The sequence below is a fragment of the Saimiri boliviensis genome, chromosome 4 (genome assembly GCF_048565385.1).
Source record: "Saimiri boliviensis isolate mSaiBol1 chromosome 4, mSaiBol1.pri, whole genome shotgun sequence".
Taxonomy (NCBI): domain Eukaryota; kingdom Metazoa; phylum Chordata; class Mammalia; order Primates; family Cebidae; genus Saimiri; species Saimiri boliviensis.
The window spans coordinates 83,134,882-83,206,970 of record NC_133452.1 but is presented as its reverse complement, the minus strand read 5'-3'; the positions used below and the strand labels follow the sequence as shown (position 1 = coordinate 83,206,970).

The window sequence follows — 72,089 nt, the reverse complement described above, 5'->3', positions numbered from 1 at the left end:
TCGAGACCATGCTGGTCAACATGGTGAAACCCCGTCTCTACTAAAAATACAAAAAATTAGCTGGGCATGGTGGCTCGTGCCTGTAATCCCAGCTACTCAGGAGGCTGAGACAGGAAAATTGCCTGAACCCAGGAGGCAGAGGTTGCGGTGAGCCGAGATCACGCCATTGCACTTCAGCCTGGGTAACAAGAGCGAAACTCCGTCTCAAAAAAAAAGAGTGCATAGTTGAAAGAACATGGCCTGCTTCCCAAGTCATTCAGCTGACTTAATGCCTAAAAGGAACATCCTGGGCTGGGTGCAGTGGCTCCTACCTGTAAGCCCAACACTTTGGGAGGCCAAGGAAGGTGGATCTCTTGAGCTCAGGAGATCACATGGCCAATGTGATGAAACCCCATCTCTACCAAAAATACAAAAAAATTAGGTGGGTGTTCTGGAGCAAGCCTGTGGTCCCAGCTACCTGGGAGGCTAAGGTGGGAGGATCCCTTGAGCTTGGGAGACGGAGGTTTCACCACTGCACTCTAGCCTGGGAAACAGAGGGAGAGCCTGTCTCAAAACAAACAAAAAAAAAAAAAAAAGAAGAAAAAGAAAAGTAAAGGAACATCCTACAGCAAATAGTTTAAATCATATCCTCTGATATCACTGTGACAAAATTGTAAAATAAAATAATAATAGGATGAGAGAATGAAAATGACTGCCAATTGTGAGGTAATTTAAACTCCTTGTCAGCAAGTTTGAAAATCCAAAAAAAAAAAGCTCAAGAGTAGACAGACAATCTACAGAAATTTATAAAACTAGAAAATATTTTTTAAGTTACCTAAGAATAAATATCCTCCAAAGTACAAGGATTCGAGCTTTTTGCAGATGAAGTGTTTCAAATCTTCAAGGAATAAATATTTAAATGTTTGTTAAATTTTCCAGAGGAAGAAAGTGGAAAGCTTTCCAATTATTTGTACAAATTACTCGTAACACTGATTCTAAAACTTAACAGAAAACTGTATCCCACGTTCACTCATAAATATTGATACAAAAATCCTAAATTAAATATTGGAAAATAAGTCAAGCAAACAATATTTTCAATCCAATGACTAAAGACAGTTTAGTCTAGGAGTGCAAAATTTGTTCAATATTACTAAAACATCAAGTTAAAATATAAAAAAAAATCACCTCAATAAATGATTTTCTTTTTTTTTTTTTTTTTTTGAGATGGAGTTTCGCTCTTGTTACCCAGGCTGGAGTGCAATGGCGCAATCTTGGCTCACTGCAACCTCTGCCTCCTGGGTTCAGGCAATTCTCCTGCCTCAGCCTCCTGAGTCGCTGGGATTACAGGCACGAGCCACCATGCCCAGCTAATTTTTTGTATTTTTAGTAGAGACGGGGTTTCACCATGTTGACCAGGATGGTCTCGATCTTTTGACCTTGTGATCCACCCGCCTCGGCCTCCCAAAGTGCTGGGATTACAGGATTGAGCCACCGCGCCTGGCAATAAACGATTTTCTTAAACAATCAAACATCAGTTATTTTGGGGTTGAAGGGCAGAGACAGGGTCTTGCTCTGTTGTCCACACTGGAATGCAGTGGCAGGATCACAGCTCACTGCAGCCTTGAGCTCCCAGGCTCAAGGTCCCATCTAAGCTGGGACCTTATAGTCTCAGCTATTCAGCTTCTCTTGAGTACTTCTCCTGAATATCTGGGACTATATACAGGTACCACCACATGTCGTTATTTATTTATTTTTTTTCGTAGACACAGAGTGTTACTATGTTACCCAGGCTGGTCTCAAACTCCTGGGTTCAAGTACTTCACCTACCTCAGCCTCCCAAAGTACTAGGATTACACACCTGAGCCACAGTGCCCAGCTGATTCTTTTTTTAATTAAACAAGCAGGAATCAGAGGGTACTCACTTATCATAATCAAATAAGTTGGTCAAATAAAAAAAAACTAACAGCATGCATGAGATTGAAATTGTATGATTTACATTGAACTGATGATGCTTCTTATCACCACTATCATTTAATATTCTTCAAGATGAATTAATATTAGATAAAATGATTATTAATATTATAAAATATGATTATTAATATGGGAAAGGAGGAGACAAAGATTTTTTAAATTTTCAGATAATAAGATTCTATGTATATGGATGAGCCTGGAGGATGTTATGTTAAGTGAAATAAGTCAGGTACAGAAAGTTAAATGTCACATGTTCTCACTTGTATATGGAAGGTAAAAAAGCTTGATCTCATAGAATTAGAAGGTAAAATGTTCGTGAAGACCTGCTACGGGTGTTGACATGATGTGATTTCTGCCCAGTGCTCTGAATGTCAAAGTGAAGAAATTCAGTGAAGTGTGGGTAAATGGCGGAAGTAACTATGACTCTCTTAAGGTAGCCAAGTGCCTCATCATCTAATTAGCGATGCTCATGAATCACTGTCCCTACTTACTAACCAGCAAAACAACAGCCAAGGGAACAGGCTTGGCCAAATCAATGGGGAGAGAAGACCCTGTTGAGCTGGATTCTAGTCTGGCACAGTAAAGAGATATGAGAGGTGTAAAATAAGTGGGAGGCCCCTGGTGCCTGGCGGTCCCCAAAAGGGGGTAGGGTGGGGTTTGCCAGCCTTGCATGTTTAGAAGACTCCATCCTCTCAGTCAAAAATCTCCCTTTAACTGATAAGAAACTTCAGCAAAGTCTCAGATACAAAATCAATGTGCAGAAATCACAAGCATTCCTATACACCAATAACAGACTAAAAGAGAACCAAATCAAGAGTGAACTCCCATTCACAATTGTTACAAAGAGAATAAAATATCTAGGAATACAACTGACAAAGGATGGAAAGGACCTCTTCAAGGAGAACTATGAACACTGCTCAAAGAAATAAGAGAGGACACAAACAGATGGAAAAACATTCCATGCTCATGGTTAGGAAGAATCAATATTGTGAAAATGGCCATACTGCCCAAAGTAATTTACAGATTCAATGCTATTCCCATCAAGCTACCATTGACCTTCTTCACATAACTGAAAAAAACCACTTTAAACTTCATATGGAACCAAAAGAGAAACTGCATAGCAAAGACAATCATAAGCAAAAAGAACAAAGCTGGAGGCATCATGCTACCTGACTTCAATTTATGCTACAAGGCTACAGTAATCAAAACAGCATGGTACTGGTACCAAAACAGAGATCTAGACCAATGGAACAGAACAGAGGCCTCAGAAGCAATGCCACACATCTACAACCATCTGATCTTCTATAAACCCGACAAAAAAAAGCAATGGGGAAAGGATTCCCTGTTTAATAAATGGTGTTGGAAAAACTGGCTAGCCATATGCAGGAAGCTGAAACTGGACCCCTTCCTGACACCTTATACAAAAATTAACTCCAGATGCATTAAAAGATCTAAACATAAGAACGAACACCATAAAAACCCTAGAAGAAAATCTAGGCAAAACCATTCAGGACATAGGCATAGGCAAGGGCTTCATGACTAAAACACCAAAAGCAATGGCAACAAAAGCCAAAATAGACAAATGGGATCTAATTAAACCTAAGAGTTTCTGCTCAGCAAAAGAAATGATCATTAGAGTAAACCGGCAACCAACAGAATGAGAAAAAAATTTTGCAATCTACCATCTGACAAAGGGCTAACATCCAGAATCTACAAAGAACTAAAGCAGATTTACAATAAAAAAACAAACAACCCTATTCAAAAGTGGGCAAAGGCTATGAACAGGTACTTTTCAAAAGAAGACAAATATGCAGCCAACAAATATATGAAAAAATACTCATCATCACTGGTCATTAGAGAAATGCAAATCAAAACCACATTGAGATACCATCTCACACCAGTTAGAATGGTGATCATTAAAAAATCTGGAGACAACAAATGCTGGAGAGGATGTGGAGAAACAGGAACACTTTTACACTGTTGGTGGGAGTGTAAATTAGTTCAACCACTGTGGAATACAATGTGATGATTCCTCAGGGATCTAGAAATAGAAATTCCATTTGACCCAGCAATCCCATTACTGGATACATATCCAAAGGATTATAAATTGTTCTATTATAAAGACACATGTACATGTATGTTCATTGTGGCACTGTTTATGATAGCAAAGACCTGGAACCAACCCAAATGACCATCAATGATAGACTGGGAAAAAAAAATGTGGCACATATACACCGTGGAATACTATGCAGCCACAAAAAAAGATGAGTTCATGGCCTTTGTAGAGACATGGATGAATCTAGAAACCATCATTCTCAGCAAAACCTAAATTCTCAAGAACAGAAAACCAAACCCCACATTTTCACTCATAGGCAGGTGACTAACAATGAGAACACTTGGGCACAGGGAAGGAAACAACACTCACAGGGCTAGGCTGGGGGGGTGGAGGGGAAAGGAGAGACAGTGAGGGAGGTGCAAGGAAAATGGGGATTGATAACACTGGGAGAAATGCCTAATGTGGGCAAAAGGGGGTGGGGGAGAGATGGAGACAGTGAACCACCATGGCATGTATGTAGCTACGCAACCATCCTGCAGGATGCAGGATGTGTACATGTACCCTAGGGCCCAAATACAATTATAAAAAATAAATAAAACTTTTAAAAAACCACACACACTACTGAAAGAAATCAGAGACAACAAAAATAAATGGGAAAGCATTCCATGCTCATGAATTGGAAGAATCAACATCATTAAAATGACCATACTATCCAAAGCAATCTATAGATTCAACACTATTCCTACCAAATTAACAACATTGTTCTTCATAGAATTAGAAAAAAATCCATTCTAAAATTTATATGGAAGCAAAAGAGAACCTAAATGGCCAAATAAATTCTAAGCAAAAAGAGCACAGCTATAAGCATCAATTACACAACTTCAATCTATACTACAAGGCTACAGTAACCAAAACAGTGTGGCACTTCTAGAAAAACAGACACAAAGGCTAATAGAAGAAAGATAGAAATAAGAAATAAGCAGTATACCTATAACCAACAGATATTCATCAAAGTTTACAAAAATATGCAATGGGAAAAGGACTTCCTATTCAATCAGTGGTGCTAAGAAAACTGGCTAACCATATGCAGAAAGAAAACTGGGCCCATACCTATCACATACACAAAAATTAAATCAAGATGGATGAAATAATCAAATGTTAGACCACAAATTATAAAAATCCTAGAAGAAAACCTAGGAATTGCCCCTTTCAACATCAGCCTTGGCAAAGAATTTATGGCCAAATCCTCAAAAGCAATTACAAGAAAAACAAAAACTGATTGGTGGGAACAAATTAAACCAAAAAGCTTCTGCACAGCAAAAGAAACTCTCAACAGAGTAGAGACAACCTACAGAATGGGAGAAAATATTTGTAAACTATGTATTCAACAAAGGTCTAATATCCAGAATCTGTAAGAAACAAATAAACCGGCCGGGTGCTATGGCTCAAGCCTGTAATCCCAGCACTTTGGGAGGCCGAGGTGGATGGATCACGAGGTCAAGAGATCGAGACCATCCTGGTCAACATGGTGAAACCCCGTCTCTACTAAAAACACAAAAAAGTAGCTGGGCATGGTGGCACATGCCTGTAATCCGAGCTACTCAGGAGACTGAGGCTGGAGAATTGCCTGAACCCAGGAGGTGGAGGTTGCGGTGAGCCGAGATCGCGCCATTGCACTCCAGCCTGGGTAACAAGAGCGAAACTCCATCTCGGAAAAAAAAAAAAAAAAAAAAGAGAGAGAGAAACAAATAAATCAACAAGAAAAAAAACGAATAACCCCATTAAAAAGTAAGCAGAGGACAGAACTCCTCAAGAAAGACATAAAAGTGGCCAATAAACATATTAAAAATGTTTAACATTGCTAATCATGAGAGAAATGCAAGTCAAAACCATAATAAGATACTATCTCACACTAGTCAGAATGGCTATTATTAAAAATTCAAAAAACAGACATTGGTAAGGCTGTAGAGAAAAGATAACACTTACATGCTGTTGGTGGGAATGTAAATTAGGTCAGCCACTATGGAAAGTACTATGGGAATTTCTCAAAAAGCTAAAACAGAGTGACCATTTGACCTAGCAATCCCATTCCTACGTATATACCCAAATAAAAACACATCGTTCTATCAAAAAGTCACATATACTGTGTTCCTTGTAACACTATTCAAAATAGCAAAGACATGAAAACAACCTAGGTGCTTACCAACTGTGGATTGGATAAAGAAAGTATTGTGCAAATACACTATGGAATACCTGTAGCCATAAAAAAGAATGAAATCATGTTCCTTGCAGCAACATGGATGCAGTGGGAGGCCATTGTCCTAAGCAAATTAACACAGGAATGGAAAGTCAAATATCACATATTCTCACTCACATGTGGGATGGGAGCTAAATTTTGGGTACATGTGGACATAGAGTGTGGAACAATAGACACCAGGAACTACTATAAGGGAGAGAGAGGGAAAGAGGTGAAAAACTTCCTGTTGGAAGTTGGGATCACTATCTGAGTGTTGGGATCAGTGGAAGCCCAAGCCTCAGCATCATACAATATACCCTTGTCACAAACTCGTACATGTGCTTCTTGAATCTAAAATAAAATGGAAATAAAAATAAATAAATGAAATAAAAATAAAATATGACTACATAAAAAGTAATAATTAGATGATCCTATAATGAATAAAGATGTAATTTATATAACAATGGAAACACAAAAATGGGGTGCTAGAACGAATATATAAGAGCAACTTTTTTTATATTATTGACATTAAACTGGTACTAAGCCAAAGTGCTTGTTATAATTGTGAATTATAATCTCCAGGGCACCCACTAAGAAAATAAGTAAAAAATATAGTTAAAAAAAAGAGGAGCCGGGTGCGGTGGCTCAAGCCTGTAATCCCAGCACTTTGGGAGGCCGAGGCGGGCGGATCACGAGGTCAAGAGATCGAGACCATCCTGGTCAACACGGTGAAACCCCGTCTCTACTAAAAATACAAAAAATTAGCTGGGCATGGTGGCACGTGCCTGTAATCCCAGCTACTCAGGAGGCTGAGGCAGGAGAATTGCCTGAACCCAGGAGGCGGAGGTTGCAGTGAGCCAAGATCGCGCCATTGCACTCCAGTCTGGGTAACAAGAGAGAAACTCCCTCTAAAAAAAAAAAAAAAAAAAAAAAAAGAGGAATTAAAATGATACAATAAAAAGTATATATGTAACAAAAAAGAAGGCAACAGTGAAGGGCTAGAGGAACAAAAAAAAAAGGACATAAGAGAAATATATAACACAAATTAGAAAATGACAAGATATAAATATTTTCAAATTGGTTATAACATTAAATGTAAATGGATTAAAATTCCAATCAAAAGGCAGAAATTGGAATAGATTATAAAACATGATTCAGCCATGTACTGTCTACAAAATACATACTTTTTTTGTGTGTGTGAGATAGAGTTTTGCTCTTGTTGCCCAGGCTAGAGTGCAATGGCACAATCTCAGCTCACTGCAACCTCCGCCTCCCAGGTTCAAGCAATTCTCCTGACTGATTACAGGCATGTGCGACCACATCTGGCTAATTTTGCATTTTTAGTAGAAATGGGGTTTTCCCATGTTGGTCAGGCTGGTCTCAAACTCCCAACCTCAGGTGATCCACCCACCACGGCTTCCCAAAGTGTTGGGATTACCGGCATGAGCCACCACACCTGGCCAAAATACATGCTTTTTTTTTTTTTTTTGAGATGGAGTTTCGCTCTTGTTACCCAGGCTGGAGTGCAATGGCACGATCTCGGCTCACTGCAACCTCTGCCTCCTGGGTTCAGGCAATTCTCCTGCCTCAGCCTCCTGAGTAGCTGGGATTATAGGCACGAGCCACCATGCCCAGCTAATTTTTTGTATTTTTAGTAGAGATGGGGTTTCACCATGTTGACCAGGATGGTCTTGATCTCTTGACCTTGTGATCCACCAGCCTCGGCCTCCCAAAGTGCTGGGATTCCAGGCATGAGCCACCGCGCCCAGCCAATGCCTGCTTTTTTTAAGCAAAAATTCTTTGTTTTTAAGAAAAATATATGAATTTGCATTTTCTATTCTTGGCATAAATTTTAATTCTTTCTAGTATAACCAAAACCTCCTAAACTCCTTTCAGTGTCATCCAAAGCTAGAACTTCTTCTATTTCTAGATTTTGAAAATCCATTCACAAATGAACTGTGCAATTTAATCACTGTTTTTACTTCAAATTTTGCCAAAACTAAACAGTACAACACCAACATTTCCTCTATAATTTTCATTTACAACATCAGCTCCTACATCAATAAAGTGTTTTGCAGCCAAGCCAGACTGTGGAACTACTCTTCCAGAACACCCAGAGAAGGAAGAGTATTCTGAATGTCTGTTTTCACAAGTGTTTTCGCCATAGGTGATATTGTCTAATTATAGGCATTGGCTAAAGGGAGACAACGGTGGCACTAGCTCAGCCAGAGCCCAGAGCTCAGAGCCAGCACGGTGCAGCCTGAGCAGTGCTCTGAGGGAGAGGGTAGCAGGTGGAAAAGAAAAACAAATTTAAAAAACAAAAGCGCCAGGTGCAGTGGCTCAAGCCTGTAATCCCAGCACTTTGGGAGGTCGAGGCGGGTGGATCACGAGGTCAAGAGTTCGAGACCATCCTGGTCGACATGGTGAAACCCCGTCTCTACTAAAAATACAAAAAATCAGCTGGGCATGGTGGCGTGTGCCTGTAATCCCAGCTACTCAGGAGGCTGAGGCAGGAGAATTGCCTGAACCCAGGAGGCGGAGGTTGCGGTGAGCCGAGATCGCGCCATTGCACTCCAGCCTGGGTAACGAGAGTGAAACCCCGTCTCAAAAAAAAAAAAAAAAAAAAAAAAAAAAGCAAGAAAATAAAAGCTTGGTAAAGGGGAAATAATGTATAAAGTAACCAAAAGAGAGCTGGAGTTACTGTATTAATATCGTACAAAGTAGACTTTAAGAAGAACATTTTATAAGGACAAAAGAATAAATGTATCAGAAATAAGAACAACAATTATAAACATGTATACATATAACAACAAAATCTAAAAATACATGAAGTAAAAACAGAATTGAAAAAAATAGGTAATTCAATAACAATTGGAAACTTCAATACCTCACTTTCAATAATGGATAGAACAAGGAGCCAGAAGATCAAGAAAAAAATAAAAGGCTTAAACAACACTTTATAAGTAAACCTAGCAGACATCTAAATAACACTCCACTCGACAACAGAAAATACAGTCTTTCCAAGCATGCATAAAATATTCTTCAGGATAGACGATATGTTGGGCCACAAAACCAGCCTCCATAAATTAAAAAGAATTTACATCATGTAAAATGTTGAATGTCCTCCAAACACAATGGGATAAAATTACAAATTAATGAATGAAGCAAATTTAGGAAATTCACAATAGATTAAAGAATAAATCACAAGGAAATTAGAAAGTTCTTTGAGATGAATGAAAATGAAAAAAAAAACAAAAAAAAACACCATTACTTATGGGATACACTGAAGGCAGTGTTTAGAGAGAAATTATTTAAATTCTTTGCCCATTTTTAATAGGGTTATTTCTATTTTTTGCTATTGAGTTTCTTATTTTTTAAAATATGGGCATTTTGAGTAAAAGACATTTCTCAAAAGAAGGTATACAAACAGCCAACAGTAATATGAAAAAAATGTTCCGTATCAGAGAAATACAAATTAAGATTACAATGATACATCATCTCATATCTATTAGAATGGCTATTATCAAACACAAGAAAAATAACAAGTGTTGATGAAACTCTCGAAAGAAAATATACAAGTAAATATTTATGTCTTAGGACCAAGCAATGGTTTCCTGGATATGACACCACTTTTTATACTATTAAAAGTGTTTGTGCTTAAGAAACACTATCAAAAAAGTGAAAAGAAAATCCACATAATGAGAGAAAATATTTGCAAATCATATATCTTACAAGGAGTTTGTACCCAGAATACATAAACAACTCTTACAACTCAACAACGAAAAGACAAAAAACTCAATTTTAGAAATACGGAAAGGATTTAGTAGCCATTTCTCCAACTAAGTCATACAAATAGCTAAAAAGTACATTAAAAGGTACTCAAAATTAGATATTAGAGAAATACAAATCATAACTGATGAGATATTGATTCATAACCAATGAGATATTGCTTCACACTAGTACTTTGAAAAACAATTTGGCAATTCCTTAAGATGTAGAAACATTGAGTTTCTACATAAATAAGTCATTCAGCTCAGAACTGAAAACATATGTTCACTCAGAAACCTTTCCTCGAATTTCATAATAGCATTATTCATAACAGGCAAGAAGTGAAAATAATCTAAATATCAATCAATCGATGGTTAAATAAATACAATCTTTTATATTCATACAATGGAATACTATGCAGCCATAAGAAGGAATGCAGTACTGATACACACTATAACCCAGATGAACCCTGAAAATATTGTGCTAAGTGAAAGAAGTCAGTCACAAATGACTGCATATAGTATGAATCTACTTATATTCTATTTCCAAAATAGGGAAATCCATAAAGGCAGAAAATACAATGGTGATTTCCTAGGTTTGGCGAATATGGGGAGAAATAGAGTGACCATTAATGGGAGTTTCCTTTGGAGGTGACAAAAATGTTATAAAATTGACTTGGTGATGATTGTACATCTTTGTGGATATAGTAAAAACAACTGGAAATTGTACACTTAAAAAGGGTAAATTTTATAGTATTTGAATTACAACTCAATAAAGCTATTATTTTAAAATACAGTTACTGTTGAGTGCTGAGTAACCTTTCTATCTCTTTTGAAGGCCCAGGTTAACAGGCACAATGGTCTGGGACAGGTTGAGGGTTATAGGGCTAAGACAATACAATCAGGTTAATCTTATATTAGTAATTCTCATGAAAATGGGATTATGTTGCTGACCTATTTTATAGTTTGTCCTTTGGCTTCTCTTAGCTAAGGGAAATCCAGGGCACCACAATTTTTTAAGAGTATACAGAAGCCTATAGAAGTGGTACATATGGGTTCACAATTAAAGCAAGGTGATGTATTCACTTCCCAGTTCTGTGAATTTGAGCAAGACACACACTCAAATCTTTAATTGTACCTTCTGTAAAACTTAAAAAGTACTGACTGTACTTCATAGGACTGTTGAGATAATTAAATGAGATTTAATAGATATACAACACCAGCTACGTGGAAAAGATATGATGGATGCTAGCTGCCCTTAGAGATACATGTGAATTATTCTGCAAAGGGAAGGGGGAAACTCAGGCATGGTAATGTCAGTCTTCCTTACCAACATTACCTTCCTTCCTTTCCTTTAATGGGAGTGAAGAGGCTGCTCAGCTCCCCACAAAAAAAATGTCCCTTGAGTGCAATTAGTACCTACCACTATCTCCAGTACTTTCTGGTCCATCATTCTATAAACAGGGGCATCAGCCTATCCAGCTCTCCCACTGTCGTTCAATGAAGCACCTTTTCCAGGCCTGCCCAACCTATCACTACATCACCAGAGAGCAATATTTTTGGAACCTGATTTGCAAGTTTGGGACAGCAGATTATTACATTGTCTCTTCTGACATAGAATGAGAAATTATGCCACAGAGGAACCAAGACTCTTGCCCAAGGTCTCAGTGTGCTCTTTCTAATACGTGCTTCCTCCCAATCAAAAGTGATAAAAATGTATTTGGCCAGGCGTGGTGGCTCAAGCCTGTAATCCCAGCACTTTGGGAGGCCAAGGCGGGCGGATCACAAGGTCAAGAGATCGAGACCATCCTGGCCAACATGGTGAAACCCCGTCTCTACTAAAAATACAAAAATTAGCTGGGCGTGGTGGCGTGCGCCTGTAGGCCCAACTACTTGGGAGGCTGAGGTAGGAGAATTGCTTGCACCCGGGAGGTGGAGGTTGCAGTGAGCTGAGATTGTGCCACTGCACTCCAGCCTGGCACCTGGCGACAGAGTAAGACTCTGTCTCAAAAATAATAATAATAATAATAATAATAATAATAATAATAATGTATTCAATTTTGAGTCAATGAGATTAGACAGCCAGAAGGATCTGGTTATGTTGAACAAGGCAAAGAGTTTTCTCTCTCTGCATCTTCAACTTTGAAAAGTCTGCTGTGAGAATTAAATAAAACAATGAAAGTAAAGTGTTGACCATAGGGCTTACCTCTCTATTTCCTATAGTTTAAAAAACAGTATGTGTTATATGTATACTTTTTGAAATTGCCTTTCCAAAAAATTGTAACAGTGAGAAAATTATGACAGTCAAAGAGATCTAATATAACCAACCCCCATTTGCCTTTAACCTCCAACCTGCTCTTGGTCATTCCTGGGCTTAAACCAAGCTAATTTTGAGAAATCTTTATAGTTTAGATGATAATAGCCCTTTCCCAAAGCTAAACTGCCTTTGTAAAGCCAATGAAGGCCACCAAGTTAGGATATGAGGGGCCTGAATTCTGCTAAGGAGTAGATATAAACAATTACCAGCCATTATTACAAGGCCACAACATTTGCGGCTCTTGGAGAAAACATCACTATTGTAGATCCTAAGATTGGCCTTTGAGATATCTTTTCAAGTGTTTGCATTTCTGATGACCTATGTGTCCACTTGGACACAACGACTCCTGCCAGTTGGTCCCATGGCCTCACCCAGAGGCCAACTCCCTGGCCCGCTAAACTATCCTTGAAAAGCCCTAGCCTCCAAATTTTCTGGGGGATTGATTTGAGTAACAACTCTGTCTCCGACGTGGCATGGCTGGCCTCATGTCAATTAAACTCTATTGCAATGTCATGGTCTCAGTGAATTACTTCTGTTTGTGCAGCATGCAGAAAAGAACCCAAGGGGCAGTTAAGTTTTCTTTAAAATGTAGTAGATACAAATATATGGCTATGTTTCTTCCACAAATGATTATACTCTTTCAAATTTCTAGTTTTTTTGATGGAAAAATGGGGGTGTTATAGAATAAAAGGTAGTTTGCTTAAAATGGGAATTGGACTGTTATGATTATTAATATAAAAATATGAGGAAAAAAGTTTCGTCTTTGGAGCACAGTATTCCTGGTGATTGTTTCCAGAACAAGTGGAATCCTCATTTTTCTGAAATAGCTTTAGGGCAGGCTAACTTATAAATTTCTTTAAGTAACTGTTGAGTCTATCCCAAAGAGTTTTAAATTTGATAGGCAGTGTGGCCCACATACATCCTTGGGATAGCAAAGCACACTGATTCTCTGGCCTCGAACCTCTCATACAATGTACCAGAAAAATGATGGAAGGTTTCTGAAATCCCCCTATGTTTATTGGGGAAAAAGCTAGAAATGGCTGTTTGCCAGTTATGTGGTAAGTTTCAGAAATAATTGTTTTAACTTTTACTTAGGTTCAGGGATACATGTGAAGGTTTGTTATATAGGTAAACTCATGTCACGGGAGTATATTATACATGTTATTTCATCACCCAGGTATTAAGCCTAGCACCTGTTAGTTATCTTTCCTGATCATCTCCCTCCTCCCACCCTCCACCCTCAAGTAGACCCTAGTGTATGTTGTTCCCTTCTTTGTGTTTATATGTCCATCATTTAGCTCCCACTTACAAGTGAGGACATGCAATATTTCATTTTCAGTTCCTCTGTTAGTTTGCTAAGGATAATGGCCTCAAGCTCCATCCATGTTCCCATAAAAGCTATGATCTCATTCTTTTTTATGGCTGCATAGTATTCCATGGTGTACATGTACCACATTTTCTTCATCCAATCTGTCACTGATGGACAATTAGGGTGATTCCATGTATTTGCTATTGGGAATAGTGCTGCAGTGAACATTTGCCTGTATGAGTCTTTATGGTAGAATGATTTATATTCCTCTGGGTATACACCCAGTAATGGAATTGCTGAGTTGAGTGGTAGTTCTGCTTTTAGCTCTTTGAAGAATCATCATGCTGCTTTCCACAATGTTAGAACTAATTTACACTCCCAACAGTGTGTAAGTGTTCCATTTTCTCTGCAACCTTGCCAGCGTCTGTTAGTTTTTGACTTTTTAATAATGGCCATTCTGAAAATAAATCAATAAAATAATAATAATAATAATGGCCATTCTGTCTGGTGTGAGATGGTGTCTGCCCCTCCTTTCTCTGCCAGTAACCCAGAATCCTCCTTGTCCACCAACCCTTCCAACCGTTCTCCTCCCAACCCGGCCAAACCAGGCCCTAATCTGGAACCTAACCTCATCCCCTAGAGCCTGCCTCCTCTTCCTCTGCCCACAACCCACCTCCTTATGCCCCTCCTGTCACCTCCCCACTTCATAAGTGGCCCAGTTTACAGTTTAATCCCATGGCTACCTCCTCTGCCCCTGCCCAACAATTTCCCCCTTCCAGAGGTGACTGGAGCCAAAGGCACAGTTAGGGTGCACGTTCCTTTCCCTTTATCCAACCTTTCCCAAATCAGCCACCAGTTAGGCTCCTTTTCATCAAATCCTCCAATACTTAACCCAGTCCTTTAATCTCACCTGAAATGACTTATATGTCATCCTTACTTCTACTCTCACCCCTAAAAAAAAACTTAATATTCATTTTATCACCCAATCAGCCCCCAACATTACAAAAAGGTACAGAAATTAAAATCTGGCCCTCAAATCCCACAAGAGGAATTAAGCAACCTCACCTTTAAAATGTTCAATAATAGGGAAAAATCTGCCCGGCAGCGGTACATTTCAGAACTACAGATGCTTGCCTCTGCCATAAAACAAACCCCAGCCACACCGTCAGCTCACAAAGACTCAAAGCACCCAGACTGCAGCTGTCCGGCTGCCCCTCCCAGATCTTGCTTCAAGTGTCGGAAACCTGGCCACTGGGCCAAGGAATGCCCACAGCCCGGGACTTCTCCTAAGCCCTGCCCCGTCTGTGCAGGGGTCCCCACAGAAAGTCGACTTTCCAACTCACGTCACTGTTCCTGAGCTCCTGAAGCGCCAATCCTTGGCTTGGCAGCTAAAGACTGATGCTGCCCTAGCATCTCGGAAGCCCCCTGGACCATCACAGACATCAAACTTCAGGTAACTCTTACGGTGGAGGGTAAGTCCATCCCCTTCTTAATCAACACGGAGGCCACCCACCCCACACAGCCTTTTCAAGGACCTGTCTCCTTGGCCTCCATTACTGTTGTGGGAATTAACGGCAAGGCCTTCAGGCCTCTCAAAACTCCCCAGGTCTGGTGTCAATTAGGCCAGCATTCCTTTCCACATTCTTTCCTAATCATCCCCACTTACCCAGTTCCCCTGTTAGGCTGGGATATCCTAGCAAAATTGTCTGCCTCCTTCAGTATTCCTGGGCTACAGCCACACCTCACTGCCACCCTCCTCTCTGAACTCGTACCTCCCTCCATGCTCCCCTTATGCCCCCTTACCTTAATCCTAGGGTGTGGAACACCACCTTCCCATACGTTGCTACTAGTCACTCACCCCTCATCATCCCCTTAAAACCTAACCACCCTTACCCTGCCCAGCCCCAGTGCCCCATCCCACAACAGGCTTTAAAAGTAAAGCCTGTTATCACCCATCTATTGCAACATAGCCTTTTAATTCACCCTCCTGCTTCTTCAGCATCTATACTCAAAGGGGTATTGAGTATCCGCTTCCAAAGCCCAAATTTCTTCCCCAACTGTTACAATCTTTCGACACCATACACATGCTCCCCCTGTCAACCATATCCAGTTAATTTCCCAAACCCCAACCAGGTGTAGTTGGCTACTTTCACCTCTGGATACCAGGTTTTGCTATTCTAACTAAGCCATTTTATAAACTCAACTAAAGAAAACTTACACAACCTATTAATCCTAAACCGTTCCTCATTCCTCCCTTCACTCCTTAAAAAATAGCTCTAAAAACTGTTCCCTCCCTAGCTCTTCTCAACCTGTCTCAACACTTTTTCATTATATACTGCTAAAATCCAGGGCTGTGCAGTCAAAATTCTTACACAGGAGCCAGGCCCACGGCCTGTAGACTTTTTAACCAAACAACTTAACCTCACAGTCCTGGGCTGGCCCTCATGACAATGCGCAGCAGCAGCTGCCGCCCTAATACTCTTAAAATCCCTCAAAATCACAGGCTATGCCCCATTTACCCTCTAGCTCTCACAACCTCCAAAGCTTTCTCTCTACACCTCACACACTTACTTTCAGCCCCTCACCTTCTCCACTTTTATGCAGTCGCCCCTACTACTTAAACCACACCTCAGAAAGTCTGTTTCTATTATTTTCTGTCTAACTGTGCTCAAATTCACTGTACTCATTGACTTTTACATGCCCTGCTTTTGTTTCAGTTGCCAGTTTACACGTTTCCTCCCAGCAATTACAGCTAATATTTCACTCTTAATCTGCCTCCAACTCTGCTCAAACCCAATCATGTTAATAAAAGTCAGTGGTTGCTTATAGATACCACAACCTTCCTCACACACCATAAAAACAAAAGCCCTCCCTCCACACAGTTAACCTTCTCTTTCTCCTTCTCTTATTTAAACCCTGTGTTTTTCCAATTAATTTCTCAATTCCTACAAAATCGTACCCAAGCAATAACAAATCAGTCAATATGACAAATACTCCTTCTAACAACCCCGCCATATTACCCCTTTCCCCAAAATCTCCCAACAGTCTAAACTCTTTTCCATTTTTAGGTTCCCACCCCCACCCCCAATCCTGCTGGAAGAAGCCTTAAAAAACTTCGCTTCCACCCACTAAAACCTGTTATCACCCCGTCTTCTCTAATTTTTTCTCTCTATATAAAAAGACAGGTATGTCAGGTCTCCATATGCAGGCCGGAGCCTGAAAGTCTGAAGTCCTGCTTGCCTTGGCTGATGTCCTCCACCCTCTGCTTGCATTTGCCATTGTCCCCATCCCCCACCACTGTAACTAAACTTACTCTGCAACACCCCCGCCCTCCAAAAAACTACCCAAACCTGTAAAACCAACTCCTATGCCACTGCCCTTTGCTAATGCCCTTTTCGGCCTTAGCCCACCTGCACCCAGGTGAATAAACAGCCATGTTGCTCACACAAAGCCTGTTTGGAAGGTCTCTTCATTCCAAGCACGCGTTTTTCAACACTTTTACTGTCTCCAAGTTTGCCTTTTCCAGAATGTCATATAAATCATACAGTAGGTACCCTTTTCAGATTAGCTTCTTTCACTAGTAATATGCATTTAAGTTTCTTCCATGTCTTTTTCTTTTTTTTTTTTGACCTTCGCTCTTGTTGCCCAGGCTGGAGTGCAATGGCACAATCTTGGCTCACTGCAACCTCCGCCTCCTGGGTTCAAGAGATTCTCCTGCCTCAGCCTCCCAAGTATATGGGATTACAGGCATACGCCACCATGCACAGCTAATTTTTGTAGTTTTTAGTAGAGATGGGGTTTCACCATATAGGTCAGGCTGGTCTCGAACTCCTGACCACAAGTGACCCACCCGCCTCCACCTCCCAATGTGCTGGGATTACACATAGATGGTTTCAACAAGTTAAGGAAGTTTTCTATTACTATAAATGGGTACTGGGTTTTGGCAAATGCTTTTTCTGCATCTATTGTTACGACCACATAATTTGTATTCTTTGTGTAGCACACAGTCTCTGAAAATAAGGATAAAAAATTAATATAAGTAAAATAAAAATTTGCATTCTTTAGCTTGTTAATATGGACTACATTTTTTTTTTTTTAAGGCGGAGTTTTCGCTTGTGTTTCCCAGGCTGGAGTGCAATGGCACGATCTCGGCTCACTGCAACCTCCGCCTCCTGGGTTCAGGCAATTCTCCTGCCTCAGCCTCCTGAGTAGCTGGGATTACAGGCACGTGCCACCACACCCAGCTAATGTTTTGTATTTTTAGTAGAGACGGGGTTTCACCATGTTGACCAGGATGGTCTCGATCTCTTGACCTCGTGGTCCACCCACCTCGACCTCCCAAAGTGCTGGGATTACAGGCTTGAGCCACCGCGCCCAGCAATATGAACTGCATTAATTGATTTTTGAGTAAATGTTGAACCAGCCTTGAATAGCTATGCTAAATCTCACTTAGTCATAGACTATGATTCTTTTTAAATATTTTTTTAAAGTAAGTTTATTTATTTATTTATTTATTTATTTATTTATTTTTTGAGACGGAGTTTCGCTCTTGTTGCCCAGGCTGGAGTGCAATGGCGCGATCTCGGCTCACCACAACCTTCGCCTCCTGGGTTCAGGCAATTCTCCTGCCTCAGCCTCCTGAGTAGCTGGGATTACAGGCATACACCACCATGCCCAGCTAATTTTTAGTATTTTTAGTAGAGACAGGGTTTCACCATGTTGACCAGGATGGTCTTGATCTCTCGACCTCGTGATCCACCCACCTCGGCCTCCCAAAGTGCTGGGATTACAGGCTTGAGCCACCACGCCCGGCCCTTTTTAAAAATTTTTTATTTAATTTGCTAATATTTTATTGATCCTTTTATCTTACCAATGCCAGAAGATACAGTTTATATCAGAAAGAAAAATGATTACAAATCCATAGTTCAACTTTAATGTCCTCTAGATAGAGAGAACTTTTGATAGACTTATGAAGTGTCCTGGGTATTTTCAGATTTCTCTTTGCTAGGAAATAAACACTATCAAAACCTCTCCGCAAGCTGGAAATAAAAGATAACTTCCCTAACTTGGCAAAGGTGTTACAGGACCACTACATTTGACTGTTTATTGCACAGTGACAGACCAATATGCCAAAACAGCAGGAGTTGCAGCAGAGTTTAATAAGCAGACAAATAAGCAGACAGGAGGAAACCTCAAATCCACATCTCCAAAAGACTTGGATATGGGACTTTTAAGGGATCTGGACAAGTGATGGGCTAAAATGTAGTGATTGCTAATTGGTCAGGAAGTGAGAGGTGAAGTCATGGGGCAGGTAGATGAAGAGACTACATTCCTGTGCTTAGTCAGTTCCTCTCTGGGGGTCTTCAGACCAGCTGGCATCAGCCATTCTGCTGGAATTCAGGATCTGAAAAAACACCTTAAGCAATTATTAGGTTAAAAGGTCCAGAGTCAGCCAAGTGTGGTGGTTCATGCCTATAATCCCAGCACTTTGGAAAGCCAAGGCATGCACCTATAATCCCAGCTACTTGGGAGACTGAGGCAGGAGAATCACTTGAACCCAGCAGGCCAAGGTTGCAGTGAGCAGAAATTGCACCACTGCACTCCAGCCTGGGTATCAGGGTGAGACTCCATCTCAAAAGGTCCAATGTCAGAGATTCTATCTATAGGAACAGTGGAGGAGCAGGTGGTCAGTTTGCTACATGACTCTCAAGTTAGTTAGCAGCTGCAGGGAAGTGGATCAAAATGTGCCAATCCTGGGATTACAGGTGCACACCACCACGCCCAGCTAATTTTTGTAGTTTTAGTAGAGATGGAGTTTCACCATATCAGGCAGGATGGTCTCGAACTTCTGACCTCAAGTGACCTACCTGCCTCTGAAAATACACATTCTGTGTCCTGGATTGACTCAAAACTAACCCCTCTATTATTTGTGACTTATGAAAGAGGCCAGTATACATTGATCATCCTCCTATGGCAACAAAGAGACCATGGCAAAGTTGCAAGAAAGAATCCTGAGCTTTTGTACCCTTCTCAGAAGTCCTCAAACCAAGAACTGCTCCCTGAGCATAAGAGATGGTAGACAGCAGGAGATAAACATTTTGAGTGGACAGAGGGCCTTTATGTGAAATAGAGTTACAAATATAAAAAGAAATAAATAAACCCTGTCTGCTTGTGAAACTTTGAGCAATTAATTTAAAATGTTGAAACTCCATTTTATTACCCATAAAAGGGGAATAATATTGCAGCATTATCACAATAGTCAAGCTTTGGAATCAACCTAACTGACCATCAGTGGATGAATGGACAAAGAAAATTTGGAATATATACACAGTGGAATACCATTTAGCCTTAAAATAGAAGGAAATCTGATCATTTGCAAAAACATGGATCAAACTGGAGGACACTATGTTAAGTGAAATAAGCCAGGCACAGAAAGGCAAATACTGCATCATCTCACTTATACATGGAATCTGAAAAAGATTAACTCGCAGAAGCAGAGGGTAACATGGTGGTTACCAGGGAGTGCCTAAAGGGTTATTGGAGATGCTGGTCAAAAAATATAAAACTTCAGCTAAATAGGGGTAATAAGTTCAAGAGATCTACTGTATAACTTGGTGACTATAGTTAATAACAATGTATTGCATACTTGAAAATCACTGTGCGAGTAGATTGTGTTCTCTCCACAGAAAAGTAGGGATAAGGAGCAGATAATAATACCTACCCTTCATGCTTTTGTGGAGACTTAACAATGGAACCTGAGTATTGGAACTCAACTGTGCTCAAAACCTGCCTGCCACGTACTTGGACATGAATGATCTTAAGCAAATTATTTAGCCAGGTTAAATATCACATTTAAGTTTTCTTACCAATAAAATGAAATATTAATATCAGTCCTTTAACTGTATAATCCAAATGTGCCAGGATGCCTATGACAAGGTCCCTCTGTTTTTACCCTGCATCCATCTCAAAGCAGGTCTCAGATTTTTAATTCAGCTTACCTAATAAATCTATCTCAACAAGTTTTTAAAAACAGATACTTTATTCACACGCCTATAATCCCAGGACTTTGGGAGGCCGAGGCAGGTGGATCACCAGGTCAAAAGATCAAGACCATCCTGGCCAAGGTGATGAAATCCCAACTCTACTAAAAATACAAAAAATTAGCCAGGCATGGTAGCAAGCACCTGTAATCCCAGCTACTCCGGAGGCTGAGGCAGGAGAATCACTTGAACCTGGGAGGTGGAGGCTGCAGTGAGCTGAGATCGCACCACTGTAAGTCTCAAAAAAAAAAAAAAAAAAAGAATATTTTACTAAAGACTTTGTGATAAGTTATAAAATAGGTTCTTATCACAAAAGAAACTTAAACATATATTATCCATTAGATAGTTCCAGTAGTGTGCTGGTATATGTTCAACAACTGGCTCTCAAAGAAAAACATATGCATTTACGTATGCATTTATACACACACATATTTATTATAAATTTTTCTGATATCAAAGATTGTTATACACAATATACTGTTTGTAAATTTTGCTGTTGGTTCCTATAGATTGCTTTCCTTGATTTTTGTAGAACTTTTGTAATCCATAGCTAACCTATGGTTCTGACTGAACTGTGATCTGACAAATGGAGTTATATACCCATTTATTTTCTAATAAATCAATAAGGTATTGTTATTAGATCTAATATGTAATCTATTATTAAAGTATTTGTCACTCTACTATATGTTTAATATAGTACAGACTATACTCATTAAATTAAAACCTAGTTTTAATTTAAAACTAAATTTAAATTAGCTTTAATTTAAATCTAGTTTAGCACTAAATACGTTGTTCATCAATGATGTGAGATTTTTCCTGAATCAGATAATAGTTTTGTAATATGTACTGAAATAATATTTCCTCAATTTAAGGGGCTATTCCCAATGTAATGGATATTAGCACTACACACTTTTATGTTTATTCTGCATTATTTTGACAATTTCTTCATTACCTTCTTAAGTCTAATCAACTGATGAAACAATACATAAAGACTTGATTTGTATGTGGAACTTTGCCTGCTTTTACTTTCCTCATGGACTTGGGGAAATTTCTATGATCCTCATGGCTTTGCAGCTAGTGTATGCACCCTCACATTGTTTGCAGCAGTATCAGCTCCAGGAGAGTCAAAATCCTTCTTGGTTCTTTCATACTATGGCCTACTGTGTCTAAAGTAGATTTTAGGTTAGTGTTACTTGAATTGCAAGTACTACTACTACTGAAGCAGTGACTCTGTTTCCATCACTTGGAGAGAAGACTGAAAACATATATTAAACACCTAGAGATAGAGAGAATAATAAAAAAAACACATTAAAGTGAGATTATAGGAACTGACCAGAAATATAGAAAAGAGAACAACTCACTGCTGTGTGAAGGAGCCAAAGGAATTTCACGTTGACCTGAACAAGAAATTAAAGGAACCCTGGACTTTGGCCTGAGGGCAGAATGGGAATGGTGGTTTGGAGAGAAATGAGGACAAAGGGAATGTGTGAGGAACAGTGGAAGGTAAAGTTGGCTGGATAAAATGAGACTTCAAAAGGCCAGTCTGCAAAGCTTGAACATGGTGCAATAAACAATCAAAGGACATTTTAGATCTATATGAAAACAAATCACACGGGAATGATATTGAAGCAGAAGTCTGGTAGCATCCCCAGGACAGGAATTTCAGAAACTACGTTTAAAAGACAAGAAACAACAAATGATCAGTTCACCAGTGATCAGCGATAGATCATGTTGACGTCATCTACCCCCAGATACCAGGCAATGAGAAAGGCACATAATCTTTGTGGCATTCTTCCTAAACATCCTCAGCTTCAGTCCAATCATGAGAAAACATCAGAGAAACCCAAACTGAGGGTCAGTATACAGAAACCAGTACTGTTCAAAAGGGTCAAGGTTTTTGAAGACAAAAGACTGAGAAACTGTCACAAATTAGACGAGGCTAAGAACACATGAAAACTAACTGCAATATGGTATCTCAGATTGGATCCTGGAACAGAAAAAGGACATTAGTGGAACAGTTGGTGAAATTCAAATAAAATCAGTAGTATAGTTAATAGTTGTGTATCAATGTTAATTTTTTAGTTTCATTGGTTATATAAGCTGTCAACATAGGGTAATATAGGTGATTACGTGGGAACTCCCTTTATTACCTTTGCAACTTTTCTATAAGTCTAAAGTCATTTTAAGTTAAATCAGTAAAACTACCAGTTCTTTTACCTGCTTCTAGCAGGTGAAAAGAGGAACAGAGCAAAACCTTGCAAAGTATGACATTAGAGGTGTCTCAGAAGCAAGGGTCTTGTGTGGCCCCAGGCTCTGCTGCTCCCAAACTGCATGGCCTTTCTTGGCAAATGATTTACAATTTCCGAGCTTCGAGTCAGTGTCTTAAAAACGGTATGGCAGAAGATGTCTTTTCAACAAATGGTACTAAGAAAATTGGATGTCCACATGCAAAAGAACAAATTTGGACTCTAACATCACATATGAAAATTAACTCAAAATGGATTAAAGCTCTAAGTGTAAGAGTTAAATTATAAAATTCTTTGGAGAAAACATAGAGGAAAAGCTTCCTAACATTGTATTGGACTATGACTTCACTATGACATTGAAAGCACACACAACAAAAGAAAAAAAAAAAAAAAAAAGACAAGTCGACTAGGAAAAAAAAAAAAAAAAAAAAAAAACCAGAAAAGCAACGAAGGGCAGCATCCCGTCCTTATGGTTGTCAGCTTTTACCCCAGTGGTGTTTTAGCTTCCAGGAGCTGTCCACGCGTCGCCACTGTTTTATCACTAAGGTTTTAATCGTGAATAAACGAGGAACTGGATTCAAATGTTTCTTACTTTCTGAGATTCCCTGTCTAAGCATGTGGACTTCGTGCGTTCTCAACACCATAGGAAGCGTCCCATCTCAGTGCGCTTGGGTTCTCACAGCCCGAAACCGCAAGGAGCTCCTCGGCCTGGCCTCTCTTCCCTCCTCCTCTCTTGCCCCTCCTGTCTTCCCCCTGCGCGCTCATCTTTCTTCCCGCCCCCTCTCTTTTCCCTCCTACGCTCTTTGCGGAGCTCGCGCAACCGCAAGCGCGACGCAAACCATACATTTCTCTTGCAGAAAAACCCGCGCCTCGGAAGAGGTGAGACTCAGCGAGGGCCCACACTTAGGGCGGACCCCTCCAATTCCTTCCTCGCGCCCCGGAACGAGCAGCGCACCAGCAGCCGTACTGCGGGCGCCCAGGCTCCCCAGCGGGGCCGGGATGCGCCGGGGCCCGCTCGCCCCCGGGAACAACCTCCCGGCTCTTCCCGCGGGGAGCCGGTGCCAGCAGACAGCCGCGCCCGGGCGCTCCGGGTACCGGGGTCGGAGCCGTGACGTCGCGGGCGCGCGACTGGCCGCCAGCCCGGCCTCAGGGCTAAACTAGGGCCCGCCCCGGCCCCGACCCGACCCGACCCGACCCGGGCCCCGCCCCTCCAGCCAGGGCGCCGAGCCCCAGCCCCAGCCGCTCGCCCGGCTCGTCAGCTTTGGCACCCAGTTCACGCGCCGCCGCTATGTGTCCCCGAGCCGCACGGGCGCCCGCCAAGCTGCTCCTCGTCCTGGGCGCGCTGCTGTGGCCCGCGGCCGGCGCCTGGGAGCTCACGATTCTGCACACCAACGACGTGCACAGCCGGCTGGAGCAGACCAGCGAGGACTCCAGCAAGTGCGTCAACGCCAGCCGTTGCGTGGGCGGCGTGGCCCGGCTCTTCACCAAGGTGCAGCAGATCCGCGGCGCCGAACCCAACGTGCTGCTGCTGGACGCCGGCGACCAGTACCAGGGCACCATCTGGTTCACCGTGTACAAGGGCGCCGAGGTGGCGCACTTCATGAACGCCCTGCGCTACGATGTCATGGTAAGACCCGAGCCCGCGCCAGGGTTAGGAGTCCCGGACTCCTAACAGAGAGGAGCCGGGCTGGAGAAGCAGCGAGTGGCAGAGGATGGCAAGCCTAGGACCAGGGCGCGGAGAGATGTGGGGACAAAGTGAGACTCCGGCCAGTGTGCCAGCTGGATGCAGACATAGAAGTCCTTTGGACGATTCCTCTTAAATGGATGTTATTGGGCTCCCACTATGAGATGGGAGTATTTAGAGGAGCAGGACCCAGTCCTCTCTGCGAGGGGGTTCATGTGGGGTTCGTAGAAGCATTGACAGTTACCCAGTGCTAGGGACTGAATCAAGTCCCTCGGGCAGCTCTCATTTACTGTTAGAGCTGTCAAAGAATGCTTTATCTCAATCTAGCTCTTTCGGAAAATGCTTATGTCAGTCGTATTGAAAGGTAAACAGCGTCAAAGAAGCTGAATAAATTACCAAGTTACCATCCTCCCAAAAAGGGAGACGTGATAAGAATGGACACCAGATCCCTTTGACCCTGGAGGCTGAGCATAACTAAGCTCACAGCTTTGCGGTAGATTCCCTGCTCAACTACCTTCTATGTGACCTTGAACAAGTTATTTACTCTTTCTTGCCTCAGTTCTCTCCTCTGTAAAATAAGGATCGTAATTTTACTTACTGCAAACATTGCCTGCATATAGTGTGGTCTCTATAGATGTTATTATTAATACCAGACACTGTAATATAGGGAAAGAAAAGAAAAGAAGGAAAGGAAGGAAGGAAAATGAAAAGAAAGAAAGAAAGAAAGAAACTTCCGAGAGAGCCCAAATGCTGAAACACTTGTGTTCTAAAGGATTTTAATAAAGTCAGTTTGGTACCAGAGATTTTGGAAGAGTCCAACTTAAGAAATAATGGGCTCTTAAAACATATGCGAAAGTTCAGTTCAAGATCCCAAATGTTCAGTTAAAGGTAATGCCTTGTTTGTTGCACTAAATTATAGAAAAGGAGTAGAGGGGGTTACATAGTAATAAATAGGCACAACCAAGATCCATATATGTGGTTAAAAAATCAAAACACCACCCAAATTTAACCCTGTGTAAACGTCCTGAGTAAAGGGATTCGACAAGAGTGTGGAGAAACTTGGGAGAAGAAAACTTAAGAGCTGTGGAAAAGGAAGAACAGAGATATCTCCAGAGAAGGATCCAGAGAAATCTGTGAAGTCCACAGGTGTAGAAGGGAAAGCACAGTGTGAGGAGCCTGGGACACGGAAGGCTTATAGCACACTTTGTATAAGAAGAGCTTAGCGGTCAGGAGAGCACAATGCTGAGGAGTTTGTTTGGTTTTATTTTCCCTTCCGGAAACTTGGAGAAAGGAGGACAGGAAAAGATGATAAGAGGGCACCATTGTTTGGTTTTTAAGGCCCCCCCTCTCCACCCCCTACAACAAGAAAACTCATTTTAAAGAGATGAAAGACGGGGAGAAAGCTCCCTCGTTCTGAGGCTTTTGAACTTATCAGGGACACACAGCAGCAGACATTCCAGCAGACCTTCAGCCTTCAGAGTTCATGGGGTGGATTTTAAGAAAAATCGTGGGTCTCAAGAACTCTGTGGTCTCTTAAGCATTAGTATTCCACAGCTACACTTCGCCGATACTCTGCACCCAGTAATGACAAAATAAATATTTATAGAACTGGATTGTTACTACCCTGTGTCTCTACTTCCTCTGAGAAGGGTAGAATAAACTTATATGTCTTTGTTTTATTTTGCATATAAACCACGACTTTGTAAACTTTACTTTTTGTGACACTCTTTTCTCCACAATTGTGTGAAAGCTTTTTCATGGAAAAAAAAAAATGAAGAATTCCTAGTTTTCCCCAATAATATTTTTCTGTTTAAGTCCAGTTGAACTCCTGGTGTTAATCCTGAGAAACAGCATCAAAGAAGCTGAATAAATTATCAGGTCGCCATCCCCGCAAAAAGGGAGACCTGATAAGAATGGACACCAGATCCCTTTGACCTTGGCGCTTGAGCATACTTAAGCTCACAGCTTTGCGGTAGATTCCCTGCTCAACTACTTTCTGTGTGACCTTGAGCAAGTTATTTACTCTTTCTTGCCTCAGTTCTATCCTCTATGAATAAGGATCGTAATTTTACTTACTGCAGACATTGCCTGCATATAGTGTGGTCTCTATAGATGTTATTACGATTACCAGACACTGTAATACAGGGTTTTAAAAAGAGAAGAAAGGAAAGATAGAAAGAAAAAGAAGAAGAAAGAAGGAAGGAAGGAAGGAAAGAGGGAGGGAAGGATGGAAGGAGAGAGAAAGAAAGGTAGGAAAGAAAAGAAAGAGAAAAAGAAAGAGAGAGAGAGAGACTTTAGAGAGAGCCAAAGTGCTGAAACATTTGGGTTTGAAAGGATTTCAATAAAGTTAGTTTGGCAGCAGACATTTCGGAAGAGTTCAAATTCAGAGATAATGGACTCTTAAAACGTGCAAAAGTTTAGTTCAAGGTCCCAAATATTTATGATAGGACATCTAGGTGAGGCCTGAGTAAACTACTGTAAGTTAATAGCTTATCTCTTCCATGGATGTTCAGAATCCTTTTTGTTGGATGAAATTACTTTCTTTCAAATTTTGCTCAAAACAATTGATTTGGGTGCTGAGGAAAAATAGGCTACTTACATAATGTTGGCAGTGGGCAAAGATGGGGAAGGGATCAAATGGCAAGGTTGGATGGTTGTGTCATCAGGACTTACTCTGTGCAGTCTGGGGGTTTGTCAAACATAATTTGACTTGCATAAAATCTTGCAGTGCTAAACCGTATGCTAAAGCCCTGTTGTACTCCTATATTGCACAGATGTTTCACTGTCATTTGTTTATATTATACTAACCCTCAGAGAATTTATTGCTGTTGTGATATAAATGTTCCTCCACCATAGCCACTCACCACATCTTGATGCCTAGGACACTGGGGATTCAAATCAGGGTGGAAAACAGTTGTGGAGGGGCAGCTCCAGTTTCCAGGAGACTGGACTGATTTCACAGGAGCCACATAGAAGGACTGAAGCATATGGAGGACAAAGAAGAATTTCCTGGAATGCAGCTTAAACACAGGAGTCCCCGAGAGCAGGAACTTCCAAAGAGGTGTAGACTTTCTAGACCTACTGGAGTAATCCTGATTGCTATAGAGCCCCAGGGCAATCCTGGAGACCCCCTGGACCCACTACTAGGCAGAAAACTGGGAAGAGGATGGCAAAACCTGTCAATTAGTGTAGCTATTTCAGCGGAAGGACTGTTGCCCCCGAGGCACAAGGAAGACAACATGGAAGCACTGATGGCGTGCGCTTGGCCTTGTTACTTTCTCTGAGCCTCATGTTCCTTAGCTGTAAAACAGGAGTGATAACCCCCACTTTGCAGAGGTTTTGTGAGCAATACATGAGATAAGCCCTGCTGGTTTATATTAATGGTAGTGCTCACTGAGAGTTAGTTTCACCTGCTATGGGTGGGAGGAGGGGAATTGCGAGGAAGGGAAAGTTTGTGTTTTGTATCAGGTTATCTGATTCTCGCAGCCTGGCACAGTCTACCTACCACCTGCCTCCCTTCTACCATCTTATCTAAGTACCATTGCCTAGGCTATTTTTGTTATATTTACTTACTGAGCAGGCTTAAGAAATCTCCCCACAGCACAAAACCAAAGGTATCCACCTCCAGAGGTGGGATTCTCACCATCAAGACAGGCTGTGGAGAAGGTGGCTTTGAGCAAGTCTCTAGGGTCCCCTGGAAGAGTGCCTTTTCTCCACGGGGTTCCTGCTTCTGAGGCCCTGGCTGCCGAGCCTACTTTCTGCCTATAAGACTGCAGCATTAGCCTTAGCCAGTTGCTCCTCAGTGGGGGAGGCAGCAGCCAGGAGACAGGTTAGTCAGATAGAATGGCCCTCGGTTTGCCACCCCTCCACCTCCCACATAGACAACATTCTAATGTGTTTGATGGACTGCATATAATTTTGTTTCTACATGTACTCCCAAAACCTTTATGTGCTTATATTTTAGATTTTTTCTTTTTCTTGAGACGGAATCTTTCTTCGTCGCCCAGGCTGGAGTGCAGTGGCATGATCTTGGCTGGCTGTAACTTCCACACCACCTCCCCCCACCCCGCCACCCCGGGTTCAAGCAATCCGGAGTAGCTGGGATGTGCTTATATTTTAAAATTGCATAACTAGTCCTGTTATTCAGCCCATTCTGTTTCTTACTTTTGTCCTGAACTTGGCTGTTTTTGTGATTTGTCCATGTTGCTCTAGATGCACTTGTACCTTACATCACTGTGAATTGTGCTCCATGTATTTTACTCATCTGCTCTCTGGTTGATGAGTTTGGAGATGGCATCTGACACCCCGCCTCCACAAGTAATGCTGCTCCAAGTACCTTCCTGTGTGGTCTCACCAGAGGATTTCTACCCAGGGGCAGAATCTCTGGCCACAGGGCACACTGTGACTGAGTACTACCAGATTGCTTTCCTCAATGATTTGCACCCTCTATTCTCTTCCACCTACTCCCATCCCCAAACAGGACATGTAAATTTCTATATTTTATCTCTATGTCATGGCAGTATCCAGCTTTCTAGTAGGTATAAAATGTACATTGCTGCTTTATCATGTATATTTCTAATAACTAGTGAGTTTGGACATTTTTTGAGATGTTTGTAAACTTTTATGTTTCCTCTCCCCTAATTATATGTTCATATTTTTTGGTATTTTTAAAATTGGGTTAGCTTTATATTTTTTTACTTTCAGGAGTTCTAGGTTTTGATCTGTGATCAATTTAGACATTGAAAATATATTATGATATTAGGCCTATTAATTTTGTCTATGGTATCTTTCATTGAACAGAAATTCATTTGATGTAATTGAATTAATCTTTTTTTTTCCTGTGGTTTGTGCTTTCAGAAGTTTGCCTCGTAGTTTGCTAATTTAAAGCTTATCACTTTTAACACTCCTCACCGGAAGTTCAGAGATCACTATGGTTCTCTCTGCCTTTTAAGAGGTAAATCTATAATCTGTGGCTATGCTGTTCACTTCTCAGCATCACTAGTTCCTCATCTATAAAATAGCAGTTTGAGCCAGCTTACCTCTGAGGCCCCCTACATATCTGGAGCCCTGCAGTGAAATGTCGTAATTTGGTGAAGGGACAGGAGAATGGGGCAAAAGTAAAGAGGCAGGAATCTATACAATGGACCAGGCTGGATCAGAGTGAGGCAGCAGGAATCATGGCAGAAGAGGTTGTATAAGCTCTAACGGCCCCCTGAGAAGTTTGAGCTCTGCTGCCATCAGCCGCCATGTGGTTTCTGAGTAGAAAACGACTGTGGTATAATAAAATATATATATTTGGTCTTTGTCCCCAGTACTTGTCACAGAGCTCCTAAACCCCTAGAAATTTCCTAATAGAAGTGTCCTTTGCGATTCATAATAAACCTCATGATAATACCTGGGTTTATGCTCCTGCAACTTAGGGTGAGGTCCCTAGAGAGTTTCAGGTTAGAGCCAGTCACCAGCAAGTCCAAGAGATTAAAGGATCAAAGAGTTGGAACTTTCAGTCCCACCCAGGAAAGGAGGGTGGGACTGGAGATACAGCTCTGAAAAAGTCTTCAACAAGATGTGAGGAGCTTTTTGGTTGCTGAGCACGTGGGGGTTCCTGGAGGGTGCATACCCAGGGAGGGCATGAAAGCTCCATGTGCCCCTGTATCTTGTCCTATCCATTCTTCACTTAGCTGTTCATCTGTATCCTTTGTAATAGCCTTTATAATAAACTAATGAGTGAGTTCCGTGAGCTATCCTAGCAAGTTATTTGAAGCCAAGGAGGGACTAACGGGAACACCTGATTTACAGCTGCTCAGCCAGAAGCACAACCTCAGGCTGCCGATCAGTCTGAAGTAGGGGCAGTCTTGTAGGACTGAGCCCTTAACCTATGGGATTTGATGGTGTCTTGAGAAAGTATCAGAATTAAATTCAATTATAAGACATTAAGTTTGTGTTTTCTGGAGAATCGCTTCATGTGGGGGGGATATCCCACACACATCTGGTCACAGAAGTGTTACTGTGTTAAATGTGACAGTAGAGAAAAAAAGCAGTTTGTTTTGTGTGTGTGGGCTTTGTATGCTAATGAGATGACTGATGGCTGGGGACCCCTAGATAGCTTCAGGAAAGGGGCTGGTCACCAGAAAGACTAATTCATGACTAGAGGATTAGAATTTTCAGCCCTACCTCCCCCACTCCTAGAGAGGGGAAATGGGCTAGAGATTGAGTTCAGCCTCCAATGGCCAATGAATTCATGATAAACCTTCATGAAGACCCCTCATCAACCAAATGCAGAGAGCTTCCAAGTTGGTGAACATATGGAGGTGCTGGATAGGTGGTACACACAGAGTGGGCATGGAAGCGCAGCCCATCCAATCCCATGCCTTGCCCTATACATCTCTTCACTTGCTTGTTCCTGAGTTGTATCCTTTATAATAAGCCAGTAATGGCAAGTAAAGTGTTTTCCAAGTTCTGTGAATCATTCTAGCAAACTGTCAATCCTGAGGGTAGGGTCATGGGTACCTCCCATTTATAACCAGTTGGTTGGGAATACAGGTGGCCCAGGACTCTCGACTGGTGTCTGAAGTGGGGGCAGCATTGTGCATTTGAGCCTTCCTAACTTGTGAGATCTGATGCTCAGTCCAGGTAGAGAGTGTCAGAATTGAATTGAATTGCTGGACACCAAGTTGGTGACCATACAGAATTGGGGAATTGATTGATGGGAGGAAAACCTCTTCCAGCTCCATAGGGAAATCACCATTTTGGAAGATGAGCAGAAATGGATGTGGGGGAGAGGACAGGAGAGACGAGGGTGAGGAAAGAGACCAGTCAGCAGTCCAGGTGTGAGATGATGAGGCCTGAACTCTGGTAACTGAGGAGGCCAAATCCACAGAACCGGTTGCAAAAGGCAAGCAGTCTGGAGGTATAGGGCTAAGAGAGAAAATGTCAGAGTGAGACTGGGATCAAGTCCCCTTCCTACCACTTAGAATCTATGGACTGTGAGCAGGTTATTTAATCTCATGAAGTCTCCATTTCCACATGTATGAGGTATATGATAGTTGTCTCCATCCCAAGGGTGTTGTGGGGTTTAGAAGAGTTAGTAGTGCACATAACGTGCTTAGCACAGGGCCAGCCCACGTAAGTGCTGGCTGTACTCACCTTCTCTTGGCAGGGGTGACTCAGGAAAGGTTGTAGTCAAAAGATGATTATGAGGGTTCAAGTACCAGGCAATGGGAGAGTCAGCAGATTTTATTGCTCCTACACAGCGGCTGGATTCTTCTATTTAAGTTTACCACTGACAGCTGAGGCCTGCTACCTTAGTCCTGAAATGCAATCTGAAGACTTTTCCTGGACTTACTGGGCACCATTGGAATGTATGAGGCTGTGGCCGACAGGAGCAGTGGAAAGAGATTTGAATGGGACTTCAGAACACCCAGGTTTTACTTATTTATTTATTTATTTATTTTGAGACGGAGTTTCACTCTTGTTACCCAGGCTGGAGTGCAATGGCGCGATCTCGGCTCACCGCAACCTCCGCCTCCTGGGTTCAGGCAATTCTCCTGTCTCAGCCTCCCGAGTAGCTGGGATTACAGGCATGTGCCACCACGTCCGGCTAATTTTTTGTATTTTTAGTAGAGACGGGGTTTCACCATGTTGGCCAAGATGGTCTCGATCTCTTGACCTCGTGATCCACCTGCCTCGGCCTCCCAAAGTGCTGGGATTACAGGCGTGAGCCACCGCACCCGGCCCAGGTTTTACTTCTTGACTCTTCCACTTATTAGCTGTTTGAGTTTGGCAGAGGCTTCCTTATCTACAAAATGGGGAAGTTGGAGAGGGTGGTCTATCGCATGTCACTTCTCAGCACCTCAGCCTCTGCCCAGCTCTCCCTCTTGCTTCTAATCTGCCCACATCACTTGGTTTGTCTCTGGACAATTCTAAGTTTGCATAACAACTCTCTAATTTCTCCATCACCTTTATTGATTGATTGATTGCGGCTATTTCCTTATGGAGAGAGAGTATAGTCCTTCAGGTGCTTCCAGTTGGCTACTGTTTCCAGATGAATAGGTTTCCAGGATACTGGTGAGATGTTACTCTGGAGAAATGATAGGATGGGGAATGGAAGGAGCATGAGCCCAGTATTGAGCCTGAGTCTTCAAGACTCATTTATTCATTCAATCTGCAAATATTCATTCTTCACTGTCACATGCCAGGCTCTCTGCCAAGTGCTGAGGATGGTGATCAGGACCTGCTGGAATGAAAATTACTGTTCAGAAGATAGCAGAGAGGGTAATGGCCATTCGCGTTCCTCTTAACCACATAGAGGGGCTGGGCAAGATCTGTAAAGGAGAGAGGTTAAACAGAGCAATGCGAAAGTGACTGAAATTCTAACACCCGTGCATGGGGATTCTTGAGCGAAAGATCTGGTCTGTAGAAGAAGACATATCAGACCCTCATATTTAGCATCTATGCCCAAATCAGCACTGAGCATGCTTCTTCTCCTCCCCAAAGAACTTGTCCCTAAAAAGAGAGACAAGTGCTTACAGGGACTTTCAAGTTAAAGGAAACTGTCAGAATTACTTTATCTTCAATCACAAAGACTTGCTTGGGGAACTTTGGGAGGCCGAGGCGGGTGGATCACGAGGTCAAGAGATCGAGACCATCCTGGTCAACATGGTGAAACCCCATCTCTACTAAAAATACTGAAAATTAGCTGGGCATGGTGGCGTGTGCCTGTCATCCCAGCTACTCGGGAGGCTGAGGCAGGAGAATTGCCTGAACCCAGGAGGCAGAGGTTGCGGTGAGCCGAGATCGCGCCATTGCACTCCAGCCTGGGCAACAAGAGCAAAACTCCATCTCAAAAAAAAAAAAAAATGAGCAATACTAGTTTGGGAAACTTGAAAGAAAGATCCTGTTTGTAATGACACTTTTGAAAAGGCAACAGCAAAAAGGTAATTATTCCTAAAGCTCAGGTGTCTGAAGTTGTGAATGTGTAGGGGGTTGTGGATTTCCAAGCCTCTGAGACAGGAAAAGCCCCACTCCATCCTGGGGCTGTGGCCCCAGGCCTCTACTTCTTCCCTTCCAGCCTAAATTCCAGAGCAGAGAGGGTATGGATGAGACCAGCCTAAAGGAGGAGAGGAAGGAAGCAAAAGTAGTTTCTCAGCTCATCTTGTCCTTGTACTATTAATAGCATATTTTCTTAACTGAAAATTGGAAAGGACCAAACAACTCACACACCATATTGGCAGCTTACCTGAATGCTGTGTCCTCTCCAGTGTTTATTTTTCTCAGCCACATAACCAGAATTTGGACATTCTTTTGACACTTATTTTCTCTCACTTGAATAATTAGTTCTATATATAATCCAAACATTAGCTGGAGCCCTGGAGCCTCTCAGAGATAATAGTTTTTGGACCTCAATTAGTTGGGCAGTTAATTCTGAATGTTGATGTGCCCGTTTTGCATGTATGGAGAGTTTGTATATCCCCCCTCCCCACAGAAAAAAGTAGAATACTGTCTATTTGGTACTTGCTCATTCAGTCATTCTTTCAACAAACAAGGTGCATTCTGGGTTGAGCCCCAGGGTGTTTTCTCCTATTCAGTGGGATGCCACATTCACCTGCTGTGGCCCGCATTCCCTGGCCCAGAACTGCAGGGATGGAGGCCAACCCAACATCAGAAGTGGGCAACAATGCCAGAACCCTGTTAACCAAACCAAATGTAATTTGTAATCCTCCCTGGATGATGCTGAGTGATTGACAACTGAGTCCCATTGTATAATAAACCAGGCTGTCTCTCTTTAAAAAAAAAAAAGAGAGAGAGAGAGAGTCTCCGTATGTTGCCTAAGCTGGTCTCAAACTCCTGGGCTCAAGCAATCATCCCTTCTCAGCCTCCCAAAATGCTGGAATTACAAGCATGTGCCACCATGCCCAGCGCAGGCTGTCTCTTTTGCTCTTCAATTATGGGGCGTCCACAACCTCAGCCCTTAATGAGCCAGTGTGTAAGTGACTAGCTAAATAAATGTGCTGCAAACTTCTGACAAATGGCTTCTTGATATTATTACAATTTATTTCTGTGGATTAAAAAAATTCTTCTGCATCACACATCCTCAACTGCTTTCAAAAAACTCTCCTTTCTTTGTTTTTCCATCTAACATTTCCTTGTTTCCCTTCTACCATGTTTCAGTCTCTTGTCATCCCTTGGAACGTTTTTTTGCTGCCTCACCCATCTAGTTTCCATTTCCTAGCCCAGCCCAGCCCAGTATTTTGACACCTAAATACCTGGAATTTTGCCTGATGTTTAAAGCCAAAACCAAATGAAAATGTAAAGAACAAAAGGAGATATAATTCTTCTGTGACTCAAAATCCTGTTGTTGTTGTTAAATGAACCCTGAGGGTTACAGTCTGGTATTTTTAACACCTTCTGCGGGTATTTGTCAATATTTAAATTTGATGTGGATAGCTTATGAAAGTCCAGTGGCTTTGGAGAAATCTTGTTCACTGAGAATAAGACCCAGAAGGTCAAATGAATCAGTGATCGAAGAATGAAGATATTCTAAGACTTCTGATGCCAAGTTTCTGTTTTTGATTATTAAAAATACTTTGCAATTAGTTACGCATGAGAGAAAGCTTATGTATAAAGTTTGGCTTGTAAGTCACATGAATTCTGTATACAGGCCAAAAACTACCTTCCCGTTGGGGATATACAATGTCCTTATTCGGAAATTATTTCAAGTAATTATGAAGTAATAATGTCTTTATTCATTTATTTATCTAATGCACTATATGCTAAAAAGAATTCAAAATAACTTTCAACTATCATCTCTTTCATTTGGAAACCAAATTAAATGGGTACCTACCCAAATTGAAATGTAAACAAATGCATGATATCATTATGTGTCCCTCCCCTAGCCCTTACCCCATTCATGGCAGATGCTAAAACACTTGTCCCTAAGAAGAGGGAAGTCAATTGATTTAGTCAGCCTTTCCCACTGTGTTTGGACTGAGCCTCAGAATCCTCCTTATCCCCAAACTATGAGGAGTTACTGTCTATCAGCTAGAGATGGCATTCTAGATAAAATTATTTTCCATCTTGCACTAGTGTAATAAGCATAACAGTAAAGTAACATCATTAGCAAGTAACAAATGGTAAAAGTAATACTTTTACATAAAGAGGGAACAATCCTTCTGATTTTCCTCTTTATCACATTTGACTCACAGCAATATGGATGGAAACTGCAGCTGGATTTAGCAATCACACTGAAACTCTGCTGCTTGACTACACTGTCCTGAGGCCATGTGTCAACTTCTATGCTTTTTTCCCAAAGCTCTTCCTAGAAAGAGCTGTCACTTCTCTATTTACTCTTTTCACCTGTAAATGAATGCTCCTGTTGGTATCTAGTAAATGGGCGAATGAAAGAAATCATGAGAATACTCGGGCGGTGGGAGCAAGAGATCTGTAAACATATGGCGTGAGAGCAGGTCAGAGATGGTGGCTAACACCAGAAGCAGGATGGAGGCCTGAGACTTGACTCTGGCCTGCAGGACCATGGTCTGCATTGTCTGCAGGAGGAAATACAGAAGTCAGTGGACATCCAGCAGTCTTCCATGAAGGCCTCTCACTATTCGGGAGCATTTTGTTTTTATAGAGAAATCTGCCACTACCTGATCTCCCCAGTTAGAATTGATTGATCAAAGCAGTCCCTCTCCCTGTTATTAAATAATTAAACAATATGCATTAATTGATCCCTATTACCGTTTAAAATGTATCTAACACAGGAGAACTCTTCGGTAAATATTTACTGAATGAATGAAAACTGAATAATTGGGGAGAGGGGGAAAGAAATGGAGAGTTAAATCCTGAGGCTGGAGTTTTTGGTCCTTCAGTCCAGTTGCCCCTGGCAGCCCCATTCATGTGACCTTGAATTCTCTACAAGTCTCCTCATTTTCTATGTGTGTTGTAATGGAAAAAAAGGTTACAAAAGACAGTCTTTTGGGCCTGAGGTACCAAAACAGTAAAGAGTTCTGTTTTAAAAGCCTCTGACAAATGAACACAACAGCCACAGTGATAACTTTAGCAGGAAATTGAGCCACACAAAGCAAGCCACAAAGCTCTGAAGGCTGAAAAAGCCTCAAAGGCCAAGAGGCAGTTAGGCTGCACCTGGGACAGAGGCTGCTTTCTCAACTGGGAAATGAATGTCTCCAGATATATAAAGCTGTGAGGAGGTCACTATGGCCCAGCTCTGACGAGCCTCTGGTATAGCGTCTTTGGTTAGTTTGCCTCAACCAGCAGCAGAATTTTTATTCCAAGGGTTAACAGTTATTTAGACTTTTTCTAAAGGTTGAGATAACACCTCCACTCCCTACCCCCATTTTGATCCTGCCCAGATTGAAACCAGGCAAAGTAGGTTAAGATACTGGGAGATGGGAGGACACAGGTGGGGTAGAGGCCTGGCGCCCCTCTCTTCTCTTGTTTCAAAAGACACTTTGTGGAGTTGTCTAGAGAGATTTAGAGGTAACTCCTCCTTCCCCAATCTCCCCTTAGCTCCCCACTCCTCCCTATCCTGCCAGGTCAACCACCAGCAGAGAAGGGCTCTTAGCCCTGGGGATGGGAACGCTGTGAGTGAGACACTTGTGAGGATGCACGTAGTTTCTGTTGGAATGCACGGAGGGGCAGTGAAACACCAGGAACCCCATCCTCTCTCCTGCCCATGCCCTCATGCCCTGCCGGCTGAATTCCTGTGACTTCCACTCCTGCATTATCCCCAGTGTCACCTCCCCACCACATTCCCACTGTCCCACTTGCCGCATCACCTCTCCCCTGCACCATTACAGAGCTTTCTGCCAGTCTCTTGACCACCAGGCTCACACAGCTCCAGTCCACTCACCACAAGCTGCCAGACAGAGCTTTCTAGCATCCCCAGAATGCTTCTAGCCCTGCTTTCTCTTCAAGGCTTCCCACTTCCCTCAAAATGAAAGCCCTGACTCCTTGGACACCATACAGACCCTCCCTGATCTCCCAATGATGCTCTTAGGTGCATCTTTTTTTCTGCCAAATTTTTAGGTGCCCTTAGTTCCAGAAGCACCAAATCACCCCGCTCCTATGAGCTGCTTATGACGCAGTTCAAAGTGTGACATCTTTGAGGCCTCTCCATGACACCTCTACTGCAGACGTCTGTCTCTGGTGTATCAGCTGTACCTTGCACACACGTCTCTAAGCATCTGTACACTGTGACTGTCTGTTTACACATAAGATTGACCCTATGTTCTCTGTGATACCAGGTGAGCTCTGGCACCAGTGCCCAGCAGATGTTCACTGAATGATTAATAAAACTACTCACTCCACCTACTTTTAAATGGGTTCCATTTTAGTTATTTGGTGTGGGAACCATTAAAACTTCAGAAGAAGTCAGGATTTGAAACAAACTTGGTAAGAAGTAATTAAGCAATGTCTTCGTTGTAAAGTGAGAGAAAGTAAGTTGCTTGGCAGCAGGTGAAAAGCTTCGCCAACAGCTTCACAGTCACAGCCTGCCACTCCAGTAGCTGTTTCTGGACAATTGCCCAGGTTTTCTTGTTTTCATTTCTGTGTTTCAATTTACCAGTCACTTTTATATTTCTAATATCTTATTAGCACTTGTGAATGAAAGTTTTTTTGAGAGTTTGTTAATTGTCCTGTGTGAGTGTGAAAAGTTTCTATCATATCAGATCATCAATTCTTTTTTAAAAAATAGTGTTTTAGGCTTTCTCCTACATAAAGAAAATGGTGAGGGTGGGGAGCTGGGACTGGACCAGATGCTCACATTACATTTCTATGATTTTGGTGTTGGAGATACTGAAGATCATTTTGCTGGGGTTTGCTCTCTTAAATAATAGAAAAGTGCATTTGGTGAAGTTTAGTGTTTTTAGTAAACAAGTACAAGATGTCATAGGGCTAAAATAAGTGAAGGAATAGGGTTTGTGAATGAATGAGCTCAATCTTAGTAATGAAATGTTTGGAAAGCAAAAGAACAAGAGAGAAAGAGCATCAGAACGTGATTTAGGTGCCGCATACATGTATACAAATAAAAAGAAGATATGATTTAGGGTCATGGAAATCACATCCCTAAACTCACGGTTAAATAATAAGTGGCAACTAACAGTTTAGCTACAAAAAAATGTACAGGAACACATAAGGAAATTACATGGGAATGTTCAGGGAAGACCAAAAAAGGCGGAATAATATTACCTACTCTGTTATGTTGCCCTGTATTTCACTGCTCTACGTTCTTCTCTTGGGCAGTCTTTTCCTGAGACGTTTTCATGTTATTGATCAAAAATAACAGAAATGAATAAACTAGATCAACGTATTTGCAAGGTTTTTTGAGTGCCTGCAGTATGCCTTGGTGCGCTGGGAACTTGGTGTACTACAGTGAGCAGCACGATCCTGAAGATCTTAGGAGTCACTGAGTTCTCGTAAGTGCAATAGAAGAAAAACCAGTAGAAGGAAGTCAAGGTAGGGAAATGAAAATACGAGTGTCTATAGAAAGTAAGCATTTACAAAGGAATTTGTCTGCATTAATTTCTGTGGAAAAGTGAACTATGTAAAGAAAAAAGAAACTTAGTAGTTCTTCCATTCATTCATTTATTCATTCAACAATGAATCCCTGCCGTGGAAACGCTAACTACTTGCACTGTGGTAGTGCAAGGGATGCATTTGCTGTGCAAGTGGTTAGGAATTTTTTGGGGGGTGAGGGTGCTTTGTATGTGCAAGGCTTTATGCAAAGGTACAGCCAGGCATGGAGGTTAAGAACTTTGGAATCAAACAGAAGTGGTTCTAGTCCTAGCTCCCACTTACAAATTGTGTAAACTTCAGCAATTCATTTAACTTCTCTAGATCTCAGATTTTCTCATCAGTAAAATGAGTGCAGTGATAGTACCACCCTCACAGCATGAAATCAGATTTTCTGTACTCTATACATACTCGCTTTCCAGGATGCTGGCATGTGGCAAGTGCTGACTTAATTCTGGTTCATTTCCTTAACTGCTTTTATTTTATTATTTATTCACTGCCCTTCTAGAGGAAGCTGAAGTTTCAAATTGTGCCCTGGGTCGCTAACTCCCTCCCAGGAGGAACCAGGGAGGGAGTTAGCCCTGCCTTGTTTCCTCACACTTTATGGGATGGGTGTCAGGAATGAGGCTGGAGGGGAAGGCAAAGCCAGATCCGCAAGAGCCTCATGGGCCTGCTTAGGGTGATTGCTTCTATCATGAAAGCTGTGCTCTGTAGGGACTTAAGGTGGAGAGTGCCAAGGTCAGGTTTGCAGTTGAGAAAGGTTGTTCTGGCAACGACATAAAGAATGGTTTAGCGAAAGAAACGAGAATAGCTGGAAGACCAGTTAGGAGGCTGTGGTAGTCCAGGAGCACACTAAGGCAGCAACAATAGGTGGACGGAAACTAGAGCATTTAGGTAAGAGACAGGGATGCCAGAGAAAGTGAGGGTGAGGGAAAAGGGAGAGGGCAGGACTCCACTGCACCGGGGTTTCTGGCTTTATTGACCAGGTATATGGTGGCACCTTGGGCCAAAACAGTGAGTCACAGGGAAGAGGCTTTGAGCCTGGTAAGCTCAGGGCATTTTTGAGACATTGGGAGGAAATGACACATAGCAGTTGATCTAGAGGTCAGGAGAATAGTCAGGGCTGGAGATTTTCATTTTGGAGTTGAACGTATGAGTGGGAATGAGATCATTTACTCAGTCCATCACATCACACTGAACATCATGAATCAGGGGCTCGTCTCCCCATGGGGCAAGAGAGGTGAAAAGACAGTCAGAGTCACTACTTTCAGGGGGATTAGCCTCAAGTTAGGATGGGGAGGTGGAGAAGGCATTAAACAAATAAGTGAAAATTATAACTTTGGTTATTGCCAAGTGCTAGGAATATAATGTTGCTGTTAAACTGCAAAGTGGCTAACAAGTTGGATAGTCTTTCTTGAAGAACTGTAGAAACATTCATTAAAAACATGACTTTACCGTTAAGCAAGATAGTTATTGTACCATAACAAGGGAGACTTGTTTCACCATAGTGAAAAATCATAATGTTCTAAGGATAGAAGGAAAAAATAATAATTACCCAAGCCTGCAAGAACCTTTAAGACAAGATCAGCTTTTAAGAAGAAAGTTAATTAGATAACAGGAAAAGGTTAAAATGGGTAGGTCGTCAGAGATGGGGGAAAAGGTAGATTTAGAAATGGTGAGTTTGCCGGGCACAGTGGCTCAAGCCTGTAATACCAGCACTTTGGGAGGCCGAGGCGGGTGGATCACGAGGTCAAGAGATTGAAACCATCCTGGCCAACATGGTGAAACCCCGTCTCTACTAAAAATACAAAACATTAGCTGGGCATGGTGGCACGTGCCTATAATCCCAGCTACTCAGGAGGTTGAGGCAGGAGAATTGCCTGAACCCAGGAGGCGGAGGTTGCGGTGAGCCGAGATAGCGCCATTGCACTCCAGCCTGGGTAACGAGTGAAACTCCATCTCAAAAAAAAAAAAAAGAAATTGTGAATTTAATAGGGAAGACGAGTATGTAGGAATGTAAACACACTGTGCTGCTTTGTCTACATAAACACATACACATGAGGATGTATACACAACCCTTGGAGGCATAGGTACTCAGTGAATGCCTGTGTGCCAGGCAGAAGGACAGCACTGAGCAGGAGAGGTGGCAGGGCCTGGTGGCCCAGGAGCACTCATATAGTCAGGAGACTGAGCTAAAAGAAAGACCCTGCTAGCGTGCCATTAGAGTGTGGAATGAGCAAGAAAGGAAGAGGGTGAGGCTGGAAGAGAGTATATGGTGCCCTCATTTAGGTGGAGAAGTCACTAGCCAGCACTTCGTGCCTGTTCCTATATGACCCACAAAGTGAAGCAAAACTGGATGTGGTGTTTAGAAAGTTTGAGATTTGCTGGTTTAAGTACTAAGTTAGCAAACCAGCCTTGGCAGCCAGAGCAGGTAAGTAGAGGGCCAGAGGAGATGGGTGTGACTAGAAAGCCGATTTGTTCATGGGGCCTCTGCATGGACTCCCGAACGCCCCGGCCCTGGACTCACTCCGGGGAGCTGCATGATGACAGACAGTGGGTGGTTTTGTACCCAGCAGCCACTCCTCAACCAGTGAGAAATAGGAGAGAGCTAAGAAGGTGGGAAACAAGGATTGCTTGTCACCATCCCTGCTCCTCCTGAAGTCCCGTGCTGGGAGCAGGTTCAGATCCCACTGAAGGTCGCGTAATCATTTCACCATGGAGTTCTTTCCCAGATGTGAAACTGCTGGGACTGGAGAAAAGGGGTGCCCAGAGCTGACTGGAGGAGGAAGCCAGAGCCACACTGGGACATGTGGAGACACGAGCTCCTGCCTGCTATTGAGGATCTTCATTTTCCCGAAAGAATTAGAGGACCACGGAAGTGCTTGGGAAGAAGCAATTGTGGAACCTAGGTGAATGATGACCGAGGAGATGAAATGAGGAAGGAGGCCTCTGGTCTCTGCCAACTGTACATTTCAGGTTGCCTTTTGCTAAAGTCCTGTTGATGTTACTCATTCTCTCCAGCAGATCACAGCTTCAATGGTGGGGTCTGAAATGTGAGTTTATGAGAGAAAAACAATATGGAAAAATCAGGCAGAGGCTGGTAAATGTGAATATTTGAACCTGTCCCTGATCTGAGATGGTGGGACAGTGGACACCTGGCCAGCTCTCCAGGTATTCCATATGTGCACTGGCGAACCACCTTCATTAGGTGGTGTGACACCTGTGTAGCAGTTCTCAACCAGATGATGATCTGAATGTCCCTGGGCCTGACCCAGGTGAGGACACAAGATCATGGAATATGTCTCATAGAGCTTGGTCAGTTTCAGGAGACACCGGACTAGTGTAATGTTTTTGAAGTGTACTTTCATTGAAAATTCCAAAGTACCTAATTCTTTTTCTCTTTTCCCTCTTATCTAGGCACTGGGAAATCACGAATTTGATAATGGTGTAGAAGGACTGATTGAGCCACTCCTCAAAGAGGCCAAATTTCCAATTCTGAGTGCAAACATTAAAGCAAAGGGGCCACTAGCATCTCAAATATCAGGACTTTATTTGCCATATAAAGTTCTTCCTGTTGGTGATGAGGTTGTGGGAATTGTTGGATACACTTCCAAAGAAACCCCTTTTCTCTCAAATCCAGGTATTTTCTGCTTTTATAACACTGATTGCCTGAAAACAGATGCGCCAAATCACAGCTTGGCATTATAATTACGGACTGTAGATAAAAGTCGGAACAACTGGGTAAACAGTGCACTTAGAATAATACTGATAAAAGCAATCTGGTAAATTCTAGGCTGTTGTTCCAAGGTACTTCTTAAAGAGATTTCCTCTTCTGCTCAATGAACTTCTTTTTTGACAAAAACAGTATCTTTGTCTAAATCAGTGCTTTCAAAATGGAAAGAGGAGACCATTTATAGCCAGTGCTTAACAGCACAGATTCATTTACTAGAGAATGAGAGCCTCAGAACTCACTGCCCTTCTCCTGTGGAGTCACGAGCCCAGAGCCGGGGTTTTACCTCAATTTACCTTATCACTCCTTTTCTAGGATGATTATTTCATGTCCAGCTAACTCTCCTTTCTCGCTTTTCATTATTTATCTCATTTTAATGACATTCTTATATCTGACTTTCTGGGAAATATATATAGTGGTCTTATGATATATATGTACATATATAAATGTATGTATATACATTTATAGACATATACACACGTGCATATATATAATCTTAAGACACACATATGCATATATGACACATACACATACATACATATAAGACATGCACACATATATAATCTTAAGACCATTCAGTAAACTATTTTGAAGCACTTTTATAAGAACACTTTTTGAAATACTTTGGCAATGGGAACAAAAAGGACATTTTCTTTAAATTATCTAAATTGTCTCACCATATTTGAAGAAAAAAAGGGAAGCTAGGAGCTAGCACTATCCAGAAACATGAGTTTTCATTAAGAACTAACTGATAAAGGACATGTAACTGACCATTCAAAAATATATGTTTATTGTTGTTGTTATAAAAATAGGTCCAGGCCACTGGGAATAACAGAGAAGTCAGCTGTGCTTGCTCAGAGTAGCGAGCAGATCCTTCAGCTGGCATAGAGGCAGAAATGGAGGCAGGGTGGAGTGGCTGGGGCTGGTGTAGTCAGTGAGGAGAGTGAGAGGACTTGCTAAAGAAGCCCCCAACGCACCCTGGGGTCAGGTTGGCTTGCTAAAGAACCTCCTTGATTCCTTGAGAGCTGTGTAAAACATCCTGGGGCACAGGACATTCCAGAAGTGAGATCATGCTAGGATGCAGGCTCTATAAGGGCAGGGACCTTTGCTGTCTCACTACTGCCCAATGTACTGTGCACAGTGCCTGCGTGTGATAAATCTTTGAGAAGCATTGCTGGGATGAATACCTGAGAGCAGGAAGGTATGGGGCCACAGTCACAGAACAGCAGATAGTTCCATTTCCTGGAGCACAGGTTCTGACTAGGAAAAGCTAGGAAGTTGGGTCAGGGCTTGATTGTAGGGCTGAGAAGTTCAGGTGTGATTTGGAGGAAAACACCATCTCTTCTTTAAAAGGCACCCATGGCCGGGCGCGGTGGCTCACGCCTGTAATCCCGGCACTTTGGGAGGCCGAGGCAGGTGGATCACGAGGTCAAGAGATCGAGACCATCCTGGTCAACGTGGTGAAACCCCGTCTCTACTAAAAATACAAAAAATTAGCTGGGCATGGTGGCGCGTGCCTGTAATCCTAGCTACTCAGGAGGCTGAGGCAGGAGAATTGCCTGAACCCAGGAGGCGGAGGTTGCGGTGAGCTGAGATCGCACCATTGCACTCCAGCCTGGGTAACAAGAGCGAAACTCCGTCTCAAAAAAAAAAAAAAAAAAAAAAAAAAAAGGCACCCATAAGGAGGTAGGAGGTGGGGGTGTTGGTGGAAAGGCACAGCAGCTCCAGAAATCAAACTGCCCCATCTGGGACTCTGACCAGCCCTTTGCCAGGCTGTAACAGAGAGGGAATCCAAAGTGACAGTGATGTTTTCAGCAGCTGCTGGAAGAGAGGGCTGCATTTCACAGGGACCAATGTCGGGGAAAGGGGTGAGATGGAATAGAATGTTTCCAGGAGCAGCCCGGTATGGTGGCTCACACCTGTAATCCCAGCACTTTGGGAGGCCAAGGCAGGCGGATCACGAGGTCAAGAGATTGAGACCATCCTGGCCAACATGGTGAATCTTCGTCTCTACTAAAAATACAAAAATTAGCCAGGTGTGGTGATGGGCGCCTGTAGTCCCAGCTACTTGGGAGGCTGAGGCAGGAGAATCACTTGAACCCAGGAGGTAGAGGTTGCAGTGAGCTGAGGAGATTGTGCAACTGCACTCCAGCCTGGGCACAGAGCGAGACTCCATCTCAAAAAAAAAAAAAAAAAGTTTCCAGAAGCACTGCCTCTTCCAAGACCACAGACCCAGCAGCCTGGTGTAGGTTCTTCCTACAGTTCTTTGGCCCTAATCAAGCCCAGTTCTTCCCATCCTAGTGGCCTGGGCCCCCCACAGAGGTCTAATTTGTATTCCTATCACATTTAACCTAATTTATTTTAGCCAGATCATGAAACACCTGCATTATAATTTTCCTCATGACATCTTGAAATATAATCCATACTTTATATATTTGGGATGCCAAGTCCTGTTAGGTTTCTGATATAATAGGAATACATTCCTTTGTCCTCAGAGGCATTTCTCTAAATTTTTTGTTTCTTCTTGGGAGCCAAACCTTAAACAGAGGATGGTAGCATGCTCTTGACATTCCATCATTCCCCTGATTACCTATGTGCCAGGCACTGTTTTAAGCACCAGGGATTCTGGCCCCCCAAAAACAAACAACAACAACAAAAAATGTTGCTCACTGGAGCTTACATGTTCAGTGGGGAAAATCAATAAAAGAATAAATGATTTGATGTGTCAGAAGGTGGTAAGGCTGTGGAGAAGAATTAAGCAGGAGGGGAAGTGCAGCACAGGAGAAGATGCACCTTGCTGTTTCAAAGGGATGCTCAAGGAAAGGCCCACGTAGACGACAACATAGCACTGAGGGTGACGGGGAGCCCTGGGCTTTGGGGCAACCAACAAGAAGCAGATTGTCCTTGATGTTCTCATGATAGACAGTGGTACAAAACTACAAATCTTGATTTTTCAACATTGCCTGTGAGTTACTGAAAATCTTTGCCAGTCCAACACATCTGTGAGCTGCTAATTATCAGGCTGTCAGTCTAGGGCCTCCCTGGCTGTGATGTCAGCCATGAATTATCTTCCATGATCATTTGCACTGGTGGAGTTGGCTAATCTTAAGGATTCAGGAGTTCCCCTGCTGAAGCACAGAGACATTCCTAAACATTGTGGTGGAATAAAGGATGCACTTCTAATAATCTTGTTACTCTTTGCATTAGTAGTTTTCAAACTGGAGTTTGCAGAATCCTGCATTTTGAAAGTTTTTAGTGAGATGTCATTCTTCCCCCCACCCCCACCGCCCCCCGTTACAGACATGACTTCAGGGCAGCATGTCTGAATTTGCAGTCACGTTCATGCCAGTCACAGCCGTAAAACTTCAAAGCTTGCTGAAGTGTGGCTGCAGAGCCAGTGGGAGGAACCAGTTGTATTGCTGTATACAGAGCACCCAGGTTGTGCAACCAGACCCACTTGACAGTGGATACCAAAAGGCGATCATTTATTACCTCTTTGTGCAGGGATAAGCACCCAGGGAAAAATGTACATACTCCCAGTGCCAGCAACATTTAGGTGAGGCCCCTGCTTTGCTTAACACAGCTTAATAATGCTCTAATGCTGGCTTTATTTATTTATTTATTTGAGACAGAGTCTCACTCTCTCTAACATCCTCTGCCTCGAAGGTTCAACAGATTCTCCTTCCTCAGCCTCCCAAGTAGCTGGCATGTGCCACCACGCCTGATTTTTATATTTTTTCACCATTTTGCCTGGGCTGGTTTCAAACTCCTGGAAGCAAGTAATCTGCCTGCTTCAGCCTCCCAAAGTGCTGAGATTATAAGCACGAGCCAGTGTGCCTGGCCTGCTGGCCTTAAAGTGAGCAAGAGAGGTTATCAACTGCCACATTACAATAGGCATTCAAGGACTACTTCCTGACAGTTTTAAGTCTGAACACTGATTATCCCAAGTCTCCACCCAATGTTTTGGAGTTACTAATACTATTTTGTATATCATGCTTATGTGCGCAGGTGTTTTCTGCACTGGTATTGTGGAAGTTGAGATTTACAACTATATAAAAACAAACAATATCTGAAGCTTCCTCACAGTTTGCAACCGAGTTTGAGCAAAACAATATCCACAACCTTAAATTAATACAACATAAAGTGAATGTAATGAGGATACTGATTTGAATTTTTATTTACTTCTTAAGGGTTTTATATTTATTATATAAATGTATTTTGGTTATACTAATTTTTGAGCTTTAGTAAATTAAGGTGTTTAACCTTTGCATGTTAGTATATATGATAAGTAATATAATAAAACTTGTTAATATCAATTTTTTTTATTTTGTTCCTTAGGAACAAATTTAGTGTTTGAAGATGAAATCACTGCATTACAACCTGAAGTAGATAAGTTAAAAACTCTAAATGTGAACAAAATTATTGCACTGGGACATTCAGGTTTCGAAATGGATAAACTCATCGCTCAGAAAGTGAGGGGTGTGGACGTCGTGGTGGGAGGACACTCCAACACATTTCTTTACACAGGTAATTGTTTCTAAAGGACTGCACAGGCTAGGATGTCCAGATAACTACTTTGTCTCTTTTGCCTTTGTAACTGTTATTATTCTTTTTACTGCTATTTAATATGTAATGTATATTATATGATCTATAATGTATATGTAATATACATTAAATGGGAACATATGTAAATCTTACTCAGAAACATTACTATTTATTTGATTTCATGATTATAAGTCAATTCCATGTATTTATGTATAAAACATCTATGTATGTAAAACAAAAGACTATTAGCCCCAACCAAAAGTCATTTATGATAAATTCTTATCAAAAAGCAACATGGCATATAAAAATTTTAAGCATTAACAAAATAACGTAAATAGAGCCTTTATAACTCAAGGTGGATTTGATTTGTAGGTTGCAGCTGCAGGCTAGGAATATAAGTATCCTGGAAGCCACATGACCCTGGGTCCTCAGGAGAGCATGCCATCTCCCTACCTCCTACCTGACTGCTCCCACTGTTATTTTTCTCTCTTAGCTTGGCGTTAAGTAGTTTTCATTAGAATAACATTTAAGATTTTTTCACTTTAAACCTATAATGTCCCCAAACTTTTGAATCTGGTTCCATGTTTCCCACTTTCCCTACCTTGCACTGCATAGATCTTTGAAGTATGCCCAAGGAAAGGAAAAAGAGGCTGGTAATTAGCTCTTCTATCAGCATTTGCAAAGAAGGTTTTGGTGTGGGAACAGTCCTCCCCTTGAAGAGGCTTCTGCTTCTAGCATCCTCATGTGGGCTGTCAAAGGCCATGCATTTTTATAAAAGCAAAACTCAAAAAAGCCCCAAACAGTAAGTAGGAAATACCCAAAAATGTAAAAGGGGATTATCACTAAGAAAGTATTTTTATTTTCTTTCTGTTACTTTGGAGTATTGTCAAATAATGAATGCCTCTTACTTTTGCAATCAGAAACCAAGATATAAGTTATAAAAAGAAAAGAAACACAATATTGAGTCAAAAGTCCTCATTCCTAATTCACTTGAATGACTTTGAGCAGGTCACTTAGCCTCTCTGAATCTGCTATCTTAGCTCAAAATGGGGGATGATCATACTCAAAGTGCCACATTACTGAGAAAATTGTATGAGATGTAAAAATATGTGACAGCACTTTATAAACTATAAATAGCTATATTCTGGTATGCAGTGTTATGGAGGTTGCTTGCCCATAAAAATGGGCAATCAAAATGTCAATCAGAATCACAGCTCACAAACTAAAATTGTATGCCGATTCAATTCCTTCACAGATATTTTACTTCCTGAAAAACACAGGCTAAAGAATAATTTCAAACTGAGTTAAACTGAGAGGTTGTAAAATCAATTCATGGGTGTTATGACCAATAGAGCTTTTTTTTTTTTTTTTTGACAGATAAGACTACAATAGATTAGGCACTTACATTATTAGTCTTGTTCCATGAAAAAAGATGCATATGAGATGTTGAAAACAGCTGCAGGCACATAGCAGACAATCCGTAAGTGTGATGAGGGTGACGATGAGCACTGGACGGTGTTAGTATAGATAGCATTGCAGTCAAACAGCTTCAGCAACTCCATGAGGGTTAAATGAAATGAAAGAGCCAAGACTAGGAAACAATCACATTGGAGCAGGTCATTGGGAAGCTCTGGGTAGAGGTGAAGACTCAATGAAGTTCTTCTGACTCTACCACTAACTAATGATGGGGTCCTTTCTAAGCCTGATTTCCCTCATCTGTGGAAAGAAGGTGGTAACAAGCATACCTATTATAAAGGGTCACTGTGACTTATGAACGTATAGGTAAATGGCCTTAGCACAGGGCCTCGTATGTTAGCTGTTCTTATTTTAGTTATGTGCTGACTCAGTGGGTAAGACCTGTGTAATACCTTTCCCCAAACCTTAGCTTTTCTCTGAGGCAGGTCAGCACCCTTGGACACACAGTGGGAGCTAGATATGTCTCCTGCTCCCTTCTTCCTTTAGAATAATGGTTTTAAAATGTGTAAACTGTGACCCATAGTAAGAAGGACACTTAGACAGGGAGCTCAAACACAAACATATATGTCTGTGTGCATTCCCATACAAACGCACAAAAGCATACACACATACAAGTGAAAGAAAACTTTCACAAAGCACCTGGAATGCACCCTGACTTTTGCATTTCACTGTTTCATTCTTTTAATGCCAGTTACCACTCATTAAATTGATTTTCTTATACTGTAGCTAGTCCATGTTTCTAAAAACTCAGCTTTAAATGAGACATGGCCAAAATAATGCATGAACGATCAAAGGAGTTTCACCCTTTCATTCAGATGTGAACATTCCTATGTTCCTCTTGACTTGTCTTTACACCATCTTAATGCTGTCTTAAAACAACAACTGGTCATTGATAGCCTACGGTGCATGCCTACCAGTGAGTATGCCTGATAGACCTGAAAAGATCGGGTGACCACACCCAGCTTCCCATTATCTCTGCAGCCTGTCCTTTATTCCTCTAACAGTACAGTCATAACTTAGTATCTGTGGGAGTTGGTTCTAGGACTCTGTGGATATCAAAATCCATGGATGCTCAAGTCCCTTAAATAAATGGTGTAGTATTTGCATATGACCTATGCACATCCTCACATATACTTAAAGTCATCTCTAGATTACTTACAATACTTGATACAATGTAAATGACATATAAATAGTTGTTATACTGTATTGTTTAGGGAATAATGACAAGAAAAAAATCTGTATATGTTTAGTACAGATAAAACCATCCTTTTTTAGAAAATATTTTTTGTTCATGGTTGGCTGAATTCAATGATGCAGAACCCACAGACAGAGACAGCCAACTGTAAGTAGATTTGCTAAGTAGATAAATTTAATTAATGATAAATGACTGGATCAAAGAAAGATTTCAGGATAAAAGTTAGAGTTTGCTTATCCGTAAATCTTGAAGTAGGTAATTACAGTCTCTGAGAAAACCGAGGTAACCAAGACTTAGTTATTTCACATTTCATGATTGCTTACCAAGATTAAACTTGTTCTGATGAAAATCTTCACTTCATCCTCATCATTTGGAGGAGTAAACTTAACAATTAAAGGTGGCTGGGCACAGCAGCTTATGCCTATAATCCTAGAATTTTGGAAGGCTAATGGAGAAGAATCACTTGAGCCCAGGGGTTTGAGATCAGCCTGGGCAACATAGGGAGACCCCATATCCATATCTACAAAAACATTTCTAAAAATTAGCCAGGTGTAGGGGCACATGCCTGTAGCCTCACCTACTCAGGAGGCTGAAGTGGGAGAATTGCTTGAATCTGGGAGGTTGAGGATGCAGTGAGCTATGATTACTATCACTCCACTGCACTTCAGTCTGAGTGACAGAGTGAGACCCTCTCTCTCAAAAAAAAAAAAAGAAAAAAAAAACCATTTAAGGTTATTCCAGGGCACAACAGGGATGAGTCAATATTTGCCTGTTTAAATAAACTTTCCTGGCCTTAAAAAAAAAAAAAAAAAAAAGCTCTGCCAAATCATTTTATGGAATTTTAAATCTTACTGAGAATCATTTCAGCACAAATAGTGTCCAATATACAACCACACCGGAAAGAAAACCTTTCCAAAGCTCATGGATTGTACGCTCATATTTTCTGTTCTGTTACTTGATTTTTTAAATGCTGGTTACCACCCATTACATTAATTTTACTGTATTGTAGCTTGCTCATATTTTTTTAGAACTCAGCTTCAAAGTTGGCATGACTAAAACAGTACATGAATGTATCCCTTCCAAATGTTGAAAGTTATTCCCGTTTCCTTCCTTTCCAACTACTGTGGATATGCAGGTAACCCTAGCATTGCCAGAGGGAACTTCCCTTTACGAGGCTTACAAAATGATAAAGTTACAAAGACAAGAGCTAAAATGCAAGTGCTTTCTTTAAAGAAGTTAAATCCTAGAGTCATGAACTGGTCCATGTTGCTTCCTTTAAAGGAAAAAGTAGTAAAGTGAGTGCAGGTTGAAACCTGCAGCAGGTACACCAGGGGACTCTGTTCTCTGTGCCGTCCTTGAAGGGACTCCAAAGATGCTGTTTCTCTGTTTGCCTCCCAATATTTTAACTGAGGTTTGGATTCTGCAAATCAGTTTGGCTAGTATAAGCACCAGTTTCTGTAGTCACAAGTAAACAGTTTCAAATTGTTAATTCTGTCATCCCTCCCTTTCTAGCATCCTGTTAACTAGAACATCATCCATGCATAGAGCCTGACAGCTTGCTTTTCAGGATTTGGGGAAATAAAAATAAAAAATCGGTAGACTTCCTTATACTTTCCTTAGGCTACTGATATGAACTTAATTATTCCTCTAACTCCTTTGAGACCATCTGTCCCCCTCCTTATCACTGTCAGCTAATCACCTCCAAACAATGTCCCACATCACTGAAAATTTAGTACACAATTTCCTATCTTCTTCTCCCCACTCCAGCTCTTGCCTTCACATGACAGGGTGTCCACGTGGGTAGCTAAGCCAATACCCAAGGTTCAGAGTCCCTTGATCTCAACTCAGTGACTGACACTTCCACTCCATTTCAGCAACTTTACTTCTGGGGCCACAGGCTGAGACTTGATTATCTCCAGAACTGTTCCAAGTCCAAAACTGAAATGGGACAGTTCCCTTGACCCCTTCATAGGATTCACAAAGGGGTTGGCTTGTTTATTCATCTTGCAGCTCTCAGCCCCTCACGGAAAGGGGAGCACATAAGTGAGCCAGTGCAGAGCTTGGGACAAGTGCTTCTGGGTGCTGGCAGGAGTAGAACTCTGTGCAGCCCTGCAGCAGCATCGAGGTGGGTAGCTGCAACCCCTGGAGCCCCAGAAGGTGTGTGTTACAATGTGCTCTTTTAGCTTTGCGGTCCGTGGACAGCTCAGTGTGACAGCCCTCTGTATCCTGAGCTCTTGTTCAGCATCCAGGAAGAATCAGCCTGCACAAATGAATTGAAGATGGTATATGTGGAGGATTTTATTGCTGGCGAAAGTGGCTTTTAGTGGGATGGGGAGTTAGAAGGGGGATGGAAGATGTCTTACCCTGGAGTTAGACCATCCCCAGCAGAATTCTTCTCTGAGGTCTTGCCATCAAGCCATCCCTCTGACGTCAAGCTGCTACTCACAAATGTCAAGCTACTGCTTCTCTTCTCTTCTTCTCTGCCATTCCACTGCCAGTGGATCCTGTGGTTTTTATGGGTACAGGATATGGGGCAGGACAGGCCAGGGTGGTTTTGGAAAAGGCAACATTCAGGCTGGAAAACAGGGATGTAAAGTTCTCAATTTGGGCTATGGGTCCAGGCTTGAGGGTGGATCCATTGCCAGGGACCCCACCCTTTTCTACCTAGTATTTCCCTGCCTCCACTCTCCCAACTCTCTTGTCATGGGCCTCCTATCCATAAAGCTTTCTCTCCCCCTTATTTTTTGTGGGGTTCACCTTCAGCTTTATGAAACCTCAAGTTTCTTGAATTCCTCTTTCCCTCCTAGTCCAGCAGGCTTCATTTCTCTCCTTGCTAGCCTGGAAGTGTCCATTACACCCTTGACTGTGTTGAGGCTGACACACGGAAGGCAGGTGTCCAGTATTGTTAAATGAATGTTAACAAGGACAACTTCATTTAAAAGTAAGATTTTTTTATATGATTGATCAGGTTTTTTTTAAAAAATTAAGTATCTAATTTCCATTGCTTCTGGATTTAGGCATACATATTGAATATAAAATTCAAAATTTTCTTGTATCTAAAGAAATAATTTTAATGACCACAGAATTTTGCTTTTAAAACAAATGGAGCTTACAATGTAATTATAACTAAGACAGACTAGAAGCACCTGCTGCATTTTCTTCATGCTCTCACCAGACTTGTGCATAGTCTGATGGGAGAGATGAACCCTCCTGTAAGAAGAATGAGTAAAGGAGGGTGGAAGACTGTTGTTGGTGTTTGCAATCACTATTCGTCTCTCCATTAATTTTCATCCTTGTAGTTTAGATAATCTTGTCTTTTAGAACAAGAAAACAATCTTATTGCAACATTCACAAGACAGGAAACACTCCCCAACAAAGAACGATTTCCTTTGGGCATTTGATAAGAACTGCTCAAATTTGTGTTTATTGAGTGAGGTGGGAGAATCAGACAAGGGGCAGAGGTGTGGCTGGTAGCTTCAAAGATAATTTCCTGGCTGAGTGTGGTTGCGCATTCTGGCAGTCCCAGTGTTTCCAATCCCAGTGCTTTGGGAGGCTGAGGCAGGAGGGTCACTTGAGCCCAGGAGTTTGAGGCTGCAGTCAGCTATGATTATACCACTGCACTCCAACCTGGATGACAAAGAGAGACCTCATCTCAAAAAAAAAAAAAAAAAAAAAAAAAGACGTTTCTTGGTCTTTTTGAATGTGGTAAGCACAGGGACTTACTTGTACTAATGGGGCACCCACTTGGGTCCTTTCAGTGAACTTCTGGCCATGGCCCAGCCTGAGCACATGCTTCCTTTACAGAGCAAAGCCAGAGCCTTCTGGTTTGTAATTTTTGCAGCCACATAACACTGATCCATTTTAGCTGTCTAATGAAACTGCTTTCCAAGATGAAGTGAGACTATCAAACCCAAAATCCAAAAAGAATGACTACAGAAAAAATGGTAGTCAAGGTCAGTTGGCAGGGTTGAGTTATAAGGAAAGGTGACGGCCAGCTACTGTGAAGTCTTAAGCCCACTCATAGCTACAAATCTCTTACTAGGACTGAAGTATGTGTTTCCTTAACTTTGCTGCTTGACGGTCTTCTGCAAAAGATGTCATTTCTCCAACTTTTACTGGGAACTGGCATAGGGTTGTGGAAAGTGCTTTAAACTCTTAAGACCTGGTTTCCTCCCAGGCTCAGCCACCACTAGCTGTTTGGCTTTGGACAAGCTACTCAACCGCTATAAGCATCAGCTTTCTCTTTTTAAAATGGTGACAGTGATATGGCTACCTTGGAGAGTTGTAAGGATTAAGTGAGTTAATATATGGACAGAATATATAAATATATCTACAAATAAACATATTTGATCTGTTTAATATTTGTAATATATTTAGAGAGAGAATATTAGAGAACTGACATATTTATCTTAGACCTACTATGTTCTAGGGCTCAGTTCTGCTCATTTATTATCTCACTTAATATATATATATATAGTATTGAGAAAGAGAAAGAGGGAAAGTGATCTAGAGAAATAGAAACCAGTAGAATATATCCTATCTGAAGAACTCGACTAATACAGATATTTCACTGAAGAAAATGGTTTCTCCTTAAAATATATTCTGACACCAATTTCCCCCCTTGCTTTTCATACATATTTTTTAAATCACAAATTATATTGGTTATAAGTTGGTAGGACTATGAATAATTTATTTTCTTCTGCATTTGCCAAATATTCTGTAATGCTAGTTTTACTTTTATAACAAATTTTTTAAGCCCCTCTAAACCTATAAAAGTCATCACTAATCCTAAACTTGAACCCTAATACATGTTTTTGTTAAATTAAAAAAAAAAGATAATTCTAAATTTAAGAATCTGAGCTAAATTCACAAATGACTACATGTATCTTCTTACCTTTAAAAGATAAGAAACCAGGAATGCAGTAGTTTAACCTGCATTCCTCACTCAGTTCTCTTGCCCTGAGAATATATGTTTCCCCCAGGTCAAGAAACATTTATGGCTGGGAATTCATGACTGCTCGTCTATAAGAGACTCTCCAAGCACTCTGTCATGACTTGGAACCAGAGCTTTGGCCATTCATTCCAGATGACCTCCAGGTTCTAAGCTTATCTGAAGTACTCCACACTGTATTGCACACCAGCATGATGGGAAGGAATGACTCAAGGGAACTGGCCATTCAGAGCATTCACTGACTACACACAGTCTTTCACACAGCCACAGATAACCACTGTAGGAAGACCTCTGGCCAAATGCTTATATATCAGGAGTATATCAATTTATGGTCACAGTTACCTTATTAATCACAAGAAATAAAGTCGTTACTTCTGAAAAGAACACCATTGGTAAATGGAACTACACAGGCATGTCAAGATGAAAATTAATCTCTCTCTCTCTCCACCCCATTCTTTTGGCCACTGCATTTTAACAGGCCATGGTGATGGAATCAGGAGGTAGCTGTGTTTCAGTGGTTTTTGTTTTATTTTAAAAATTACTGTACAGAAACCTGTCCTATAATGTAAGAAGTGAATAGGAATCCTAATATCTGGAACAATGCTGAGCTGTGGAGGTGGCCAGATTCCATGTGAAGAGAAGAGGCTGGCAGAAAGCTGGAGATTTGCTCGCTTTCCCTACTCTGTCTCCATGGAGCAGCCATTCCAAAAGATGACGCACAGACCATGGACCTGGCCCTGCTAGGCAGTGGAGAGCCAAAACACTGAGCACTCACTGGAGCTCTGTAAACATCTGTTGAATGAGTGACTAAATGTGTGGTGAACTGTTCCCTCCCTACAGGGTTCCCTGCTTTGCTCAGCCAGTCAGGCTTGGGTACAAGCAGATGGCCTGGATCAGATTTCATGAGGGCTTTGCCCACTCTGGATACTACTGGAAGATGCACAATCTCTTTTAGACCTCTTAGATCATTATTGAAAGGCCAGAGGCAAGAATATGAGCAGGAAATCGAAGCGTGTGCAAACCAGAGTGACGTAAGTCTGAGCATAGATACTAATACCTGACCCCTCAAATTCCCTGAAGTTGACATGACAGCTTGTGCATCACATTTTGGTACAGAGATGGCTGAAGAGACAGTGGTTGCTCCTCTGGTTGCTGGACACCTCTTGAATGGGCTGTGATGACTGGAGCACATGCTCTGTCCTGGTCACCTGAAGGGGCTCCTAGACTAGAGGAAGCAGAGGCAGCAGCCAGGCCTGACTGGAGAGCTGGAGGGGACTTCTAGGCCAGGGGTCTCTGTGCTGTGCTCTGAGGGGCTCTGGTGGCAGGAACCTAGTCCTGGGCTCCAGCTCTACTGAGGCTGCAGCCTGAGCAACTCAGCTTTCCTGCTTTATTGGCTTGCCTTGCTGCAAAGGATTTCTTGTGTGTTAAAGACATTCACAGCTTTAAAAAACAAACAAACAAACAAACAAACAAAACCACTAATGAAATTTATTTGATTTAAACTACTAGTCAAATCTTTTGTTTTACAAATTTAGAAAATAAAATTAGGCCCCAGGGACTAAATGTCTCTCCCATGGTCTAGAAACCAGACCGAAACTGAGCTAATAGCAAAACCCATTCTCCTGTAACCCAACTCCCAGATCAGGTTCCTCTTTACTAGTGTCCACCCAGCTGCATAGTTGAAGACATTGAATTGAGGGGACCTGGGGTAGAGGGCTGGCACTCAGGCATTGCTGGCTTCTACATGATTCCACCACAGGGAAAACATAATAATTTTGTATGATCTGTAGAAAAGTGTTTGCTAAACTCCTGAAGTTTAGTCATTCAACAAACATTTATCTAGCACCTACCACATGCTAGGCAAATCCTAGAAACACAGCTGCCCCTGCCCCCATGGAACTAAATGTCTTGAAAGAGATACTAACCCAATCAAATTTTTAAAAAATACATAATTACACAAATGAATCATATTCTATATAATTACAAAACATTGTATGAAAGGAAAAGTACAATATGCTATCAGAGCACACTAAAGCAGGATTTGGTCAAGTCTAGGGGATCATCAGTGAGTGTTTTCCTGAGGGACTGACATTAGGGCCAAGATCAGAAAGATGTCCAGGGGTTAACCTGGTCAATAATTATTGTTAATCTTTATTAAGCACTTCACTTGAGTTGAGTCAGACTTCCACAAGATAATAGTGGTCACAACTAGCTTGCTTGAGGAAGGGCAGAGAAGTAGAAAGATAAAAGTAGCATCCAGGGAGTGTGCACTTCCAAGTAATTTAAAAGAAACTCAAGTCCCTTAGAAGCAATCATTTGAAATAACCTAATTACCAGTCCTTTTTATCCACTTATCTTATGGGGTCTCAATTCAGGAACTCTTAAACCAGTTCTTGTGTTAAAATCATAGCATAGACTGCCTTAAAACATTCTATACTTCAGTCCATTGAAAACCACGTCAGACCAGGTGTGCTGGCTCATGCCTACAATCCCCGCACTTTTGGAGGCCAAGGTGAGAGGATGGCTTCAGCCTAGCAATCTGAGACCACTGAACTCTAGCCTGGGCAAAAGAATGTGACCCTGTTGAAAGAAAGGAAAGAAAGAAAAAAGAGGAAGGAAGGAAGGAAAAAAGGAAAAGAGGGAGGGAGGGAAGGTAGAGGAAGGACGAAAAAAGAGAAAGAAAAGGCTGCTTCCTGGCACTTCCATTACCATGTGACACTGGGAGTGAACTTGTCCAGACCCACATGTAGGTTCACTGCATTCCCAGGACAGAGTCCTTTGAGGTTCCTTCAAGCATCCGCACTATGCTGGGAAATGCAGCCTTTATCAACTCCAGATGTCAGTCCACAACTCTAGAGCCTTTTTGGGTTTGGTTTCTAAATGAATCCTGGCTAGATGACTGGAACAGAGTTCTGGTGAACATCTTCCCTCCTGCTAAGATAAGTCAGGTTTCTGAAGATAGATGTGTAGCTCTTTGTGGCAAAAATATTCTGGGCATGAACATCTTCGGCTGAACAGCATGGAATGATGTGGAAAATGTGAAGTCCTGGACTGCTTTCTATGCCAGTGGTTTTCGGGGACTGCCAAGTTGAAGGAGAACAGAAAGGGCTCAGCTGTGGAGGAGGCAGAAATTAGCCAAACCAGACCAGCTATTGCTCCAGCTGCATGGTTAGCATCTTCCTTGTTCCTGATTAAGCCCATGTAATATGCCAATGGCAAAAGGATCATGAATGTCTTCCCAAATGAATGAATGTTTTCTGGAGCTGAGATTGCTGGCCCCTGTTTGCAGAGTGCATGCTGAAGCGTCTGACTGGATTACTGGATTCCTAACTTTTACATGCTTTTTAAAATGAGATATTTTTATGGACAGCAGAAAGATAAAGGCAAAAAAAAAAAAAAAAAAAAAAAAAAAAAAAAAAAGTCTGGCTTGCCTAGCTCTTGGGTTAACTGACAAAGATTTCCTGGTATGTGCAATTAGTGCTTTCCTCCTTGGGCCGGGTGTTCTCTGCCACCTTGTGGACATTTGGGAAACTGCATTGTCCCAAGCATCTATGATCGGAGGAAGAACAGAGGCTGTCATAACCACCTGGACCCCTGAAGTAAAGACCACGCGTCAGGCTTTCCCAATGAAGGATCAGAACAGAGCAGAATGAGGCTGAGTAGGGTGTTAACCTTTTATGCGTCACATTATCTGCCTCTGTGACAGACAACATCTGCATCCACTACAGGTGGAGATGGAACAAAGGCTTTCATTGGATCTCAAGTAGGGTGCTTCTGGTTATTGAGCTGAAAGGGGGAACATATTATGTTCCAAGCTGCTCTTGGCATAGGAGCATGACAGGATTGAGTTCTACATAACATGTTACCCTGGCTTGTCTTATGTGAAAAGAGAAGCCCAGAAAGAGCTTGGACACAAAGATGCAAATAAATCCTGGGTTTGCATTTGATTTGGTAAGTGGCCTTTCACCACCAGCTTGCAGACTTTAGGGAAAAAAAAATACATGGTAGGCTTTGTGGGTAGTGCAGAAAACCTAAGCTCCCATACCTCACAGCCTGGCTTTTCAGTCTGCCTTCTCCCAACCTTTATCACGTACCAGCTGTGGTCTTGGGTACTTTGTCTATGACAACCAATTTTCTTGTCTGCAGAGTATAGATAATAGAGGACCTGCCCCATGGGAAACTTGGAGGACTAAATGAGATTAAGCCCAGGGCCTGGCTCATGGCTGATTCTCTTAACAGCTTCATGTGTGTAATCAACATGTGCCGAAGTTATCTGGACCCTCTATAAATATCCAATAAGAAGGACTAGTCATGGGTATGATGAAGGACATGATAGAAACAGTAGTGAGGTCAAGTGAATCTGTCCCATAGTCTCTGATTTGAAACAGCTGAACTGTGCTATTGTCTTCTTGGAGGTAAGATGTAAGCCACAGTGTGCCTGAAGGAGGGCTACAGTTAAGGAACTTAAATGTGCCAACTGATTAAAGGCTGGGCTGCCTGCTCCCTATATGGCCATACTCTCTACCCTCCTGCATACTCCCCACTACCCCAAGCAGTGGTGGGCCTCCAACTTCTGAGTGATGAGCAGTTCGCATACCTCCCCTTTGAGACAGAGACCTGACCCTGACCCGTGTGAGGGCTGGCTGGGGTGGGGAGTGTACATGCTGGTTGGCCCCCAGGATGAATGTGGCTCTTCTAAAGACACCTAAAGGGATGCAAAATTTAGCAGCAAACCCCTAGAACAGCTCTTTGTCACCTCTGCATTTTCTGCCAAAGATTTTAAACTTTGAAGTCTATGTCTGGGATTTCTAGAGATTGCCATTCCCTCATAAGGGAAAAAATACAAACTTATTGTATATTTACTGAGCATCTACAATGTGCCAGGCACCCAGCTAATGAGTTTAGATATTTAATCCTCTCAACAGCCCTGTAAAATAGGTATTGTTTAAAATGGATTTCGCCCACTTTACAGGGAAGGAAATGGAAGTACAGTAAAGTAAAGTGGCTTGGCCAATCCACCTGGCTAGTGAGAATGGAGCCAGAGTCAGCCTAGAGGTAGGATATTCCTAGAAGCGTTCCATCTTTGTGTGCCCCACAGCACAGGCACAATGCCCGAGGCTTAGGAAGAGCTTGGTAAATGCCTGCTGAGTTGAGAATGGTAGGATTCATGTACCAAAAGGGCATTCAAAAACGGGCAAATGCTCAGGCAGGCTCTGAAAGACTAGCTATGTAGAGCAACAGATGGCGAATCATCAATTTAAAACTCTGTCATCCAGCCAGTGGCCTGCTGGCCTCTGGCCAGCCATGTACAAAGCCTGACTTGATCAGTGATGGCTCTTTTATTTTATAATCAGGCAATCCACCTTCCAAAGAGGTGCCTGCTGGGAAGTACCCATTCATAGTCACTTCTGAAGATGGGCGGAAGGTTCCTGTAGTCCAGGCCTATGCTTTTGGCAAATATCTAGGCTATCTGAAGATCGAGTTTGATGAAAAAGGAAATGTCATCTCTTCCCATGGAAATCCCATTCTTCTGAACAGCAGCATTCCTGAAGGTATGTGAAATTCAGGGGAATGTTCCACCCATCTAAAATGTAGATAGGTGAATATATTCCTCATTCCCATTTTTTTCCCTTTAGTATTTCAGGAAAAGACTGTAATACTGTTGAAGAATTTAGCTTCTTCCTTAAGTTTACCCTCTTCATGGATAGATTTAAAACATACCCAAATGCCAAAAGCCCCACTTGTTTCTTAAGTCTTCTCAGCATCACTCCTTCCTCTGCCTTTTAAAATCTTGACCCTGACATGCAAAAGCCACTCTCATGTTTGTGTTTACAGGAAAGATGATAACTGAAGCAAAGGGGTTCAAATTGGGCAGAACAGAGCTCAAGTCCTGGCCCTCAGCTAGAAGGAGTATGCCTTGGGCAAGTTGCCCAATCTCATGGACCTCAGTTACTTATCAAATGAAGGAGTACCTTATTTTGTATATCTGAGTCTCAGAGTAAAGATACATTTTTATGTCATTGATTTTTGTATGTATGCAGAACACACTCCTGTCCTTCTTTCATATTCCCTTTTCTGCTGACTGCAATCATGTCACAAAGGTGAGGTGCACAGCACCCAGGAGAGCCTGTAGTCACAACACAGGCCTCTCAGTAGCCAGATGGGAAAGGGGTCCAGGACCACGCTGACAGCGACAGCCCAGCTGCACCTCAGCAGTCCCTTTACAACTGCTCCTGGGCCTTTCAGAGCCCCTACCACCACCACTAATGCTGTCCCAGGTGGCCAATGGGTACCTCTTACAGATGTAATTAGCTGGTAGATGTTCGGCATATTCTTTTTTTTTTTTTAATGACTAAATGCCGTAATCTTTTATTCTCTGAGTTATACACAGAACTACTTCCTTTTTTGAGATTGTTTTTATATCTGTCATAAAGTTTTAAGTGGTTGAAGTTTACAGGACTTTCTTCAGATGAGATGCAGTCTCTTCTTGCTTCAGTAGAATCTTTCCTGTTCTTCATTTGCTTCCAAAGTATTTATAATAACTGCAAGTGGTGGTGACCCTGAAATTATGATCTGAAATGTCTTTGGATCATCAGCACAGAATTTTGCCAAGTAGGGTTGTGCATAGTTCAGGGCTCTCCAGGCAGGTCAGCGTGCTTAAAGTCTTTAGGCTTAGAAGTCTTCCTCCTGCCGGGCGCGGTGGCTCAAGCCTGTAATCCCAGCACTTTGGGAGGCTGAGGTGGGTGGATCACGAGGTCAAGAGATCGAGACCATCCTGGTCAACATGGTGAAACCCCGTCTCTACTAAAAATACTAAAAATTAGCTGGGCATGGTGGCGTCTGCCTGTAATCCCAGCTACTCAGGAGGCTGAGGCAGGAGAATTGCCTGAACCCAGGAGGCGGAGGTTGCGGTGAGCCGAGATTGCGCCATTGCACTCCAGCCTGGGCAACAAGAGTGAAACTCCGTCTCAAAAAAAAAAAAAAAGAAGTCTTCCTCCCACACATGACTGGCTCCCCATGCACACGCCCACAGAAGGCAAACGTCGGCCTCCGTAGATAGCTCAAGAGCATGAATGGTTAGCTGGCCTGACTCTGTGGGACTGGAAGAAGGCACATGAACTTGAGCATTTCAGGGCACCACCCTGTATCCGGCCTACGGCTGAGTGATGTTCGTCGCTGTCTCTCTGTAGCTGATGACAGTCGTCTTCTTCATCCTCTACCTGTTTCGGCTGCACAGAAGTTGTATATCGTTCAGCATATTCTTAAATTAAGATGCATTCCAAGTCTTATTACCAGGAAACAAAATAGAAGTTCCTAAAGAAATTTCATGGTCAAAACCAAAATGCACACAAATATGGTAAAGAAATGTGTTTTTAACAGCAAGTAGGCTAGATGATCATTCCATTCCTTTTCCAGAATTTAGCCCAGTGTGAGATTTGCTTTAATTTTAGGCTACCTTCTTTTCTTTCTTCTAGATCCAAGCATAAAAGCAGACATTAACAAATGGAGGGTAAAACTGGATAATTACTCTACCCAGGAATTGGGGAAAACAATTGTCTATCTTGATGGCTCCTCCCAATCGTGCCGCTTTAGAGAATGTAACATGGGCAACCTGATTTGTGATGCTATGGTAAGTCGTCTGCAGGAGTGGACATACGCTAGGGAGGAAGGAAAGGAAGAAGGAAGAGGAAGGAAGGATGCAAGAAGGGACAGACTGATAGCTATAAATGAAAGATTTCAAAACATTTTCAGCCAGGATGGTGGCATGTGCTTATAGTCTCAGATACTCAGGATGCTTTGGTGGGAGGATGGCTTGAGCCCAGGAGGCTGCAGTGAGCTATAATTACACCACTACACTCCAGCCTGGGCAACAAGGCGAGACTCTGTCTCTAAAATTAAATATGAAAAATAAATAAAACATTAGTGCCTAGACAAAAGCCTGATGTAGCTTCATACTCAGTACCTTCTTAAGGTATCAAAAGGAGATCAGGTAACTACCAACATATTGCTTTACAAGAACTAAAACCTTTATTTTAAGGTGTTCTTAGATGTCTCAATTTCGGATGTTGTTTTCATTTTGTAAAATAATGCAAATGCACAAACTCTACTACTCTGGAGGTATCAACATAATAGATAAAGCTTATCTGCTTTAATATAATTTGGCCATACTGTTTTTCCCTCATCTGTTCCCTTGGCTCCAGAGAACCTTGGCCTTGTGTGACAGGAACCTCTTTCAGAGGCACAGAAAGACAACACACAGTTTTAATGATGATAACAAGTCCTGTGGCTGAGCAAGATCACCTCTGAAGAACAAGCCCTTGTCTACTTGTCTACAGGCAGAATGGCCATGGTAGCTCTCTGGGGGCCCTGTTGAGCCAAGGTCTCCTACATCAGACTCACTACTTCCACAGGCTCACAGCCTGCACCCAGGGGAGTCATTTCTGTCAGTGCTTGGCATGTGATGTCCAGTGCCCAGGATACAACTGCACTCAATAAATGCTTGCCATGTAAATGACAAAAATTATGCCCATGCCACGATGAGACTCACAGTGTCTCAGCACCATGCAGTTAATGCTAGAGAAGTAGTTAATGAGAAGCTAGTATATAATGTTAAGAGAAGACTGGAGGGAAACATCCCAGGCTGTTGGTAGGGCTTATTCCTCTGTTAAAGAGCCTAGAACAAATAAAGGGCAACTTTGGGTTTTTTTTCTTTTTTCTTTCTTCTTTTTTTTTTTTTTTTTTTTTTTTTGAGGAGTCTTGCTGTCTTGCCCAGGCTGGGGTGTAGTGGCACGATCTTGGCTCACTGCAACCTCTGTCTCTCAGGTTCAAGCAATTCTCCTGCTTCAGCCTCCTGAGTAGCTGGGATAACAGGCATCCAACACCACATCCGGCTAATTTTTATATTTTTAGTAGAGATGGGATTTCACTATGTTGGCTAAGCTGGTCTCAAACTACTGACCTTAGGTGATGTGCCTACATCAGCCTCCCAAAGTGCTGGGATTACAGGTGTGAGCCACTGTGTCCAGCCTTATTTTTTTTCCCCCCTCTAAATGAGAAAGTATTCATTTCTTATAACTAAACATACAGTTTGTAAAAGAAAAGTAAGATGGATGTGATTCTCCCCAGTTTTGAAAGGCTGTCCCTGCCTTTCCAAAACTGCCAACTTGAGAATCAGCTGGAGACAGAGACATGGAGGCCAGGTTCTCTTTGGCATGAGGTCTGGTGTTGAGCAGGCTTTAGGGCCAAGTCCTCAGAATCAGGCAGGGGGCCCCTGCCTGCCCTGGAGAAGCCTGTGTGGGAGCGGCTCTGCAGACCACCTTGTATGGGAAGCCCAGTCCCAACACCAGGGCTACAGCCAGACTATTTTGCCAAGGCCCACTGCTCTGAAAGTATGGGAGTTCTAGGAGAGGAAACTAAAAATTTGACATAAACTGGTAACAGTATCATATTTTTACTTCTGAGAGCATAAAACTAGTTCTAATTATAGTTGAGAAATCCCGGAGAACACAGTAGCAGGGAAAAAGTAGCTTTATTTCCTCACTAGAGCTAACCATATTCCTGGAGCTGACCCTAAGAAAGAAGATCCAGAATAACTAATGCAAATTTGTGCTACTGTTGCAGATTAACAACAACCTCAGACACCCGGATGAAATGTTCTGGAACCACGTATCCATGTGCATTTTAAATGGAGGTGGTATCCGGTCACCCATTGATGAACGTAACAACGGTATGCTCCCAGGCCCAGCTCCTCAGTGTGTTATGTTCTCTCATCTCCTTTTCTGCTGGGGTTCTTGTCCTGAACACACCCATGTGCAGCCTCAGTTCATCTCTGCTGCCAGCCATGTATTAGAATTATTAAAGTCTAGGACCTAGCCTGAAGGACATGCACAAACTTGTGTGTTCTTATATGTATTCACACACAGAAGCTGCAGCTAGGGTTAGTGGAACTCAAGCGTGGTCTGACTTTCTGACTTAGAAAGCTAAATACGGGTTGTTTCTGATTTATGCAAACTATCAACAGCCTCCATCTTAGCATCTGAAAAGAGACAAAACTACCAATCTTCTGTCCTGGAAAAGACATACCACTGGATTAAAATGTTACTTTAGTAGATTTACAGATATCCAAGATTATATAATATGGCAAAACAAATCAACTAGACAAATATTCAAGACACTCTTGTAGCCCTCCCTGATTTACTGTAAAAACCAATCAGCATCAGTATAAGGCCCCAAATGCATCCCACTGTCAGACAACAGGGACAGGTGGCAGGGACACACTGTTTGCCTGGAGGAACTGAAGAATGCAAACAAACTACCAGAGATCCAGCCCCAAGCTAGGAGATCTAAGACTGAACACAGTGAACTTCTGAGGCATAGCCATTTGTGAGTTCCCATCATTTTCCCCAATGGTGGAAGGCAGGGCCAGAGGCCTCCTAAACCCATTCCTTCCCTAAGTGTCAGAAACCACTTACACATATCTGATGCTGCTCTAAAAGCCTCCCCATGTCCCCTTCATTTCTTTCCCCAGCCCTAGGGAAACTGGTCATGGGGTTAGTATTTTCTCAAGCTTCTTCCTTCTTGCTTCATCTGTGACTATCCTCAGGCACAATTACCTGGGAGAACCTGGCTGCTGTATTGCCCTTTGGAGGCACATTTGACCTGGTCCAGTTAAAAGGTTCTACCCTGAAGAAGGCCTTTGAGCACAGTGTGCACCGCTATGGCCAGTCCACTGGAGAGTTCCTGCAGGTGGGCGGTAAGTCACCCATCCTGTAGGGCTGGGCCATCCAAAGTGATGTGCATGGGATTTCCTGCTGGTTGGCTCAGCTTCCCCCTCACCAAAATTCCTATGGTCAGGTGGGTTTGGGTTTTTCCCCATCCAATACCAATACATCATCCTTTAATGGCTGTGGACTCTCAGAGCCACTGAGATTAGGTTGGGGTCAAAGCCCTAAAGCCCTGGCAAATAAGCAATATTTGGCAAGTATGATTTGGACATCAGATGCGCCCTCTAAGCAGATCAGCTGCTTTGAGGTCTAGTTTCTAATAAAATCTTATTGATGCATTCAACATTCTTTAAAAACAAAAGCAAAAAAATGAGCTGGGGCCAAACCAATGGTATTTAATTTAAAATGTTCTACTCATCACTGCCTGGAACCATGCCAAGATTTAAAGGCATGCTGACCAATTGGTATTAACCAGGATAATTCCTGGAAGGAGCAGCCTGCTGCACAGACACACCAGAACAACTGGTCCTTGCCCCACTGTGTCTTGGGACAAGTTCTCAATCCCTTTGGGCACAGGGAGAAAACCTTTCCTGTTTATCTCATGGACTGCAGTGAAAGTTGAACAGAAATAAATGCTTCCCAAATTGCCAAGGGCTTCTGAAATACTTTGTTAATAATTAATTCCACGGTCCAGTGAATTAATCCTTATTTTACCTGGAAACCATAATCTGGCCTCATTTTTTAACCTGTGGGGCCCTATCCTACCACCTGTGGGGCAACCTGGACATCCTCCATTTTCCCAGAAGGGAGTTGAAGGAACAGCAGTGTTTTGATGCTCTAGGGAAGCACTGCATAGCTATATGCCTTGTGAAAGTTGCCCAATCCCAAATAATTACCATTTAATGATCTTCAAAATTGTAAAATGCTCTGTGCCTCTCGTCTGTTTCTCACCAAGGCTGCTGAACCAAGTTACTAGGCCAATTCAGGATTTTGAAGGAAAAACAAAAAAAGATGTGGTTTCTTCATGTACAGTCACTCTTTGCCTATTCTGATCTAGAGCTGGTTTTCCCTCCAGGGGTTCTCATATGTCCTGGAAGGACTCAAGAATAAAGGGTGGCTGCAATGTCACGATTCTCTTGATAAAATTTGACTCAAGTTTAAACCAAAGGAAAACCACAGCCCCACGCCCCAATTCTACAGCTTGGCCAAAATCCCTTTCTTAGAAAACAGAAATCTCCCTTTAGATCCAGTGAAAACAGACTCACTTCTTTTCTAGGAATCCACGTGGTATATGATCTTTCCAGAAAACCCGGAGACAGAGTAGTCAAATTAGACGTTCTTTGCACCAAGTGTCGAGTGCCCAGTTATGACCCTCTCAAAATGGATGAGGTATATAAGGTGATCCTCCCAAACTTCCTGGCCAATGGTGGAGATGGATTCCAGATGATAAAAGATGAACTGTTAAGACATGACTCTGGTAAGCACAAGTGTCTCTTCCTTCCTCTAAAGAACAACAGAATTGAACCAAGAAGGGGAGCTATTAGTGGTGCCAGGAAGGCAAAGTGACTCCCTGTATTGCTGACTCCCTCCTGCTTTGCTTGTTGGAAAGCAGCAGCACAGCACAGCAGGCAGGAATATGTAGCCTGTCACTCCCCAAGCACACATACGCCTTCATCCAACCCCAGAGAGAAACCATTTGTAAATCAAAAATGTTTTAAAATCCTTTTAACTACATCTAAGCAGCCATTTAAATTGTGAAATATGAGTTTTGCCTTTACAGAAAAATCACCTCTGGAATTTTAGGACATGGAAAATCATCACATTTAATCACCTAAATTTTCTTTCTTGAAGCAGCTTTCTGTATGAATTGGTCAGGTAGATGAGGACGGGGTAAGTGCCGCCCTTTCAGCACAGTGGTTGGTGGTACAAATCGTAGGAACGTCCATACTTGATGTCAGTTGGTATTTCTGGCAGCACTGAGGGACATTATATGCCAGCCTCACTTTTAGAAATCCAGTTCAGAGTCACCTTATGTGCATACCTTCCACTGACAGAGACCACACTTCCCCTTCCTCTTCCTAGGGCAGAGATCAGAATGCTTAGATGACACGCAGGCAGCTTCCTGGCATCTCTGGGAAATTCCACCAGGATCCTCCTCAGTCTTCCCAGGCTGGACTTGTCATTTTAGCTGCTTATTCCAAGGAGGGTGGAGGGCAGAACCAGACCAAAGGAGGCAGCCCTTCCTGGAAGGAAAAGTGCTGGCTTCTTCCGTCCCTTCCATGACAGAAGATGGAAGGGCTGGTGTAAAAGCCCCATGAGACAAAGAGGCTGATAGCCTTCAGCTGTGTACCACTCAAGCCTAGACTGATGGGTCTCACAGAGAAGGAGCTCATGCAGAAGTATAAGGAAGCTCTGGACCTAAGGGTTCTCAACCCTAACTATACATTAGAAACACTTCAGGAGCATTTTAAACTAAATACCAGTGGCTTGGCTCCAGCTCTTAAGAGATTCTAAGTTAACTGGATTGGGTCTAAACTCTTCCAGTGACTCTAGTCTATACTCCGAGGTGAAAACCACTGAAGAGAGAAGGGTTCTTAAGTATTGGAGTGATCTTTTTAAAATAAAATTCTGTTGGGTCCCCACAGGTTTGTTGTAGCTATAGGCAATTAGCATTTAACACCTCCCTCTCTTTTGTAAAGGAAACTTCCTAAGTCCCATCATCAATTATGTGAAAATAACTTTGGGCAGACAAACAAAAGGAAGCCACTTTTATCTCTCAATTAATTGCTCTTGACCCAATTCCCTAATGCCCTTTTTCTGGAGCAGTTCAAAGGCTGTGATGTCAATGACCTCTTTCTAGTCATCTCAGAGCTGAGGCAATTCTACTTCCCCCAATTACCTAATATTGAACAACAGACACATTTCACATCTGGAGCATGAAAAAGCTATCAAATTCTTTGTACTTATGATCACCACTGTTCTTTTCTGTGACACTTTACCCTGTTTATGAAATAGCTTCCCTTTTATAATTACAAAGGGCTACCTTACTATTGATTGATAATTATCTTCTCTGTAGTTAAAATCATGTATATTTTTCTAGGTGACCAAGATATCAACGTGGTTTCTACATATATCTCAAAAATGAAAGTAATTTATCCAGCAGTTGAAGGTCGGATCAAGTTTTCCACAGGAAGTCATTGCCATGGAAGCTTTTCTTTAATATTTCTTTCATTTTGGACAGTGACGTTTATTTTATACCAATAGCCAAAAATTCTCCTTGCCATTAACGTGTGAAACTGCATTTTTTCAAGTGAGATACAAATCTGCCTTTTAGGACCTGGCTTCAGTGACAGCACAGACCATCTTCACAGGCTCCTAGAAGCTGAAGGTTAGAGCATTATAAAATGAAGAGACTAATGTGATCACTCAGGGTCAGTAACTTAGTGAGTTAGAAGAAAAAAAATAATACAGGGCCCTATATGGAGAAAGTCCACTACATTTAGTTTACATTTCTAAATTTTAATAAAATTTTACTAATGATTTTAAACCACACTTTTCTTCTTCATATCCATTTCTAATCCATCAAACAGCTTATGTTTACATAAAATTTTATCATTTAGAAGGAAGTTTTAAGCAGACCATCTGATTTGATGTCCACAGCTTGCTTTTGGCGGCAAAGACGGATGTTTTTCCCACCTGTCAGATGAAAACACTGAAGCTCAGAAAGGGCTGACTTGACTGTACAGCTAATGCCAACAGATCCAAGACCTAGACCTAGGTCTTTTGAACTCAAGTCCAGCACTCTCAACTATCTCAAGTTACTGTTCAGAATGATATTTAGTATCTCCTCTCTTCATAATTATCAGTAGCCCCAAGCTCATGGATAACAAATCTCTGCTTTATTTCTTGTCTCTATTTTTTCACTTTTTAGCTCCTGTTACAATAGCAAGTTTAATGGTTTAAATACAGGTTGCCATTCTCTCTTGAAACACCCATGTGCCTTCGATGAGTCAGAGAGCAAGCTGTAGTAGATAATGGGAAAGGACGGAAGCTGCAAATGAGAGTCAAAGGACAGGGGAGAAAGGAAAGTGAAGAACAGGACACCAGGCCTGGTTTATGTTACAAAAGAGCAAGAGCTAAAGTGCATTTACACATGAAACAGATTATTTGTTAAGCATACTACCCAACAGATGGCATTAGTTATTTTATGTGATTCCATCAGTTCTGCCTTTGTCCTCTCTTCTTCCTAAAATGAAGGCATTATGAGAAGAGAACCTTCTAAGATAGGCTGTAATTCTAAACCAGTACCTGTCCCTCTCGAGCAAGATGCCAGCACTGCACTTACTCCACTCATAACACACACGCCCAGTTATGGAATGTCCAGAGTTCTGGAAGAAAGGACTTTAAGAAGAGGTATACATTTTTGAAGTAACTCTGCCTCCAAATCTGAACAGTCACTGTAAATCATTCTCAAGTCCAGATATGAGAACTCCTGCTGCAAAGTGGGACCCTCTGAGTGGGTGTTCAGGAAATACCCATGCTGATGAAATTAGTTAGGCCCAAAGAACAAATACTTAAGGAGGAAGTGGAACCATGTGAGCCTGCTCAGCTCTGCGTAAGTAATTCAAGAAATGAGGGACTTCACCTTAAAACAGTGTGCAAATGGCAGCTAGAGGTTTGGATAGGGAGTACGTTTGTTTCTTAGTGTTTACAAATATTAAGTACTCTTGATAAAAAAAATATACTTTTGAACTTCATAACCTTTTTATAAAAGTTGTTGCAGTCAAATAATAGTCTCAGTTCTACGCATATATGGATTAGCTGTAAAAAAAAAAAAGATTGTAAAAGGAAAATTAGAGAAAGGTACATTTAGGATTTTTTATGCTTGGCCAGTAAAATAGGGTAAATCTTATTAGCACAGTTTTTTAAAGAACATTTTTTTAAGTTTCCTAAATGTGTGTATGTATTGTACAGTGGTATAAGAAATGACTTTGAACCACTTTGCAATTGTAGATTCCCAAAAATAAAACTGAAGATATGCTGTTTGGTCTTTGATAGTCATTTCTCCTCTCAATCAAATACCTGTAACTCAAGACAATATGCCTAAAGGAAAACTCTGGCAGATTTTCACTGGTATCATTTGTCTTGATCATAAGCCACTTGTCATCTGATAACCCTCCTTCTCCCCTCATACCCCTAAAATGAGAAGAAAAATGCATCTGAATTTTAAGTAGGAGAGAAAAGTGAGTGGTATTTTAAGGAAAACTACTAAATTTGGCAGCTTTGATATACAGAATCTGATAAAAAAAATGGTTTCGAGGCTAGTACTGATTGCTAAAAATAAAAATTTTTAAGTAAATGTTGAGGATTTTAATGTACTGGCTGTGGGCCAGGAATCTTCCTCAAGCATACTAATAACACAGTGAGTTGGTTTCATCATACTTCAATCAGTCAGACACAGTAAAACCATGTTAACGCCCTTTGTTGTTTGCGCTATGTATTAGCCCGTTCTCATGCTGCTACTAAAGACATAACCGAGACTGGGTAATTTATAAAGAAAAAGAGATTGGCTGGGCACGGTGGCTTACACCTGTAATCCCAGCACTTTGGGAGGCTGAGGTGGGCAGATCACAAGGTCAAGGAATCGAGACCATCCTAGCCAACATGGTGAAACCCCATCTTTACTAAAAATATAAAAATTAGCTGGGCATGGTGGCACACATCTGTAGTTCCAGATACTCAGGAGGCTGAGGCAGGTGAATCGCTTGAATCCAGGAGGCAGAGATTGCAGTGAGCCAAGATCACACCATTGCACTCCAGCCTGGGCAACAGAGCGAGACTCCATCTCAAAAAAAAAAAAAAAAAAAGAAAGAAAAGAAAAAAAAAAAGGAAAAAAGATTTAATGGATTTACAGTTTCATAGAGCTGGGGAGGCCTCACAATCATGGCAGAAGGCAGAGAAGGAGCAAAGGCACGTCTTACATGGAGGCAGACAAGAGAGTGAGTGGAGGGTAACTGCCCTTTACAAAACCATCTCATGAGACTTATTCGCCATCACAAGAACAGCATGGGAAAGACCTGCCCCCCATGACTCAATTACCTCCTACCAGGTCCTTCCCGTGACATGTGTGGATTATGGGAGCTACAATTTGAGATGACATTTGGGTGGGGACACAGCCAAACAATATCATTCTGCCCTGGCCCCTTCCAAATATCATGTCCTCACATTTCAAAACCAATCATGCCTTCCCAACAGTCTCCCAAAGTCTTAACTCATTCTAGAACTCAAAAGTCCACAGTCCAAAGTCTCATCTGAGACAAGGCAAATCCCTTCT

At 42.0% G+C, this 72,089-nt stretch overlaps 1 protein-coding gene across 1 annotated transcript; it reads left to right on the top strand.

Annotated features, from left to right (window-relative positions):
* The first annotated feature begins 23,719 nt into the window (after positions 1-23,719).
* NT5E (5'-nucleotidase ecto) lies at positions 23,720-70,798 on the top strand. Its single transcript, XM_010334178.3, has 9 exons — positions 23,720-24,548; positions 42,552-42,774; positions 47,203-47,391; positions 60,386-60,583; positions 62,507-62,661; positions 64,653-64,758; positions 65,635-65,784; positions 67,032-67,232; positions 68,856-70,798. The coding sequence occupies exons 1-9, from the start codon at positions 24,210-24,212 to the stop codon at positions 69,017-69,019; spliced, it is 1,725 nt and encodes a 574-aa protein (XP_010332480.2). The 5' UTR covers positions 23,720-24,209; the 3' UTR covers positions 69,020-70,798.
* Positions 70,799-72,089: the final 1,291 nt, after the last annotated feature.

Coding starts and splice junctions, on each gene's coding strand:
- NT5E (XM_010334178.3), top strand. CDS start 24,210: ATGTGTCCCCGAGCCGCACGGGCGCCCGCCAAGCTGCTCCTCGTCCTG. Junction 60,584..62,506: donor GAACAGCAGCATTCCTGAAG/GTATGTGAAATT, acceptor TCTTTCTTCTAG/ATCCAAGCATAAAAGCAGAC. Junction 62,662..64,652: donor ACCTGATTTGTGATGCTATG/GTAAGTCGTCTG, acceptor CTACTGTTGCAG/ATTAACAACAACCTCAGACA.